Source organism: Macaca nemestrina, chromosome X (genome assembly GCF_043159975.1).
Source record: "Macaca nemestrina isolate mMacNem1 chromosome X, mMacNem.hap1, whole genome shotgun sequence".
Taxonomy (NCBI): Eukaryota; Metazoa; Chordata; class Mammalia; order Primates; family Cercopithecidae; genus Macaca; species Macaca nemestrina.
The window spans coordinates 10649383-10721471 of NC_092145.1; positions in this window are offsets into that span (position 1 = coordinate 10649383).

Below are 72089 nucleotides of genomic sequence, written 5' to 3' on the forward strand. Positions count from 1 at the left end.
CACTGATGGACATTTGGGTTGACTCCAAGTCTTTGCTATTGTGAATAGTGCCGCAATAAACATACGTGTGCATGTGTCTTTATAGCAGCATGATTTATAATCCTTTGGGTATATACCCAGTAATGGGATGGCTGGGTCAAATTGTATTTCTAGTTCTAGATCCTTGAGGAATTGCCACACTGTCTTCCACAATACGTGCAGAAGTTTTTTAGTTTAATTAGATCCCATTTGTCAATTTTGGCTTTTGTTGCTGTTGCTTTTGGTGTTTTAGACATAAAGTCCTTGCCCATGCCTATGTCCTGAATGGCATTACCTAGGTTTTCTTCTAGGGTTTTTATGGTTTTAGGTCTAACATTTAAGTCTCTAATCCATCTTGAATTAATTTTTGTATAAGGAGTAAGGAAAGGATCCAGTTTCAGCTTTCTACTTATGGCTAGCCAATTTTTCCAGCACCATTTATTAAATAGGGAATCCTTTCCCCATTTCTTGTTTTTGTCAGGTTTGTCAAAGATCAGATGGCTGTAGATGTGTGGTATGTTTAGATGTTTAGATTGTTTCTACTTTTGTCTATAATGAATAGTGCTGCCATAACAATTTATGAACAAGTTTTTGTTTGAACATGTTTTCAAGTTATCTTGGATACATACACAGAAGTATAAATTCTTGGTTATACAATAATTAACTTTTAGGTTCGGGGTACATGGAACAGGTTTGTTATATGGCTAAACTGTGTGTCATGGAGATTGGTGTGCAGATAATTTCGTCATCTGGGTAATGTGCATAGTACCCAATAGGTATTTTTTTCTGATCCTCTCCCTCTTTCCACCCTCCACCGTCGAGTAGGAGCACAGTGTCTGTTGTTCCCTTCCTAGCATCCATGATTTTTCATTGTTTACCTTCCCCTTGTAAGTGAGAATATTCAGTATTTGGCTTTCTGTTCCTGTGTTAGTTTGCTTAGGATAATGCCCTCTAGCTCCATCCATATTGCTGCAAAGGACATGATCTCATTTTTTATGGCTGCATAGTATTCCATGGTATATATGTACAACATTTTCTTTATCCGTTCCATGATTGATGGAAATTTAGGTTGACTTCTTATCTTTGCTGTTGTGAATACTGCTACAATGAACATACACAAGCATGTGTCTTTACAGTAAAATGGTTTATATTACTTTGGTTTTATACTCAATAATGAGATTTCTTGGTAGAAAGGTAATTCTGTTTTTTCTTTGAGGAATTGCCACACTGATATCCACATTGGCTGAATTAATTTACACTTCTACCAGCAGTGTGTAAGCATTCTCTTTTCTCTGCAACCTTGCCAGCATCTGTTATTTTTTTATTTTTAAAATAATAGTCATTCTAACTGGCTAACTGGTGTAAGGTGGTATGTCATTGTGGTTTTTATTTATATTATTCTGATAATTAGTGATGTTGAGCATTTTTTAAATACGCTTGTTCACCACATGTATGTCTTCTTTTGAAAAGTATTTGTTCATATCATTTCCCCACTTTTTAATGGGGGTGTTGTTTTTTCTTTTTTTTTTTTTAATAAATTTAAGTTCCTTATAGATGCTGGATGTTAGACTTTTGTTGGATGCGAAGTTTGCAAAAATTTTCTCCCATTCTGTAGTTTGTCTCTTTTCTCTGTTGATAGTTTATTTTACTGTGCAGAAGCTCCTTAGTTTAATTCTAGGTTTAACTTTTTGAGGAAAATCAAACTGGTTTCCACTGAAACGACACCATTTTACCTTCACACCAGCAATGTATGAGAGTGCCAGTTTTTTCAAATCATCACCAACACTTGTGAGTTTTCATTGTCTGATTAGAGCTGGCCTGATGAATGGAAAATGATAACTCATTGTTGCTTCTATTTTTGTTAATCTAATAACTAGTGATGTGGAGCATCTTCAATGTGCTTATTTACCTCTTGTATATCTTCTTTGGATAAATATTTATCCATGGCAATTGCACATTTTTATATTGAGTTTTGTGTTTTTTTGTTGCTAAATTGTAAGACATCTTTATACATTAGGATATTAGACCCTTATTAGATATAAAATTTATAAATATTCCTCCCATTATGTGATTAATCTTTTCACTTTCTTTATAGTGTCTATGGAAGCACAAAACTTTTAATTTTCATGAAGTCCAAATTATCTACTTTCTTTTGTTTCTTGTGCTGTTATACTTTGCAACTCATTGTCAAATCCAAGATCATTAAGATGGATGCCTTTATTTTCCTCTTGATATTTTATAATTTTAGCTCTTACATTTAGGTCTTTTATCCATTTTGAGTTATTTTTTCAGCAAAATGTGAAGTGAGGGCTAAAATTTACTCTTTTGTTCTCAGTACCATTTGCTGAAAAGTTTATTCTTTGCTGAATGGTATTCACATGCTCATCAAAAATCAAGTGTGAAAATCAACCATAGTTAAAATGACCTATTTCGGGATTCTCAATTCTGTTTCATTGATCTATATGCCTATCCTCATTCTAGTAGTGCTGTTTTGATTTTTATAGCTTTGTAGTAAGTTTCAAAATATACAGTGTGAGTACTTCTACATTGTCTTCTTTCGGGATTGTTTTGGCTATTTGGTGTCTCTTGCAATTTAATTTGTATCTAAGGATTGTACTTTTATTCCTACAAAAAATTATTGGTCTTTTTTTATGGACTGCAATGAATCTGTAGATGGTTTTGAGAATGTTTTTCTCTTTCTAAGTCTTTCATTCCATGGGCAAAGGAAGTTTTTCCAATTATTTAGTTCCTTTCAAATTTCAATCAGTAATGTTTTATAGTTTTCAGTATTCAAGTCTAGCATTTTCTCAGTATACTATTGAAGTTAAGTTAGTGTTAATTTGTACTGAATTTTTATATATAAGTGGGAGGGTTTTGCTTGGTGGGCTCTTAAAACATATCCTCAAGTTCTCATTTGGAAAACCTAATAATAATCCTCATTATCAAGGTTAAGATTCCTTGAAAGCATCAACCAATAAACTAGAATTTCCAAAGATATCCTCTGATGAACACTGACCTGGGAGCAGAGTGATGCTGAGTCTGCAGGTGGAAAGGATCAGTAACTCTAGATTGTTCAGCCGACAATGTCAGACTGACAACCTTCCATTTCCAGTTTAAAGTATCAAACCCCTTATAAAAGCAATAAGACAACTGAAGGCATTTCTACATCATGGATAGAGCCAGAACAACTGCATTTAGCCATCTAAGTAACATATGTTGTGGTGAGGTTTATATAGGAAACATAGTAACATATGTTGTGGTGAGGTTTATATAGGAAACAAATAAGCACAAAGGGGTTCTAGTCACTTGGTTGAATTCTAGAGATATTATGATTAATAACACATAAATAATTTTATGGTGCTAAATTGCAGATCTTAAACAAGTTCTGTGAAATTTGGAGCAGATGCCAAACTACAGACTTCACTCTGTGTGTGAAGTGAGTGAAGGTGGGGTCCACGGGATTGTTATTGTAGTGGAAACTGTAAGACTGATGCTTACAGGGGAGGAAACACTGAGAGTTAGCTCTGCCTCATCCGGAAGCAGGCCCTACAGCGCCTTTCATGAGAAGAATCTTATTTCACTCACTAATTTTTATTCATTAAGTACCTACTATGTGCTGCTAAGCACTGTGCTAGGCATATAATAGACAAGAGACGACAACCCCTGCTTCCAGAGAAGTTACAGTACTGTCATTTCAGGTTGTAAATTTTACTTTTAAGAAATGAAAAATTATTGCTTATTTGTCACCCTCTGTAATTTTCCTGCCTAGAACAATAAAATAGTTTCTAACTTCCATTGATGATTTAAATAGAATGTCCAATAACTGTCGCACTCTTCACTTTGCATAAAAATCATCTTAAGTTATTAGTATTTCTGAGACCTAGAAGGTGCATTTTTCCTTATATTTATGATAATGCCCTGTAGTCTCATAATCCAAAGGAAGTATAAGCGATACATTTCTCCTCACTGATCTAATTTCTTCCAAGTGAGCACACAATTTTCACACATTCCTTTTGGCCATGAAATACATGAATATTTGTCTGATATTTTGACGTCTGCTTGAAGAGGTACTTTCAAAAACTCTGGTATGACACAGGGATATTTCAGCCAAGGTTCTAAAGACCCCTGGGTAGAGTATGTAGTAAGGACAATAAATACTCGGTATCCTAATAATTCTGCTTAAATTGATTGCTAAGAATTTCACTCTCCAAATTTTTTGGATAACTTGGGGACTGTTAGAAATGACATGACATGTGCCAGGCACAGTGGCTCACGCCTGTAATCCCAGCACTTTGGGAGGCTGAGGTGGGCAGATCATTTGAGGTCAGGAGTTCGAGACCAGCCTGACCAACATTGAGAAACCTCATCTTTACTAAAAATACACAATTAGCTGGGTGTGGTGGCGCATGCTTGTAATCCCAGCTACTCGGGAGGCTGAGGCAGGAAAATTGCTTGAACCCAGGAGACAGAGGTTGCAGTAGGCCAAGATTGCGCTATTGTACTCCAGCCTGGGCAATAAGAGCAAAATAACTTTGTCTTAAAAAAAAAAAAAAAAAAAGAAAAGAAAAGAAAGAAAAGAAAAAAAACAGAAAGAAAGAAAAAGAAATGACATGACATGTACCAGACTTGCTAGCTCCCAAAACATACCCATTACTTCAGAAAATTATTCATATCAGCTCCTTAAACACACTGAAATAATGATCAATTCCTTACAGTAAGTACAATAGAGTTTTCATTCTTAAAAATAACCTAATCAGATATCAATCTAAAATACATGTCAAATAGACAGAAGGGAAACAGAGTGGTAAATACCGGAAATGAAGGCATGTTAATGTCATTCATTGCACACCTACTATATTTCAGGAAAATGTTTTAGTTATTGCACATCCATTATAATATTTAGCACAAAAAGTTTTACAGATGAAGAAACCAAGTCTAGAAGAAATTGAGAAATTTGCCCATAATCAAAGAGACTTTGAACCTGATCTAACTTCAAGGCAAGTCGTCCTTTCCCATAACTGGTCTAACATAGGTTAGGCACCCTTCTGTTTCACTGAAGAGAGAACGTGAATTTCTTTCACTTTTTTAAAGAGACAAATGTATTTCAGTTCCTCCTTCAGGAACAATTATTGAGAATCCTGTCATTGTAAATTAAAAACCTGGGAAAAGATACATAAAATAAGTATATTCCAACTTTATAAAACAAGAGAACTGTTATAATTTTAAAAAGGAAAATAAATGAAGTCACTTTTGAAAACCATTAGACTTTCACGTGGAGACAAAATGATAACTATGGAGTAGAGAGGAGATCCAAAGCACAGCATAAATAATACTGCTGAACTCAAGAGACAAACATCAGAGTTATGGGAGGGTGACTTGGCAACAATTCATGAAGCAGAAAACAAAGGGGAATTTACATGGTGATTAGAGGTCAATTTGTAAAGAAAACATAATAATAGTGTATATAAACTTCAAGTTTGAAAGTGCATGAAATAAAAACTGATGTAAACACTAATGTAAGCAACCTAGAATAGCCAAAACAATTGTGAGCAATGAGAATAAAATTAGAAAATGTACACTTTCCAATTTCAAAACTTACTGCCAAAATAGAGTAATCAAGACAGAGTGGTACTCAAAGGATAAATGCTTGAGGGAATGGATACCCTATTCTCCATGATGTGATTATTTCACATTGCATGCCTGTATCAAAATGTCTCATGTACCACACAAATATATAGACCTTCTGTGTACCTACAAATTTATAAATAAATAAATAAATAAGACAGGATGGTAGTGAAATAAGAAGAGACATATGTTATCGATGGCAGTAAATTGAAAAATCTAGAAATAAGCACGTGTGTATACGTTCAACTGATTTTCCAGAAACAGACCAAGACTATTCAATGAAAAAAAGAATAAGAATAATCTTTTCAACAAGTAATACTGAAACTCCTACATAGCCGTATACAAAAGAATGAAGTTGGACAAAAGTTAAATCAAAATGGATCAAAGACCTAAATATAAGAGCTAAAACTATAAACCTCTAAGAAGAAAACGTAAGAATAAATCTTCATTGCGCCAGAATTGGCAAATAATTCTTACTTTGGATACCGAAAGTATCAGAAACAAACAAAAAGTCATAGATAAACTGGTCTACATCAAAATTTAAAAGTTTTGTGCTTCAAAGGACACTTATCAAGAAAATGAAAAGATAACCCACAGAATTGGGTAAAATATTTTCAAATTATACATCTGATAAGGGACTCACTTTCAGAGTATATAAAGAACTATGAACAGATACTACGATTTTCCTAGGAGATTCCCTCGGGTGCCTACACCCTTGGGGCCGTGGGTTTCGTGCACTAAACTGGGCGGCCATTTAGGCAGACACTGAGCTAGCTGCATTTTGTTTTTGTTTTTTATTTTGTTTGTTTGTTTGTTTGTTTCATACCCCAGTGGCGCCCGGAACACCAGTGAGCTCCTAAAGACTGCATTAAGAAAGCTAAGAAAGCAAAAGAGCGCCCCGCGAGGTGGCTTATGCCTGTAGTCCAAGGCGGGTGGATCACGAGATCAGGGGATCCAGACCAGCCTGACCAACATAATGAAACCCGGTCTCTACTAAAAATACAAAACTTAGCCGGGCATGGTGGCGCACACCTGTAATCCCAGCTACTCAGGAGGCTGAGGCAGGAGAACTGCTAGAACCCGGCAGGCGAAGGTTGCCTTGAGCCAAGATTGCGACACTCCAGCCTGGGCAACAGAGTGAGACCCCATCAAAAAAAAAAAAAAAATCCACAAAGCAAAAGAGCAATCAACAGAAAGTGAGAAAGTACTTAAAATTCACATATTTTTCAAAGGACTTATCTCCAGAATATTTTTAAAGTAACTTGAAAGCCAGGCATAGTGACTTAATCCTGTAATCCCAACAATTCATGAAGCTAGGGCAAGAGGGTGGCTTTAGCCCAGGAGTTTGAGACCAGCCTGGGCAACACAGAGAAACCTCATCTCTAAAAAATAAAAATAAAAAATAAAAAATTATAACGACAATAAGATAAACAACTCAATTAAAAAACAGAACAAAACCCAATTAAACTGGGCAAATAATTTTAGCAGACGTTCCTCAAAATAAATTATTGAAAAGCCAATAAACATATTAACAGAGGCTCCACATCACTAATCATCAGGTAACTTTAAATTAAAGCTAAAATGAGACACCACGAATCATCCACTGTGATAACTGAGATAAAAATGATTGATGATACCAAGTATCGGTGAGGATGTGAAGCAACTTGAACTCTCATACATTGCTTGCAGGAATTAAAATGATACAAATACTTGGAAAAACATTAGAATGCAGTTTGTCAGGGCTTTGTTTGTTTAAACAAATTACACATATATTTAGTATAAGGTTCAACGATTTCACTCCTAAATATCTCATTATAATGACATTAAAAACATATCCATACCAAGACTTCCATGAACATATCCTTTGCCATTTTCTTTATAATAGTAAGAAACTAAAAAAAAAATCAAAATGTAGATCAATATGTGAATAATCTAATAGTTTTATGTTCAAACATTGGAAAACTGTTCAGTGATATAAATGAGTAAGCTACCTCTATATGCAGTTATATGAATAGATTTCAAAATCATTATCCACAGTTAACACAATCTAGACAGATAAGCTGAATTGGTTATGGTTCCACTTATATAAAAATCTAGAAAAGACAACATAATCTGTGGTGACAGTGACAGAAAGCACATCAGTGTTTGCCTGAGCCCAGAGATTGCAAAGATTAAAGATGCACATAGCATAAGTTTGAATTGATGAAAATGTTACATGCTTTTATAATGATAGTAGTTAACCAGTTATATACATTTTTCATAACTCATCAAAATATACCCTTAAAATGGATGCATTTTATTGTAAGCAAATTATACCTCAACAAATTTTAGTTTTTGAAAAAAAAAAAAAAAGAGCAAAAAATCCAGAAAGAAAAAAAATAGACTGTTGAAGGACCAAGCACATTAACTCCAATTTATTCCCAACACCCTGAGCCCCAAACACTTACAGGATCCCATTTTGATTCTGGACACAGGAATCTAAATATTATTGTATGTTTTCTACAAAGGGAAAAACTGAGGGTGTTGTAGATCAAAAGGGTCTTATTCAGCGATTATGAATAAATTTGAAAGCAATGGCCAAATATAAATGGAGTTATATAATGAAGCAGTTTTCATCACAAAATAAAGTTACTAATCTCAAATGAATTTGTATTTTTGCATATCTATGAAATGGAAAATAAATGGAGGATTATAATACAGTTACTCATGTACTTTACTATCACATCCGCTATTATAAATTCAAATCCAAGCAAGGAAATATTATAAAACGTTGCATTATGTATAAAGACAATGAACTCTATAATTGAATTTTAGCAATCTTATTAATATTCACAAGTTTAAAAATCATTTTAATTTAGTTGCTTGATATTATATATGATTTATGCAGAAACTACAGGTTCTTTTGACCACTCTATAGAGCTCTGCTATTATATGTACTAAATAGGATACACTAAACCCATTGATTACTTGATAGTTGTCTTATGTACACGCATTGCTTTATCTGTAGACATTATGGTTCTAGACCTGCTAAAGTAGGTTCTGAAAAGACATTTATTGTTCTCCTTTGTCAGATAAAGCAAGAGTTAGAAATTTTCTTACCTCAAGGGATGCCACTTAGTGTCTTCTGTATAGGTAATCTAGAGAAGTAGGTGAGAATCAATTGCTTTTTGCCTAAGAATCTCTACATTCAAACAAGTAAGTTTAAAACAACTTAAAGAATAAGATAATTCCTAATAATATTCCAACAATGAATTTCAAATTTATTAGAGTGATTGACATAAAACTTTATTATTAAATTATACTATTTGAGAGATTTCTGTTGAAACATTACCAATGTTGACTTCAAGCATCTTTAGCAATCCCTGCGATAGTAGCACATACTTTTTTGCCAAAAGCATCAACTACATTAAGTGTTTATTGATCCCCTGCGTAGGAACTAGAATACAAAAGACCTAAATATTCCATCTCATAGAAGAATTTACAAGCTCTCTTGGCTAAGGATCTCTATGTCTGGAATCACTTCAGCTGGAGAGCCCAGGTAAACACACTTGGCATCATCATTTTCCCTGGCTAGGAGGAATTTCCATCGTTTCTATTGCTCAAAATATGAAGACCCCAAATTATGAAAAAAATATATTTCCTACCTTTTTAATAAAGTTGAAGTTAACATACACATGTGTAGTTACCCCTTCAAAATTATATCCTAAAATTAGCAAGAGACATGACAGAATAATTTAAGTAATTGAAAATGTTGGCAAAACACAAGATTTTATATAATGTTGATCACAATTATATTACAATAGAAAGTAAAAATAGATATCACATTAATTGGGTTGTCTTGGGGTGTTTGGGGCTATAGATTTGTTTATTTTTCACTTTCTATTTTTCTGTCTTTTAAAATATGAGCTTATACTTTTTAATTGGGACAAATACAATTTGGAAAGAAAAGAATAATCAGTCCAGAGAAAATTTATGTTTAAAAAATTAGCCACATTATTAGATCTATTAGATCACTAATTTTTCTTACATTAAATGCAAATACTATTGTTAAACATTCAGAAACGAAAGCAAAATCCATTTTTGCCCTTGGAGGTAATGTAATAAGAACAAAGTAACTGTTTGTTTGCTATGAACTTTCTCATTGATTTTCATCTGGAGACTTACGGATACATTCTTGCCCACTCTACTAACTTATATGGTAGGACAGAGAGCAAATATTGACATGAAGCATTAAAAATATTCATATGATCCTATATACAGATGTATATGCATGCACATACACAGGCACACACACAAAGAAGCTAAGTGATGTGCTGATTCAAATAACAAAGAGGAGCATTATATCTGAGTTAAGATGGCAATCTGAGCATGAGCATGACAATAAACAAAATTCTTCACTCTTCAGGTATCACTGATCAACTAAATATAGAAATAGGAAAAATAACTTTCATCAGCAATGAAAATTGAAAAGATATTCCACACTAGAAAATTCTATTAGAGAGCCATGGGGCATATTGAAAAAATACAGAAAAGGAACCCCTTTTGAGAGTTTTGTATTAGTTCATTTTCACACTTCTATAAAGAACTACCCGTGACTGGGTAATTTATGAAGAAAAGAGGTTTAATTGACTCAGAGTTCTGCAGGCTTAACAAGAAGCATAGATAGGAGGCCTCACGAAAGTTACAATCATTGTGGAAGGCGAAGGGGGAGCAAGGACCTTCTTCTTATGGTGGCAGGAGAGAGAGAGAGCATGAAGGGGAAAGTGTCACACACTTTTAAACAACCAGATCTCATGAGAACTCTATCATGAGACAGCACTAGGGGAATGGTGCTAAACCTTTAGAAACCACCCTATGATCCAATCACCTCCCACCAGAACCTTCCTTCAACACATGGAAATTAAAATTCGACAGGAAGTTTGGGTGGGGATACAAAGATAATCCATATCATCTCACCTCCGGCCCCTCCCAAATGTCAAATCCTTTTCACATTTCAAAACCAATCATGCCTTCGCAACAGTCCCCCAAAGTCTTAACTCATTCCAGCATTAAGCAAAAAGTCCAAGTCCAAAGTCTCACCTGAGACAAGGCAAGTCCCTTCTACCTATGAGCCTGTAAAATAAAGAAAAACAAGTTAGTTACTTCCAAGACACAATGGGGATACAGGCATTGGGTAAATGCTCCCATTGAAAATGGGAGAAATTGGCCAAAGCAAAGGAGTTAACAGCCCCATGCAAGTCTGAAATCCAGCAGCATAGTCAACTCTTAAAGCTCCAAAATGATATCCTTTGACCCCATACCTCACATTCAGGTCACACTGATGCAAGAGGTGGGCTCCCATGGCCTTGGGTAGCACCACCCCTGTGGCTCTGCAGGGTATAGCCCCACCTCCTGCTTTTGTGGGCTGCTGTTTCCAGGCACATGATGCAAGCTATTGGTGGATCTACCACTCTGGGGTCTGGAGGACAGTGGCCCTCTTCTCACAGCTTCACTAGGAAGTGTCCCAGTAGGGCCTCTGTGTGGGGGCTCCAACCCCACATTTTCTTTTGCACTTCCCCAGCAGAGGTTCTCCATGAGCACTCTGCCCCTGCAGCAGACTTCTGCCTAGGCATCCAGGAGTTTCCATACATCCCCTGAAATCTAAGTGGAGGCTCCCAGACCTCAACTCTTACCTTCTGTGCACCTCTGGGCCCAACACTGCATGCAAGCTACCAAGTCTTAGGGCTTGCACCCTCTGAAGTAATAGCCCAAGCTGTACCTTGGCTCCTTTTAGCTATGGCTGGAGCTGGAGTGGGTGGGACAGATGTCATGTCCCGAGGCTGCACAGAGAAGCAGGGTCCTAGGCCTGGCCCATAAAACCATTTTTCCCTCCTATGCCTCTGGGTCTTTGATGAGAGGGACACAGTGATGGTCTCTGACATGCCCTGGAGACATTATCCCCATTGTCTTGGCTATTAACATTTGGCTCCTCAGTACTTATGCAAGTTTTTGTAGCTGACTGGAATTTCTCCCCAGAAATGAGTTTTTCTTTTCTACCACATAGTCAGGCTGCAAGTTTTCCAAACTGTTTTGGCCTGCTTCCCTTTTAAACATGATTTTTTCAATTTCAGATTATCTCTTTGTGAATGCATATTGGTGTATGCTGTTAGGAGTAGTCAGGTCATATCTTGAATGCTTTGTTGCTTAGAAATTTCTTCTGCCAGATACCCTAAATCATCTCTCTCAAGTTCAAACTTTCACAAATCTCTAGGGCAGGGGCAAAATGCCACCAAGTTGCTTTGCTAAAGCATAGCAAGAGTGACCTTTACTCCAGTTCCTGATAAATTTCCTCATCTCCATCTGAGACCACCTCAGCCTGGAATTCATTGTTTATATCACTATCTGTATTTTGGTCAAAACCACTCAACAAGTCTCTAAAACGTTCCAAACTTCCCCACACCTTCTTGTGTCCTTCTGAGCCCTTCAAATTGTTCCAGCCTCTGACTGTTACGCAGTTCCAAAGTCACTTCCACATTTTCAGGTATCTTTATAGCAGTGCTTCACTCTTCTGGTATTTATTTTCTGTATTAGTTTATTCTCACACTGCTATAAAGAACTACCTGAGACGTGGTGATTTATGAAGAAAAGAGGCTTTTCTCACAGTTCCATAGACTTAACAAGAAGCATGGATGTGAAGCTTCAGGAAACTTACAATCATGGTAGAAGGGAAAGGGGAAGCAAGAACCTTTTTTCATAGTGGCAGGAAAGAGAGAAAGCAAAGGGGAAGGTGTCACACACTTTTAAACAACCAGATACCATGAGAACTCTGTCACAAGACAGCACTAGCGGGGATGGTGCTAAACCATTAGAAACTGGCCCCATGATCCAATCACTTGCTACCAGGCATCTCCTTCAACACGTGGGGATGACAAGTCAACATGTGATTTGGGTGGGGACACGGAGCCAAACCATATCAGTGAGGTTTCCAGGAAGTAACTTGTAAAAGATGCTTACAGAACTGATATTGACACCCTTTAACTTAGAGTTACAGCTAACATTGTAAGTGATTAAATGTAAAGCAAACTGAGGAGCTGTTAGGAGGTTCAACAGCTGGGTTTCTATTTCTAGAGATTGGAGATTTTACACTGATGTAAGAGAGTGTCTGGGTCTTCTAAAGAGAGTACATGAAACAGAAAAAAAAGGCTAGTTGCGGAGGAGTATGGGTAGATTTTGCTCTACATATCATGACCCTTTTTGTGGCTCAGGGCAGAATTTTCTTGGTAACAATGTTTCTCATATTAGTTGCTGACTCTGAACTGGTATCAATTTATTTTGTTTAGTTTTCTTTCATGTACTTTTCTTTTTCCAGTGAGGATGAGGGTCCCCTCACAAACCTTTGGGCAATGTCACCAGTTATATCTTCATAAGACTCCAAGTCAGTATTGGCAAGGCTTAGAGTTAGATCTGCGATTATATTAATACCAGATAACATTTATTGAGCACTTAGAAAATACTGAATAACCACATGGTCATTGAAGATATTTGGCAGTTCAATAGGAAAGAATCACCTTTTCTTAGACAATTCTGAGGCTATGTCCCCTGCTGAAATAGATTAATAGCAAAAAAGAGGAAAATACAACGTGTACGTTTAAGATTCAAGAGGAAACTTGCTTCACTGAAACTATGCAGGATATTATTATAAGAGAATATTTCAAGTTTAGTAAACACAAGAATGGGCACTATATTCAATATCAACATAAGCAGTGAGAAACAGAGTGCACACTTTAGAAAAGAAATCAATAAAATGTAATTTCTATAATCACTCCAGATGCACATAAAATAACCAAAGAGTTCTAAAATGAAATTTCTTAATATGATGCAGAACAGTAATTCAACAGCCAATCTTGTACTACATATTCATTTTTCATTTTAAAAATATTTCAGTTTCTATGCTGAAATTTGTGTTGTGCTAAGCACTAAGAGACAAAATAGCAAAAAGAAAGAAAGGTTCTTGCTTTCTTGGAATTTACAGCTAAGTTATGAAAAAATATTTTAATTCAATTATATGACAAATAAATATAAGACTAAAGTCATGGGAAATGTTACGAAGAAGAAACATATTAGTCAATGATAAACTGGAATAACTGAATTTTACCTAGTAAGAGTGAACTGGAAATTTTCCTTAAAACATTGATGACTGGGCTGAGATCCAAAGGGTAAATAGGAGTTAACAAAGCAAACTGAGGATAGGTTTCCAGGAAAAAGAGCACGTACAAATGTTCAGAGATAACAAAAGCATAGTCAGTAGAAGATACAACACATGAACAGAAAAAAAAGCAAAACCATGATTATCTTAATAGACACAGAAGAAGCTTTCAATAAAATTCAAAGTTCCTTCATGATAAAAATCCTCATCAAACTAGGCACTGAAGAAGCATACCTCAAAATAATAAGAGCCATCACTAAAAAAACTCACAGCCAATATCATACTGAACAGACAAAATCTGGAATCCTGGAATCATCCCCACTTAAAAACTGGAGCAAGACAAGGATACTCACTCTCTCCATTCCTAGTTGACATATTACTGGAAGTCCTAGCCAGAGCAATCAGCCAAGAGAAAGAAATAAAAGGCATCCAAATAGAAAAAAAAGTCAAATTATCACTCTTGGCTGATGATATAATTTTATACCTAGAAAATCTGCAAAAAAGGCTCCTAAAATTGTTAAAAGACTTTAGTAAAGTCTCAGGATACAAAATCAATGTACAAAAATTAGTAGCATTTTTATATACCAATAACGTTCCAGCTCAGACAAATCAATACTGCAATCCCATTTATAAGAGCCACACACACAAAATTAAATACCTAGGAATAGATCTAACCAAGGAGGTAAAGAGAACTACAAAACACTGCTGGAAGAAGTTAGAGATGACAAAAACAAATGGTAAAACATTCCATGCTCATGGATTGGAAGAATCACTTTCATGAAAATGGTTACACTGTGGAAAGCAATCTAAAGATTCAATGCTATTTCTATCAAACTACCAGTGTCATATTTCACAGAACTAGAAAAAAACTATTCTAATGGAATAAAAAAAGAACCTGCCTATGGAACCAAAACAGAATCTGAATAGTCAAAGCAGTCCTAAGCAAAAACAACAAAGCCAGAGTCATTACATAACCTGACTTCAAACTATACTACAAGGCTATAGAAACAAAACAACATGGTATTGATACGAAAACAGACACATAGATCAATGGAGCAGAGTAGAGAACCCAGAAATAAAACTTCACACCTAGAATAATATGATCTTTGACAAAGTTGCCAAAAAGAAGCCATGGCAAAGGGGATCTCTATTCAATAAATGGTGCTGAGATAACTGGCTAGCCATGTGCAGAAGAATAAAACTGGATTCCTAATTTTCACATTGTACAAAAATGAACTCAAGAGGCATTAAAGATTTAAATGTAAGACCAAAAATCTTAGAGGAAAGCCTAGGAAATAATAATATTCTGGACTTTGGCTTTGGCAAAGAATTCATGAATAAACCCTTTAAAGCAATTACAGCAAAAACAAAATCTGACAAGAGGGACCTAGTTAAACTAAAGAGCATCTGAAGAGGAAAAGAGCTTCTGCAGAGCTTTTGCAGAGCAAAAGAAAGTATCAACAGAGTAAACAGGCATCCTACAGAATGGGAGAACATGTTGACAAACTATGTAACCAACAAATCTCTAATATCCAGAGTCTATAAATTTAAACAATTCAACAATCAAAAAACAACCCCATTAAAAGGTGAGCAAAGGACATGAACAGACACTTCTCAAAAAAGGACAAGCCAAAAAATGTATGAAAAAATGCTCCACATCACTAATCATCGAAAAAATGCAAATGAAAACCACAATGACATACCATCATGTACAAGTCAGAATGGCTATTATTAAAACATCAAAAATAACAGATGCTGGCGGGCTGCAGAGAAAAGGGAATGCTTATACATGGTTATTGGGAGTGTAAATTAGTTCAGCCACTGTGTAAAGCAGTTTGGAGATTTCTCAAAGAACTTAAAATAGAGCTACAATTTGACCCAGTAATATTAGTGGGTTGATATGATTTGGCTATGTCCCCACCCAAATCTCATCTTGAATTGTAGCTCCCATAATTCCCACATGTCATGGGAGGGACCGGGTGGGAGGTAACTGAATCATGGAGGCAGTTCTTTCCCGTGCTGTGTTTAGTGAATAAGTGAATAAGTCTCACAAGATCTGATGGTTTTATAAAGGGGAATTTAGTGAATCAGTGAATAAGTCTCATGAGGTCTGATGGTTTTATAAAAGGGAGTTCCCCTGCACACACTCTCTTGCCTGCTGCCATGTAAGACATGTCTTTGCTTCTCCTTTGCCTTCTGTCATAATTGTGAGGCCTCCCCAGCCATGCAGAACTGTGAGTCAATTTAACTTCTTTCCTTTATGAATTACTCAGCCTCATGTATGTCTTTATTAGCAGTGTGAGAACAGACTAGTACATGGGTGTATATCCAGTTCTACCAAAAAGACACATGCACTCACAAATAGCAAATAAATGGAATCAACCTAAGTGCCCATACCAGTGGATTTGATAAAGAACGTGTGGTACAAATACACTATGGAACAATATGGAGCCATAAAAAATTGAAATCATGTTTTTTTGCAGCAACATGGTTAGCTCTGAATATCATTATCCTAAATAAATCAGCACAGAAAACGAAAACGAAATACCATATATTCTGACTTATAAGTGGGAGCTAAACATTAGATATATGTGTACATAAAAGATCAGAACAATAGACACTGGGGACTACTAGACAGGGGAGGGAGAGAGCAGGACAAGGGCTGACAAACTACGTATTGAGTACTATGCTTACTACCTGGGTCATGAGATCAATCCTGCCCTAAACCTCAGTGTCACACAACATACCATATTACAAACCTGCAGTGTACCCTCTGAATCTAAAATAAAAGCTGATTTTTTTTTTTTTAAAAGAAAGCCACTATGGCTGGACCACAGTACACACTGGAGATATGTGTTACACAGGCAATGTTTCAAAAACTTTGAAGGTCCTTGAGATTAGGTAGAGTTTTGTTGTTAATTCTAAAATGTAAGAAGAAACATTTGACGGATTTTAAGCAAATTGGGTAGTGGAATTGTTTTTCTGTTTGAGTAATTTAAATTTACAGAAAATTCCCAAAGAGATGGATGTGGGTAGCCTTGAGAGTCCCTGAATACCCTTCACTGACTTTCTTCTCTTCTTCATATCTTGCACAACAAGGTGCATTCACCAAAACTAAGAAATTAACATTGGTGAATACTATGAACTAAACTAGACTTTAGTTATATTAAATCAGTTCTACTAGTGTATTTTTTTTCTGCTCCAGGATTCATTCTAGCATCCACATTGCATCACATTTAGTTGGTGTGTCTCCTTAATCCCCACTGGCCCATGAGTTTCTCAGTCTTTGCTTTTGAAAAACATTGCTCAAGTATTTTGAAGGATATACCTTAATTTGAGTTTGCATGATGTTTTCTCACGATTATACTATACTTACAGCTTTTTGGAAAGAATACCACAGAAGTGAAGTATTGCTATAATCTCATATGAAGTTATGAAGTATATGAAGTTAACATGTCTTATCACAGGTGAGTTAGTCTTGATCACTTGATTAAGGTGATATATGCTATTGTTTCCCATTTTAAAGTTTCTATTTTTTATTAACAGTATCCTAGCATTTTGAAGCTATTCACTATATCTAGCCTACACAAAGGGGAAAATTGGACCCAACCCTACAGTAATTTATTTATTTGTGTGTGATTGTATGTGTGTGTATGTGTTGTGTGTGTGTTCCTAATATCTATCTACCCTTATATCTATATAGCTATACATTTATGTATAATTAGACTCATGAATAATGGACATTTTATTATATTCTTTGTTATAATTCCATATTATTATTGTATCTTTTGATGTTAAAATCATTCCAGCTCTGTCCATCAGCAAGTCTTTCAGTTTAGACTTTGTGTTCTTTTGACATAATCTACTTTTTGGGGGCATTTCCTTTATTTTTGTAATAAAAAGAATCTTTACACTTTGGGAGGCCGAGGTGGGTGGATCACAAGGTTAGGAGATCAAGACCAGCCTGGCTAACACAGTGAAACCCCATCTCTACTAAAAACACACAAAAAATTAGCCGGGTGTGGTAGCGGGTGCCCGTAGTCTCAGCTACTTGGGAGGCTGAGGCAGGAGACTCGCTTGAACCCGGGAGGCGGAGGTTGCAGTGAGCCAAGATCGCGCCACTGCACTCCAGCCTGGGTGACAAAAAGAGACTCTGTATCAAAAAAAAAAAAAACAAAAAAAAAACAAAAAAAAACAAACAACAACAACAAAAAACAAACCTCCAGTCTAATCCTGTATTTTCCTTGCACCAGAAAAATGCCTGTGAAGAAGCTTAAAAGTGCTAACCTGTACTTTTACAAGAGAATTTACAAACTAGAATACAGTGTACACTTCTTCTTGTCTTTATCCTTATAGTATCCAGTCAAAACACTGTTTTCTACTCACTCAATAATTAGCTACTTCTTCCCCGCATCCCTTTTAGTGAGGTTATGATATGGTTTGGCTCTACGTCTCTACCCAAATCTCATGTTAAATTGTAATCCCCATGTGTCAAGGGAGGAACCTGGTGAGAGGTGACTGGATCATGGGGGCGGTTTCCCCCATGCTGTTCTCCTGATACATAGGGAGTTTTGATGAGAACTTATGGTTGCATGTGTGGCATTTCCTCCCTCTCACTCTCTTGCCACCTTGTGAAGAAGGTATCTGCTTCCCCTTTGCCTTCCACCATGGACTGTAAGTATCCTGAGTCCACCCCAGCCACGAGGAACTGTGAGTCAATTAAACCTCTTTTGTTTGTCAATTATCCAGTCTCAAGTAGTATCTTTATGGCAGTGTGAAAACAAACTAATACATATTAAGATACACATTTTTAATATAGTTGAGTTCATTTGGCACAGTCTGCATTCATCTTTGAAACCTGTTTATCCTGGTTGATATATTTATTTTATTTGCATATAGTAAAGTTCAATCTTTGTGGTACATGGTTGTTAGAGATTTTGACAAATGCATGGTTTTGCCATGTATCATCCTGTATTTGTATGCTATAGAAGAGTTCTACCACCCCTATATTTTTTTCTGCAACCCCTTTGCAGTTACCTTTCTCACAGAAATTGTAAACCATTAATGTTTATTATTTCTGTTTTGCCATTTTCAGAAAATCATATTAAATAGAAATATACAACATATAGCCTTTGGTGTACAGCTTCTTTCACTGAAAAAAATACATTTATGAGAGTTGGCAGAGCAAAATGGTAGATAAAAAGGCTCCATGGATTATCCTCCCACTAGGACACCAATTTAACAACTGTCTACACAAAGAAAGCACGTTCATATAAAGCAAAATTTAGGCGAGCGCTCACAGAAACTGGTTTTAATTTTATATTGCTGAAAGAGGCACTAAAGAGGTAGAAAAAAGGCTTGAATTGCTGACACCACCCCGTCCCCAACCCCCAGCAATGGCTGTGTGGTGCTGAGATTGTTTCTGCGTACTGGGGAAGAGAGAACACAGCAATTGCGGAGCACTGGAAGAAAAAAGGAAAATCAGAAAAATCTCAGCTTACACCCACCCACAGAGGGAACATTCAAACCAGCCCTAGCAAGAGGGGAATCACCAATCCTAGCAGTCTAAACTTGAGTTCCCATAAGCATCACAACCATGGACTAAAGTGCTCTTGAATTCTAACTAAACTTGAAAGGCAGTCTAGGCCACAAGGACTGTGATTCCTTGGCTACTCCTAGTGCTGAACTGGGCCAAGAGACACAAGTCTAGGGAGGCACGTGACCTGCTGAGACATCAGCCAAGGTAGCTAAGAGGGTGCTGGCATCACCCCAATCCCAATCCCAAGCTTCATGTCTCTTGGCTCCAAAAAAGACACATTCCTTCTGCTTGAAGAAAAGAGAGGGAAGAGTGGGGAGGACTTTGTCTTGCATGTTGGATCCCAGCCCAGGTACAGCAAGATAGGGGATGGGTAAGGGTCATGAGGCCCCCCTTTCCATGCCTTAGATCCCAGAAATTTCTGTAAACACCGTGGGACAAAAAGAAACATGCTTCCTGGAATGGAAGAATACAGTCTTGGCAGCATTTATCACCTTCTGACTGAGGGGCCCTTGGGACCTGCATTACCAGTGGTGATAACCAGGTGCTATGTCAAGGGACTTGGGTGGGACCATGACACTTACAGGCTTCAGGTGAAACAGAGCATATTCCCAGTTGTGGTGGCTTTGGGTCATGACCTCTTCTGCTTGAGAAAAACAGAGAAAAGCAAAGGGCACTTTGTTTTGCATCTAAGGTACCAGCTCAGCCACAGTGAGGTAGAGCACCAAGCAAGTTTTTAGGGTCTGTGATTCCAGGACTTGGCTCCTGGGTGGTGTATTAGTCCATTTTCATACTGCTATTAAGAATTGCCTGAGACTGGGTAATTTATAAAGAAAAGAGGTTTAATTGACTCGTAGCTCAGCATGGCTGGGGAGGCCTCAGGAAACTTAAAATCATGGCAGAAGGCAAAGGAGAAGCAAGGCACCTTCTTCACAAGGCGGTAGGAAGGAGAAGCACCAAACAAAGGGGGGAAAGCCCCTTACAAAACCATTAGATTTAGTGAGAACTCACTATGAAAAGAACAACATGGCAAAAACTTCCTCTCACCTCCAGAGAGGTAAAAACCCAAACAGAGATGTAAAAACCCAAACAGCAAGGTGCTGGCATAAAAACAGAATAGAACAGAGAACCCAGAAACAAATTCAGACACCTGTATTAAACTCATTTTCAACAAAGGTAACAAGAACATACACTGAGGAAAAGACAGTCTCTTTAAAAAATGGTGCTGGGAAAACTAGATAGGCATATGCACAAGAATGAATCTAGACCCCTATTTCATGCAATCTACAAAAATCAAATCAAAATCAATTGTATAATTAAATATAAGATCTCAACTTATAAAACTACTTCAATAAACCTATACAGAAAATATCTAGGACATTAGACTGGACCAAAGTGTCTTAAGTAATATGCCACAAGCACAGGCAACCAAAACAAAAATGAACAAAGGGTATCATATAAACTTAATATTAAATTAATTCATACATTTTAAAATAAGTAAAAGTATAATTGGATTGTTTGAAACACAAAGAATAAATGCTTGAAGGGATGGGTATTCCATTGTTCATGATGTAATTATTATACATTGCATGTTATATCAAACAGCTCATGCACCCCAGAAATATATACCGCTACTATGTTCCCACAAAAATTAAAAAGAAAAATTAAAAATATACTTATGACTCATCCATGTTTTGTGAATAAAATAGTTTATCATTTGTTTCTGAAAAGTATTTCATTGTGTAAATGTAACAATTTGTTCATCTATTCATCTGTTAAATTTGTTGGTTGTTTCTATTTTTTGGTTATTATGAAATGCGGCTGCTATAAACATTCTTCTGAATGGTTTTATGTGAACGTAACTGTCTTTGTCATTTCTGGCTCTTATAACAAAACTACCATCGACTGGGTGACTTGAGCATAATACATTTATTGCTCAAACTATTGGTGAAAGGTATTTTTTCTTGACTCAATGTAGCTGAGTAAATCATAAATGGCTAATTTGTTCTAACATTCTAATTTCCCTAATCCTTTGGAGTCTTTCCTCTATATTAAACCAAGACAAGTCTAGCATTTTCACTTTACTCCAAGTGGATCATCTTGGTTCATGTTTCAGTCAACCAACAAACCACTGTACTAGAGCCTTTTCTTACCTCCTGAACTACAACATTCAATGTAGAATATCTGCTTAGTGAGTCTGTATCAATAAATTTGGGCTGATGTTCCTTCCACCATTACCTCACACCCTTAGTAATCATTCCCACACATTTTTTGGCTTCTGCTTCTATAAATTAGAAACTTCAGGTAGCTATTTTGGAGTGTAGTGAACCTCCCTGTAGGTCACATTTTGTACCTATTTTTAGGGGCTTGCTGGAACTTGAGCTTAGTTATAGGTCTAGAAGCAAAGAAGGGTGGGTCTTGAGAAGCATTAGCAGTGTCTTGCATGGTTACTTCCCCAGAGGAGGCCATCAGATGACCTCCTCAGGAAACTCAGAGTTTGCCCTTTCAGAGGGAAGAGAATACCACTTAGGGTGGAGAAGCTGATACCACTGGAAGTGGAGACATTTTTTCTAATGGTAAAGAAGACTCATCAGAATTTAGAGTCTCAATGTCCCCAGCTTCATTAGAGTATTCTGACTTGTCTCTATTACAACTTATAGGAGCCCATTCTTTTCCAATCAATGGCACCAGTTTAATAGAGAAACAATGCAGTGCTGGAAATCTTTTTTGCCTTGTAATTCAGTCAGTTCCAGAATGAAGTTCTGTGTTTGGTTTTCAGTAATTTCAATCCTCTGGCTACAGAAGATAAGGAACTCTTTTAGGGCATACATGTAGCACTCAGATCACTTATGTGGCACTTGAACTAAGATTTGAATCCCTTAACTCACCTCTTTCTTTTATCAGTTTGTCCAGAATCAGTGGAAACAATAAACATTATTATATTCCTTAGTTTTCCAAAAGTAATTGAAAGTCTTATATACAGAGTCAAAAGTAGTTGATTAGGAGTAGTTGATTAGTCAGTGCAGATGTTTTGCAAATCTCTATAAACAGTTCACACCATGGACTATGAATGCTGTCTCTACTACTGGAAATAGTAATTAACATCTTTAAGTCTAATCATGTTAGATAACTAATTCAAAAAAAAAAAAAACAAATTTAGAAAACAAATCCTTAACATTCTGTTCCTCTAGAACTACTGTAGGTCCCAAAATCTGTATTACTCAAGGTTCTTTATAGTAACAGAACTAATAAGAGAGAGAGAGAGAGAGAGAGAGAGAAAGAGAGAGAGAGATTTGTAATAAGGAATTGGTTCATGTGATTACAAATGCTGAGCAGTCTCATGATCTGCCATACGAAAACTGGAGGTCCAGAAAAGCCAGTGATGTAGTTTAATTCAAACCTAAAAGCCTGAGAAGCGGGGGCACCAATGCTGTAAGTTCCAGTCCAAGTTCAAAGGCCTAGGAACAAAGGGGGCTCAAGGTGTAAGTCCTTATCTGAGTCTGAAGATCCAAAAAACCGGAAACACTAATATCTACAGGCAGAAGATAGATATCTTCACTCAATCACAGAGAAAATTCTCCCTTTCCTTACTTTTTGTTCTATTTAGGACCTCAATTTGTTGGATGATACCCACCCATATTAGTGAGCATAATCTTCTTTACTCAGTCTAAAACAATTTAGATGCTAATTTCTTTCAGAAAACACCCTCACAGACACATTCACAAATAATATTTTACCAGCTATCTGAGTATCCCTAAACACAGTCAAGTTGACAGATAAACTGAACTATTACAATAACTATTCAATTCAATTGGATAAAAACATAGATGCAGGGTTGCTACATTGCTTGGTAAACACATGTATAACATTATTTAAAAAAACTGTAAAACTCTTTCAAAGTGTCTGTACCATTTTGCATTCCCACTAGTAATAAATAAGAGTTCCTGTTCATCCATATCCTTGCAAACATTCCATTTTTTTAAATGTTAGTTATTGCGGGATCTGGCCAGCAGCCTGCAATGCAGTGGGGTTCTTTCTTTGTTCCCAGGCAGATTGGCAGGTCGAGAAATAATAGACACACACAAGACAGTGAAATCTGGGTCCAGGGAGAGCACCACCTTCTGGTCCCGTGGTGGCAACAACACACTGGATACGCCAGCATTTATTGTTAAGTTTAGTGAGGGTGGGGGTAGGTTAGTGAGGGATTTAGGGCCATCTGATTATGAGGTGAGATGGCCACATGGGGATGAAGTAGTTCTTTAACATGACATCTGTATGCAGAAATACAGTATACAGAGATAAGAATTTACAACATAGCGTGTGCATCAGGAATTTCTGACAGAGCCTTAAAACAGAAACACAGTCTTTCCATAACCTATGATTAGCACGATATTAATCAGCAGTAACAGTTGCAGCAAAAGCTGGTTACAAACAGTCCATAGAAACAGGACATGAAGCTAGACAACTGGTTAGACCAGAAATTCTCAGAAGGGAGTATGCCTTAACCCTAAAGAGGCCTAGAAGAGCCACGGCAAGATGAGGGCATTTATAGCCCTATCTTATCCATATGGACAGGTGCCCCCCATGCGTCTCTTTATAGGCTCTCCACGAGGGTCATATTCCATTCCCAGAGCTATGAACATCTGCTTTTCTGGGATAGGAATCTTGGTGATGTGAAGCCTCCCTGACTGCACGTCCATTCATAGGCTCTCTGCAGGGGGAAACACATCACGCGCTGTTGGCTCATTCTGGCAGTCCAACCTGGCATTGTCTTTACACAATCCTGCATGCAATTTTATATTTATAATAATCAGGAGCATTTCATCTTTTATTCCATAGCAATAGTTTCAGGGGGTCTCCCTACAGTTAGTGTTCCTAATATATATACAGGGCTATATTATTGTAGCTTTAATTTGTATTTCCCTAATGACTAATGACATTTAGAGTCTTTTAATATGCTTATTTTTGTCAACCTGAAATGACACTAGAAAAAATATCTATTAATATGTTGGTTTACTCGGGAACAGAAATAAGGATTATAAGCCAAAATACATGGAATGACAAGACACCAGTGCATTTGGTGAAAGAATGGTAAGGCGAGCCTTTATTAGTAAAAAATCAACTCATATAAGCTGCTTAGAAATAGTTAATTGTTTCCAGAAATTCAAAGTTATAGTAGTTGTCAGCTCACTGATAGAGATGCCATTGCTGGACAAGTGTTCTTTCAAGAACATCTTATCTAAATTATTGCCTTCCTAAAGAATGTCTACTGATAAACCTTATCAAAGCAGATGTGTGAATGACACAAATGTGTTTCTTGTGGAGTTTTCATAAAGTTCTGAAAAAGAGTTATTATCTCAGACATGTATGAGCCTCCTCTCCTTCGATCCTTCCTAGCTCTATTTCATCTGAGTCTTACAAAAGTAATTTCATCCTAATATCTGCAACATTCACAGTTTTCATCTGTGTATCTTGTTTCATAAAATGCTTTTTCAGATATCTGTCTGCACATTTGTCATTGATTCTTTTCTGTTTTCGTATTGTTCAGTTTTTACGTGTTCATGTATTCTGGCTTCAAGTTTGAATTAGAAATACAATTTGGAAATATTTTCTCCAATTCATGGGTTGCCTTTTCATTTTTTTAACAGATTTTTTCACAGATTTAAAGGTTTATAATTATATAAAGCATGGTTTATCATTTTTCCTTTTATGGATCATGGTTTTGATGTTGTATATAAAAGCTCATTATTAAATCCAAAGTCATGCTAATTTTCTTCTGCAAGTTTTTGGGGATTTTTTTAGGGGGGTGGTGTAGGGGCTCATTCTGTGGCCCAAGCTGGAGTACAGTGGTACCCTCATGGCTCACTGCAGCCTCATCATCTTAGGGTCAAGCAATCCTCTCACCTCAGCCTCCCTTGTAGCTGGGACTACAGGTGTGCACCATCACACTGAGTTAATTTTTTTTTTTTTATTTTGTAGAGATGAGGTTCAGTCTGATCTTGAACTCCTGGGCCCAGGCAATCTGCCTGGCTTGGCCTCCCAGAGTGCAGGGATTACAGGTGTGAGCCATCGCACCTGGCCACTTGTACAGGTTTTATATTTGATGTGAGCTCATTACTTTACATGATATGAGATATGTGTACAGGTTCTTATTTTGTATATGAACATCCATTAGAAGCACAGACTATCCTTCGGGGGAAGAAGGGACTGGAATTCCCAAAAAGCATGATTCTCAGAGAATAGTCATTACTCTGACTGACAGTTCCCTGGAAATGCCTCCTTTGTCTTTACATGGCCTGATTTAGAGCTCCCTCAGTGCAAATAGCCTTTTCCCTCTGAGTATTGTTGAATGTTATAGTTCCCTCATGCTGTAATACGAAATGGGGCAAACAATAAATTTACCAAATACCTTAGAAGGAAAATCTGGGAAAAAAGATACCCTTAAGGTACAGTATAATCTCTGCCCAATCATTAGCTAATCACTAAGCTAAAGAAAGGGAGATATCAGAAGCAAACATGACAAAGAATGAAGGTGTTACAGATTTTGTTAAGAAAAGTTACTAATAAAGAGCAAAAACAAAGAAGAAAAAAAAAAGAGTAACAATAACAAAACCTGGAGAAGAGGGGTTGTATTTCCAGGGCTGTCGTACAATACTGTTTTAAATGTCCAGTTTTCACAGAACATTACGAGACATAAAAAGAAGCAAGAAAGAATGGCTATATCGCAGGGAAAAAAAAAAAAAAAAAAAAAAAAAAAACAACAGTCAATAGAAACTTTCCCTGAGGAAGCCCAGAGATTAAACTTACAGATAGAAAATTTAAATTAGTTAGTTTAAATGTGTTCAAAGTCAACTGTATCTGAATAACCAAAGTAAGGTATTATAACAATGTCTCACTAAAAGGAATATGAAATAAGCAGTAGACTTTATGAAAAATAATATATAGTTACACAACATTGTGAATGTATTTAATGCCAATTTGTACACTTTAAAATGAGCAACTTTATGTTATAAGAATTTTACCAAAGTAAAAAGAATCAAGGAGAAATATGAGGATTGAAAAGTACAGTACCTAAAATTTTAAGAATCACAGCAGATTTGAGCTGGCAGAAGGATCAGTGAACTTAAACATAGGTCAATTGAGAATATACAGTCTGAAGAAGAAAAAAAAAAGGAATGAAGAAATATGAACAGTACAGCAGAAACCTGTGGATGCAATCAGGTGTACTGATATACCTGTAATGGGAATCCTAGAAAGGGGGAGAAAAATAAACAGAAGATGTATTTGAAGAAAACATAGCTAAAAACTTTGCAAATTTAATTTAAAAAATTTGATAAGACATATCTAAGAAGCTCAACAAACATGATCAGCACTATATACCAACTAAAGCTGAAAAATATTCTTCCTGAAACTATCAACAGAGTAAACAGACCATCTGTAAGGAACTTAAACAAATTAACAAGAAAAAAAAAAAACACATCAAAAAGTAGGCAAACGACATGAACAGACACTTTTCAAAAGAAGACATACATGCAGCCAGCAAGCATATTAAAAAAAAAAGCTCAATATCACTGATTATTAGAGAAATGCAAATGAAAACCACAATGAGATACCATCTCATACCAGTCAGAATGGCTATTATTAACAAGTCAAAAGATAACAGACGCTGATGAGGTTGCAGAGAAAAAGTAACACTTATATACTGTTGGTGGGAGTATAAATTAGTTCAACCATTGTGGAAGACAGTGTGGTGACTCCTCAAAGACCTGAAGTCAGAAATAGTATTCAACCCAGCAATCCCATTACTGGCTATATACCCAAAGGAATACAGATCGTTCTGTTGTAGATACATATTCACATGTATGTTCATTGCAGCATTATTCACAATAGCAAAGACATGGAATCAACCCAAATGCCCATCAATAATAGACTAGAAAAAGAAAGTGTGGTACATATATATCATGGAATACTATGCAGCTACTAAAAAATGAGATTGTATCCTTTGCAGGGACATTGTTGGAGCTAGAGGCCATTATCCTTCTTAGCAAGTTAACACAGGAACAGAAAACCAAATACCATATGTTCTCACTTATAAGTGGGAGGTAAATGATGACAACACATGGACAAATAGAGGAGAACAACACACACTACTGCTTGTCGGAGGGTGGTGGGTGAAAGGAGGGAGAGAATCAGGAAAAACAACTAATGGATACTAGGCTTAAGACCCAGATGATGAAATAATCTATACAATAAACCCCCATGACACATGTTTATCTATGTAACAAACATGCCTAACCTGCGCTTGTACCCCTGAACTTAAAAGTTAAAAAAAAGAGAACTGTCTATTTGATCTTTATCTCATCTTTCTGTAACACAAGCTCCTAAAATCCTTGAGATCTCCGAAGTGGTGAGTCTTTTTGTAAGACAATAAGATGACTGGTGATGGAGGTTCTTGGATAGCCTCTGGATGGGGTCTGGTGGCCAGGGCACCAAACCGGGTGATTTGAGAGTAGGAATTTTCATCAGTCCCACCAATCCTGAGGGAGAGAAGAGAGACCGAAGAGTGAGTTGATCACCAATGCTAACGATTTAATCAGTCAGGCCTATGTAATGAAGCCTTCACACAAAAAACAAAAGGACAGGGTTCAGGGAGCCTCTGTGTTGCTGAAAACATGAAGGTAATAAGAGTGGGGTGCCCTGACCACCACAAGAGTGCCTGGAAGCTCTGCACCCCTCCTCCATACCTTGCCTAAGCATCTCTTCCATCTGGCTGTTCATTCTTATCTTTTTATAATAAATGAATAAACATAAAAAATATTCTTCCAAAATAAACATGAAATATCCTTTAGGAGAGACCATCTGTTATGCTTTAAATCAAGCCTCAATAAATTTGAATGGACTGAAATTATACAAACTATGTTCTGTGACTACTATGCAATAAAATTAGAAATCAATAGAGGAAGAAAATCTGGGAAATTCACAGATATGTATAAATTGAGCAACAGACCCTTAAATACTTATAGATCAAAAATACATAAATTAGAAAATATTTTGAAATCAGGAATTTTTATATTTTCCATGACACCCGTGCACCCATGGGCATGTAATAAATTTGCTGTGTTTTTCTCTCATCAAACTGTCTTTTGTTATAGGGATGTCAGCCATGACCTTTTATGATACGGAAAAAAAGGAGTCACCTTCTTTCCTCTCCTACAGTTCTGCCAAAAAAAAAAAAAGTGGTTTCACTGAGATACCCGACTTGCTCCAGAGCCTACAGATGAGTTCCTGGGACAAGTGACAAAAAGCTAGCAGAAAAATGGAGAATTTTTACCAGGGTCAGTTCACCCAGACCTCGGCCTGTAATGTTTGATTGAGAATGAAAGAGGAAAAAACTTATCTTTATCTTTTCCTTTCCAAATTCAGGTTGACAAGAGAAATCATTTGTTTTGATTGTGACTCCTGTAAATTTGTTTTAGATGCCTGTTGGCTATTGATCTTTAGATTCCCAGAGATGGCTTCATCTTTCTCATTTCTGACTTTTGTGTGGTTTGTCATAAGGAGGAAAATTGTGATAAGATTCTCCTTTTGTCTCCCTTTATATCTTGTAGCTTGGCTTTGTAACCAGCAAACGTATTAGCTGGTTTCTGCCACCCCAGGGGACATAAGGTGTTAGATTTATGTCAGCTGGCCAGCTGTTGATTGGGAGCTTAAAATGTCTGTCTGAATATGTCAGCTCTCAAGGAAATTTGTCTTTTTAAAGAAAAACTTTAGGCAAATTAAATTTAACAGAGTTTAATTGAGCAAGAAATAAAATGATTCACACACCAGGCAGCTTCCAGAATCACAGCAGATTCAGAGAGACTCCAGGTATGTCATGTGGTTGGAAAAAATTTATGAACAGAAAAAAGGAAAGTCACATAAAGAAAATGAAACAGATGTACAGAAACAACCAGATTGGTTACAGCTGGCCTGTAACTAATAGAAACAGAAGAAGAAATAGAAAGATTTAAAACCTTGAAAAATCCAAGGTTGTCATTCACCATTTATAATGTCGGCAAACCAACTGTTAGTTGCTCCTGTGAACACATCGTGTGTTCCTTTCTCTTGAGAAATGTCTTTTATGCATTTAGTGACAGTGCCTAAGAAAATAGCACTATCGGTCATCTTTTTAAATTAATCTTTCCGTAGTAACAAAATCAGGAGAGAAATAAGTACAACATTTGCCTTATTTGAACAACATTTGAGCAGTTGCCTGCCTGTGAGTGGTTGAAATATGACTGCTGGGATTAGCTGAGATGCAGCTCTTGTTACAGAAGCATACTCTTAAGTTAGGTTTTCAGTTTGCCTACCAACTAAGTTAGGTCATGGTTCACCCATAAGGCTCAAGTATGGGAGTATGGAGGCTTTCTCCATCATGCCACAGGAAAGAAAAACTGATGTTTTGTTTGCATTCTTAAAATACTGATTAGTCCCTCATAGGGAACATTGACTAAGATTCTGTAAGAGACAGGGAAAACCAATAGTGTTTTCTTTTTCTCTTCTACAGCCACTGAAAACCTCTGACACCAGATTTATGGGATTTCCTTCCCCACACAGCAAGAAATTCTCTAGCGAACACCAATTGGGTGTCTTCCAATCCAATTTTGACCCTATCTACCTGGGGATAACATCAAGTCCCATAAGACTTCCCCTCAATTTCAGATGCCAATTGCCAAGTCCCAGGTTGTGACCTGCACTTCTGACCTGTATTCCATAAACCGGAGTTTCCATGACCCCTTTCTTGGGTTTGATTAATTTGCTAGAGTGACTCACAGGATTCAGGGAAACACTTTACTTATATTTATACATTTATTATTAAGGTAAAAGATATTATGCAGAATACAGATGAACAGTAAGATGAAAGCAATACATAGGGCAAGGTTGGGGAGAAGGGGCATGAAGCTTCCATGCCTTGCCTGGGCATGCTTCCATGTGTTCAGGTATCTGGAAGTTTTTCAAATCCAGCCCTTTTAAGCTTTATGGAAGCTTCATTATGTTAAATCATTGGCCACTGATGATCAGGTCAACCTTTAGCCCCTTTCCCCTCCCCAGAAGTTTGAAGGTGAGGCAAAAAGTCCCAATCTTTTAATCACGCCTTTGCCTTTCTGTTGACCAGCCCCATCCTTTAACTGTCTAAGAGCCCCTAGCCACCAGTTATCTTATTAGCTTAGAAAAGACACTCTTACAGCTCTAGAGATTCCAAGGGTTTTAGGAGCTGCATGCCTGGAGCTGTATGTACAGGGACTAAAAACAAATATATTTCACACTATCACAAATTCCTATACATAATTTTATATTTTATTTTAACAAATACTTTTGGGTTTCTTAAATAATTGTAGATTTTGTTTTTATTATCTTTCAAACAAAACTGGAAGCCAAACAGCTTTGTGCAGTTTGTATTCATTTATGATGAAGCTCATAGATTTCAGAATATGTTCCAAACATTTGAAATACACACACACACGCGCGCGCACACATACACACACACACACACATTTAAAGAACTCTAATCTCTGTAATGAACATACGATCATAATGACTAGTTTTAAAAGACACTTTTTGATTTTTGAGTAAAGATATTAGTCTTACCAAACAAGTATATCTTTTCTGCCACCAGAAACCTCCATTAAGTGGCAGAAAAGAGAAAAAGAAGAAGAAATGTTATAGTAACTAAGAATACAAGAAAAGGGGCTTCAGTGGACAACAGATTTTTAACATTTTAACATTTTAAAGGTGAAAAGCAGTTTCAGTTCAGGATGGAGAAAGCTGGAGAGGGTATCACTCCCACACTGTTGTACCTGAGCGAGTTAGAGAGAAATGCCACACTTTGAGACAAATTCAGCAGTCCTTTATTAGCCGGCGACCAGGAGACGGCTAATGCACAAAATTCTCTGGGCTGGAAGAAGGGGCTTGTTTTTCTTTTATACTTTGGTTTAGAGAGGGGAGGGGGGATTCTAGCTGTAACAGTCTTTTAGAAGTAAAACAGATTTAAAAAATTTAAAAGACAAATGGTTACAGGGAAACAAACAATTTCAGGTGCAGGGGCTTTAAATTCATCACAAGGTGATAGGTGTGAGGGCTCTGCAGGACACAAATCCGGGGGCTTTATGATGTTATCTCCTGGACGAATTCCTGGGAACTACCGACAGTGCTTGCCACAGTTAATTGGACTTTTGATACGCTGAGAGTCAGCTTACACAAGTTAACTCCTTGAGGAAGGAGGTGGGTAAGGAGTCCTTGATGGCTTGCAAAGGAAGAAGCCAGATGGAGTCCCTCGGGTTTTCGCAGCTAAGGGAGAGTCTATTCATGTTAAAACAAGGTTAGGTAGCTAAGGGAGAGTCTATTCATGTTAAAAACAAGGTTAGGTATTACAACACCACCAACAGCAAAAACAACATTGTATAACCTGCAAATTCATAATTTTTCTTGAGCCCATCAGAGAACTGAGATCTCAGGGCAACTGTCTCATCCAAAATATATCTAAAATGTCATGCACATCTAAGGAAAGATGAAATGCAAGCACTTGTTTGCCTGGAGCAGATACCATCAAACACCACATAAGCCTATAAGAAAAATTCAGCTAAAATTTTTAATGAATTATTAAAAGCCAAATGTGGGCCAGCATAAAAAATGTAGAACCACTATAAGTCTCAGACAAAGGAACTTTTACCACTCATAGTCTTCACCAGATGCTCAAGAGAAAGATATGGTACAGGGAGAGAGTACTGAGAAACTACTTGCTATGGCGCTGGCTTGAGGAAAGAGAACTGTAGCCACTGATGGAAATAAGTGAGGACCTTCTACATTTTTCTCCTCTCACTCCCCTATAAAACAAAAAGCTTAACCTGCTGGGGAAATAGCAATTAACACTGCTGCCCATAGGAAACTACCGAAGACCAAACATGGCTTAGAGAACTAAAAACAAAAATAATTTTCTTGCTGTAGGAGAGAGACAGGATTGTGTCCCGGGCCCAGATCATTTGAGACTGTCCATAATAGACAGCAGGAAAGTCTTTGAGATGGTCTCACTTGAAGACTCAGAAACACATAAGGTACATTAAGGCCTAAAACTGAGGCTAGATGAAAACAAGAGAATGCCTTATGACATCCCCACCATTATCCTAGTGTAACAGGTTTACAATACCATATGACAGCAATATACTTGCCCAGTATAAACTGGGAAAAGGACAAGAACGCAGAGACAAACCCTCTCTGAAGTGCATGCAACAGTTCAGGCCTAAAGCTAAAGGTGGAAAGGGCATTGTGAAAAATCCCTTTGACAAACCAGTCCTCATCCTAAATACAAAGCAAAATAAGCGGATTTTTGAATCCTGTGGTGCGCTGAGAGTAACCATAGCAGGAACAGAACTCAAACAGCTCAACTCCAGACTATATTGACTTAATACCCCACACTAAGCGCCTAGCAAAAGAAAAAATACGCTTATTTACAGCCATAAAATGTATTTACCCTAGTCCCTATTTTCTGCAAAAAAAAAAAGTCCAGCTTCCGACAAAAAAATTATGAGGGAGAAGAAGCAAGAAAAAGAAAAACAGTGTCAAGACACTAAGAAATCAACAGAGCTAGATTTAGATATGACAGAGCTGTTGGAACTATGTCAGACAGGAAATGAAAATAGCTATGACTAAAATGATAAAAGGCTCTAATGGAAAAGAAAAACGTCCATGGTTAAATGGATAATTTCAGCAAAGAGATTCAAATTATAAGAAAGCATTAAATGGAAATGGTAAAAAGGAAAAACAGAGATAAATAATGCCTTCTATCAATTAATTAGTAGAGTGGAACACACTGAGAAAAGTATCCCTGAACTTGAAGAAGATAAATCAATAGAAATTATCCAAAGTGAAGCAGAAAAAGAAGAGTGGGGGGAAAAAAAGCAAAGAGAACATCCAGTATTTGTGAGACTATAAAAACAGCCTAGTGTGACCAGTAGAAGAGATTTGAGTTACCTCGAGTTAGGAGTGGTATACCCGTAAGGGTCTGCAGCCACTTCAGTTCTTGCCTTCTCAGAAAAAAGAATTCAACTGAGGGGCATAAAGCAGAAAAAGAGACCAAGGCAAGTTTCAGAGCAGGCGTGGAAGTTTATTTACAAAAGGTTTAGAACAGGAAAGAAAGAAAAGTTCACTTGGAAGAGATCCAGTGAGGGCGCCTGAAGGTCAAAGAGGGTCAAAAGGGGCATCTAACCTTGGTCCTAGGAATTTATGGGCTTACCTCTTTTCCACGGTTCTTCCCTTAGGGTGGGTTTCCCATATGCATGGTGCCCTTCTCACCCTTGGGAAGTGAGCGCACAGTGTGTTTCGTAAGTTGTATCCATGCCCGTCTGTCTGAGGCTTTCTTCCCTTTCTCTGGTGGAGTGTCCCCAGAAGGTCATATTTCCCAGTTTTGTCTCTTAGTGCCCAAGCCCAGGAAGTTTCTTCTCCCTGGCATCTGTATACAATTAACACTTTAATGGCAATAGCTGTGGGTCACCAGGAAATGGCTTCTCCCTGGTACCCTGAGGGACTGCCCAATTATCATTTTTAGAGAGACAGTGTGATAATTGTCAAACCATCCCCTGACATTCCTAGTGGGTGGGAGAGAAGAGCCTTCTAGTGTCCCACTCAAGCCGGCCTAACTATCTGTAACACTAGCATATGTGTAACTGGAATTGTAGAAGAAGAAATAGTGGAAGACAATTTACCCTGTTTAATGGTGGAGATTAAATGGAATATTAAAAAAAAATGATTTCAAAAGAAGGTACAGAGGAAGAAAAAGGACACAAAGATGTAACAGTAGCAAACCACTAGCAAGATGGTAGATTTTAATCTAACCATAATTGTCATTTAACTATAAAGTAGCTAAGACACAGAATAAAATACAAGTTGGATTTCAATAGAAAGACACATATATATGCTACATACTAGAAATCATTTAAAATTAAAAGACATAGATACATTAAAAGCAAAAGGAGAAAAATATATAGCATGAAAACAAAAATCTAAAGAAGGATAGAGTAGCTACATTAATATTACACAATATACACTTCAAAACAAGGACTATTACCAGAGATAAAGGGGGACATTGCATAATTATAAAAGGATCAGACAACATAACAATCCTAAGTATATATGCACCTAACAATAGAGCTTCAAATAATAGACCTGAAAGAAGAAATAAACGAATCCACAATTACATTCGGAGACTGCAACACTCTTTTCCTAGTAATAAATGCAGTCGTCAGAAAGAAAATCAGTAAGGATATTGAAGAACTGAACAATACTTTCAACCACTTTTATCTAACTGACATTTATCAAATACCCCATCCAACAACATGAGTATAAACATTAATTCAGTTCATATAGAATATATACTGATATAAACCATATCCTGGGCCATAAGGAAAGCTCATTGAATTTCAAAAAAAAAATCAAATCATACAAAATATTATTTCTGACCACAAAGAAATGAAATTAGAATTCCAAAATGGACATATATCAGGAAAATACCCAAATACTTGGACACTAAATAACACAACTCAAAATAAACCATGGGTCAAAGAAAAAAATAAAAAAAATTAGGTAGCATTTTAAAATGAATGAAAATAAAAACACAATTTATCAACATTTGTGAGATGCAGTCAAAGTAGTGACTCCAAATGAAAATTTGGAGGATTAAAGTCCTAAATAAGAAATGTCACAAAACTTAGGCCAAGTGCGGTGGCTCACTCCTGTAATCCCAGCACTTTGGGAGGTCGAGGCAGGTGGATCACTTGAGATCAGGAGTTCGAGACCAGACTGGCCAACATGGCAAAACCCCATCTTTACTAACAATGCAAAACTTAGCCCGGTGTGGTGACATATGCCTATAGTCCCAGCTACTCTGGAGGCTGAGGCAGGAGAATCGCTTGAGCCTGGGAGGTAGAGGTTGCAGTGAACCGAGTTGCCACCACTACACTCCAGCCTGGGTGACAAAGTAAGACTCCATCTCAAAAAAAAAAAAAAGTCACAAAATTTAATCCAAGTTTCCACTTTAATAGGCTGAAAAAAAACAAAGAACACATTAAATCCAAATAAGCAGAAAGAGGTAAGTAACATATATGGGAGCTGAAATCAACAACTCCATAGACCAAAAATATTTGTATGACACATACTGTACTTATTGTTGCAGGTGGCTGCAATGATTTAAATTAGACTACTACTTCTCCAAAACCATGCCCTGTCATCTGAGAGGAAACCCCACTTATCTAAATGGTGCTCATAAAAGTATGCAAATTACTTTAAATTTAATTTAAATTTAATTAAACCAAATCCAAATATTATGAGAATCATCAAACTTTCTAAAGTATCTAATTATGTAAAGGCAACCATAAAATCAGAACAAATTGTGCTGGAATTTTAGGTGTATGTTTGATTCTCAGGGAGACAACCAGTGCCCTTAAAACTCCAAAAAAAACCTCAAAAATGCTCTTACTTCACTTTTTTTTTTTTTTTTTTTTTTGAGACAGAGGCTTGCGCTGTGGCCTGGGCTAGAGTACAATGGTGCAATCTCAGCTCATTGCAACCTCCACCTCTCAGGTTCAAGCAATTTTTGTGCCTCTGCCTCCCAAGTAGCTGGGATTACAGCAGTGTGACACCACTCTCGGCTAATTTTTGTATTTTTAGTAAAGACAGGGTTTTGCCATGTTGGCCAGGCTGGTCTCGAACTCCTAACCTCAAATGATCTGCCTGCCTTGGCCTCCCAAAGTGCTGGGATGACAGATTTGAGCCACTGCACACAGCCTGTTTCTTCTTTTTTAATTAATGTTTTAATTTGCGCATCTGTCAGTGAAGGAGAAAATAGAAATCATGCTAATGAAAGCAAATCAATATATTTCAGTAATAGAAAACATTAATATTTGTGACTTTAATCCATTGCTAACTGTAATTAGTTGATTCTCCCCTAAACTATGCTGAATATTGCACACAAACTAAATCATGTATAGATTATGACTACAGCAACAATCCATGCTTCCATCAACATAATGGTGTGTAATAAATTATCTAGAATATATTAGTTTTCAGGATTGTTTCATATAACTTCTAAAAGGGCTTGCATCCCATAATACATAATGTTTTCTAGCATAGTTTTTATTAATTGCCAATAATAGAGAAAACATATTTAATAGGCTAAAGCAAATTTGCAAAGCTTCGTCTTGAAAATGCCAAGGAAAGATAATCCAACAAAGCTACTATGGAAACTTCCACTTGGCCTAGGCTGTCCTGGCAACGGACTAATTTATTAAAATCAGCCAAAGTAAAATGAGTAAGGATAGGGTTGTGCCTTTTATGAGGATTTAAAGTATTCCCCTAAAGACTAAACTAGAAAAATGTATGTTATTCGTTCATCTTGATCTGTCCGTTGTTTCAAACAATTTATCACGAGGTCCTCTGGACTAATCAGAACAGATGGCAGGAGTTCCAGGCATTTCTTTGATTCTATACACATCATGTTTTTATAAGGGTGTACCCAATAAATTTTGACATTTCCCTTATATCATTACTTGTGATATTTGTAACTTTAGGCAAGTTACTTAATATCTCTTTTCCTCAATTTACTATCTGTATACCTTGTAGTTAAAAGCATAGATTATAAAACCAGATTGCTTGGATTAGTATCCCAAATCTTCACTAAACACAGGCAGGTTTTTCATTTATCCAGAGGCAGGTTTTTCATTTATCCTGTTTTATTTTATTTATTATTATTATACTTTAAGTTCTAGGGTACATGTGCACAAAGTGCAGGTTTGTTACATATGTATACTTGTGCCATGTTGGTGTGCTGCACCCATCAACTCGTCAGCACCCATCAACTCGTCATTTACATCAGGTATAACTCCTAATGCAATCACTCCCCCCTCCCCTCTCCCCATAATAGGCCCCGGTGTGTGATGTTCCCCTTCCCGAGTCCAAGTGATCTCATTGTTCAGTTCCCACCTATGAGTGAGAACATGCAGTGTTTGGTTTACTGTTCTTGCGATAGTTTGCTAAGAATGATGGTTTCCAGCTGCATCCATGTCCCTACAAAGGACACGAACTCATCCTTTTTTATGGCTGCATAGTATTCCATGGTGTATATGTGTCACATTTTCTTGATCCAGTCTGTCACTGATGGACATTTGGGTTGATTCCAAGTCTTTGCTATTGTGAATAGTGCCGCAATGAGCATACGTGTGCATGTGTCTTTATAGCAGCATGATTTATAATCCCAGTAATGGGATGGCTGGGTCATATGGTACTTCTAGTTCTAGATCCTTGAGGAATCGCCATACTGTTTTCCATAAGGGTTGACATTGTTGGTGGGATTGTAAACTAGACCAGCTCTGAATTTTAACCCTGGCTTGGTAAGTAGGTGGACCTGTGACCTTCAGCAAATTACTTTACCTCTAAGAACCTCAATTCTCTTATAAAAATAAATGGATTGGTCTGCATTAGTAGATTTCAACGTGTGTTCTGAGGGTTACTAGTTTTCTCAAGATTTGTTTCATGGGCATCCATGAGATGTGGTATGAATGTGTGGTAGTTCTGGGTTCATAATCCCAGGTCAATCAGAGCCATTGTACTTTAATCTAGTTTGTGTATTAGGGTCCTATTTAAGATTTTGTTTAAAGAATGCTGTTCCTAAAACAAGATGATGTAATATTCTATAATCCCTCATGATGCTTAGAAACATGATTGATTTTTGTGTATTGATTTTATATTCTGCAACATTGCTGAATTTACATGTTTTGGAAATTCCTCAGGATATTTGATAATAGAAAATCTGCAAATAGTGAGAGTTATGTGCCATCCTTTCCAATCTGTAAATATTATTTCCTTTTTTTTTTTTTTTTTTTTTGTCTTATTGGGATTGGTAGGACATTGGGAATTCTGTTGAATAAGAGTGGTGATGGTGGACAAGCCGGTTATTTCCTTTTGCTTGGAAATTTTCCTTTAACTATTTTTTGAAGGTAGATCTGCTGGCAAGAATTCCTTAGTGGTTGTTGTTTTTTTTTTTGAGAATGTGTTATTTCACCCCCATTTTCATTTTTTTTTCTTTCAGTACTTGAAAAATATAACTCTTGCTTCTGGCCTCCATCATTTCTGATGAGAAATACTCATTTGAGCTGTGTTTTTCCCCATAGGTACGGTGTCATTTCTTTTCTGCTACTCTCAAGATTTTTCTTCTGTAGTTTTCATAAGATTTACTATAATGTGTTCTGATGTGAAATTTGGGGGTTTACCTTTTTGGGAGTGGGTGCTCAGCTTCTTGGTTCTATACATTCATGTTATTGCCAAATTTTGGGAGTTTTCAGTCATTATTTGTTTGGATAAGTATTTCAACCCCCTTCTTTTTCTCCCCTTCTTCTAGTACGAATTATGCAGATGTTAAATCTTTTGTTATTGGCCCACAGGTCCCTGAAGGTCTATTTTTTTTTTTTTACATCCGTTTATTCTCTGTTGTTCACTTTTGATAAATTCAGCTGATCTGTGGTCAATTTTACTGTTTATATTCTCTATCATTTCCACCCTAATATTGAGTCTATCCATAAAGTTTATTTCAGTTCTTGCACTATTCAGTCCTATGATTTTTACTTGATCCTATTTATAGGAAACTTCATGAAATTTTGTATTTTTTTTTTTGTTTAAGAATGTTTATAATTTCTCATTGAGCATTTTTATTATGGTTGTTTTAAAATCTTCATTAGATTATTCTAATATCTGATTCATCTCAATGTTACCATCTGCTAGACCGCTTTTCTAATTCATGTTGAGATTTTCCCAGATTGCAGTATGAGGAGTGATTTTTATTGTATCTTGGTATTCTTGGATATCATGTTAGGAGACTCTTGATCCTAATTAAATCCCTTAGCAGATATTCACCCTGCTTAGGTTTAATGTGCAATTCTGGATTATTTTTCTGGTCCCTAGTTCCAATCACAATTTAGATTTTAGAACCATTGCAGTATTATTCTAGTCAACTTCGTTTATGTGAGGACTACTTAGGGGCCACTCTATAAACCTAGGAGGTAGTCCACACTGTTGTTCAGTTCTTGAAACTTCTGAAGACTTTACTTTGGTCAGTTTTGTTTTTGGATCAGTTGTCGCATCATATTTAAGTACTGATGTGAATACACACACACACACACACACACACATATATATGTTTATATATATGCATACATATACACCTATGCATATATATGTCTGTATCTTGGAGGACCTGGAAGAAGTCCAAGCAGGCAACTTGAGAAATCAAGTGCTCTGCTCAGTCTTTGACTCGGGATTTTATACATTGGCTTGGTTCTGTTTTTTTTTTTTTTTTCCTTCTCTTCCACTAATATTAGCAACAAAAAGATAACACGTAATTATATTATTGTTATTTTGAGAAATGCTCCATTTGTTTTACATTAAATTTTTAACTTGTATATCACATTACCATATTAAAAGAGAAAAATCATATCATCTTCAAAATAAGTGAAAAAAATTTGATACAATTAATAACACATTCATAATAAAAACAGCTTAACTAAATTCCTATAAGAGGACATCTTTTACCTGAAAACTGACAACTACAAAACACACTTAATGGTAACCCACTGAACAATTTTTATTTGACATCTAGAACAACATAAGGATGCTCACTACCATCACTTTAACATTTGTACTAAGGTCCTAGCCAGCATGGTAAAGTTATATTCGGTCAAAAAGGGAAAATGATGACTATATCTCTATGTAATATAATTATGCATGTAGAAAATGGCAAATAATCTATACGTAAATTATTATAAATAATAGATAAGTTTAGTAAGTTGTCTGAAAAAGATCATTAAAAGAATGGCATTTTTATTTTTATTTTATTTTTATTGATTATTATTATTATACTTTAAGTTCTAGGGTACATGTGCATAACGTGCAGGTTTGTTACATATGTATACTTGTGCCATGTTGCTGTGCTGCACCCATCAACTCGTCATTTACATCAGGTATAACTCCCAATGCAATCCCTCCCCCCTCCCCCCTCCCCGTGATAGGCCCCGGTGTGTGATGTTCCCCTTCCTGGGTCTAAGTGATCTCATTGTTCAGTTCCCACCTATGAGTGAGAACATGCGGTGTTTGGTTTTCTGTTCTTGTGATAGTTTGCTGAGAATGATGGTTTCCAGCTGCATCCATGACCCTACAAAGGACACGAACTCATCCTTTTTTATGGCTGCATAGTATTCCATGGTGTATATGTGCCACATTTTCTTAATCCAGTCTGTCACTGATGGACCTTTGGGTTGATTCCAAGTCTTTGCTATTGTGAATAGTGCCACAATAAACATACGTGTGCATGTGTCTTTATAGCAGCATGATTTATAATCCTTTGGGTTATACCCAGTAATGGGATGGCTGGGTCATATGGTACATCTAGTTCTAGATCCTTGAGGAATCGCCATACTGTTTTCCATAATGGTTGAACTAGTTTACAATCCCACCAACAGTGTAAAAGTGTTCCTATTTCTCCACATCCTCTCCAGCACCTGTTGTTTCCTGACTTTTTAATGATTGCCATTCTAACTGGTGTGACATGGTATCTCATTGTGGTTTTGATTTGCGTTTCTCTGATGACCAGTGATGATGAGCATTTTTTCATGTGTCTGTTGGCTGTATGAATGTCTTCTTTTGAGAAATGTCTGTTCATATCCTTTGCCCACTTTTTGATGGGGTTGTTTGTTTTTTTCTTGTCAATTTGTTTGAGTACTTTGTAGGTTCTGGATATTAGCCCTTTGTCAGATGAGTAGATTGCAAAAGTTTTCTCCCATTCTGTAGGTTGCCTGTTCACTCTGATGGTAGTTTCTTTTGCTGTGCAGAAGCTCTTTAGTTTAATTAGATCCCATTTGTCAATTTTGGCTTTTGTTGCTGTTGCTTTTGGTGTTTTAGACATGAAGTCCTTGCCCATGCCTATGTTCTGAATGGCATTGCCTAGGTTTTCTTCTAGGGTTTTTATGGTATTAGGTCTAACATTTAAGTCTCTGATCCATCTTGAATTGATTTTCGTATAAGGACTAAGGAAAGGATCCAGTTTCAGCTTTCTACTTATGGCTAGCCAATTTTCCCAGCACCATTTATTAAATAGGGAATCCTTTCCCCATTTCTTGTTTCTCTCAGGTTTGTCAAAGACCAGATGGCTGTAGATGTGTGGTATTATTTCTGAGGACTCTGTTCTGTTCAAGAATGGCATTTTTATATACCATGAACATAGAAAGTGACATTTAAAAAGGTAACCTTTACAGGGCCATAAAATATCAATTATCAAGTATTACACCTAAACAATTTTTTAATTACATTTTACGTTCTAGGGTACATGTGCACAACGTGCAGGTTTGTTACATATGTATACATGTGCCATGTTGGTGTGCTGCACCCATTAACTCGTCATTTACATTAGGTATATCTCCTAATGCTATTCCTCCCCCCTCCCCCCTCCCCACAATAGGCTCCGGTGTGTGATGTTCCCCTTCCTGTGTCCAAGTGATCTCATTATTCAATTCCCACCTATGAGTGAGAACATGCGCACCTAAGCAATTTGTGAAGATACCTGTACAGAATTCTGTAACCATTATTGAGAGTAAGTAAAGACCTAAACAAAAATTAGATATACTCTGTTTAGATTTGGAAGACTTAGTATTGCTAAGATGTCAATCATTCTTAAGTTGACCTATGAATTCAACAATCAGTATATTTATAAGTAGTTTTGTGGAAATTGACAAAATGATTCTAAAGTGTATATAGAAATGCCAAGTAGCAAAACTAATTAATAACTTTTGCAAAAGATGGCCAGTGTGTGAGAACTTGGGCTGCCAGATTTCAACATTTATTACTATGTAAAATTTTAGTGATTAAGGTAGTATGATATTGGTCTAGGGATATAAATAAATGGACAGAAGAGGGAAGGCAGAAGTAGAGCCATGCATAGATGGATACATGATTTATGACAAAAAGAACCCTGCAAAAGTGTGGAGGAAAGGTTAGTTTTTTCTATAAATGGTGTGAGATAATTGGGTACACACAGGAAAAAAAAAATGAAATTGAACAGACTTCACCACATACACACAAATCTTTGTTTTATTGATTATAGAACTACATGTGAGAAATTCTTAAGCTTTTAGGAGATAATGTATTAATATAGAAATATTATCATGGTATCTTATAGGAGAAAAAGCTCCTAAAGATGCCAGAAAGCATTAACTACAAAAGAATCAATGAATTTGGTTCCATTAAATACAAAGACTTTGATTCTTCAAAAGAAATCATAGAGTGAAAGAGCATGCAGTCAGTTCTCATTATTCAAGTATTGTGTATTTGCAAATTCATCCTCTCACTACAATTTATTTGTAATCTCAAAATGAATACCTGTGGCACTGTTTTGGTCATTCTTGATTATTTGCAAAGTGGTTAATTTGAGATTCACCCGATTTACAAGTTTCTGTCTGAGGTAGAATAAAGCAACTTTTTGCCTTCTGCTTCAGCTCTTATATTGCAAACAAGTGTACGTTTGTGGTCTATTTAGCACGATGTGGTTTTTAAAATTTATTTTGGCTTATTTTGCTGTTCAAAATGGCCCTCAATTATAATACTTAAGTATTAGCTGGTGTTAGTAAGTGAAATAAGACTGTGATGTACCTTACAGAGAAAAAAAATGTATGTTAGATAAGCTTTGTTGAAGCACGGATTATAGTGCTGTTGGCCATGAGTTTGATGCTAATGAATCAACAATATGGTGTATACAGGAAAAGGAATAGGGAATCTGTCAATCTTTAGGTTAGACTGTACCAGAGAGTACTGAGGTAACAGTTATTATGTGTGATAAAGCTATGGAAAAGTGATTACATTTGTGGATTGATGTGATGATGAGCAATTAATAAAAGCATAGTGGACAGCACTGTTATGAGGCTGAAAGCCAAAGAATTTACAATCATGATACTCAGGGTAAGGAAAATGTTAATCCCCTCTTGATAAGTGCTAAACACTAAACTTTTGGGTAAGTCCTGTAAATCAGAAGGTAGCAGAATTTTAAATGTACCCGCTGCAGGTTATACAGGAAAAGGATAATGGGCAGAGCAGCTTTCCAATGCTAAAGAGACTGGCTTGTTTTACAAAGATATTGGTGAATGGACCTATATAACACAAATGACATTTCAATTGATGAAAATGTGACAGAGGCACAGAGGAACCAAACCCTATATTTTTATAAGAGCAATATTTCAGTATTTGTTAAATCAGTGTTAGTGATGACTCCATAGACACAACTACTGAGAATAATGAAAACCATATATATATATATATATATATATATATATGTGTGTGTGTGTGTGTGGGGGGTATATATACATATACATATACTTATACATATATATCCTACAAATCAATATGAAAAAGACAACTCTATAGAAAAATACACAAAAGATTTAAATGGTTCCTTAAAAACAGGAATTTAAATGCATCATCAATGTTTGAAATGGTGTTCAACCTTATTAGTAATCACAACAGTATACATTAAAACCACAGTATGAGACCATTACTCACATTCCAGATTGGCAAAATTTTAGAAATCTGATAGTATTCAGGGATGAAGAGGATATTAAGGAAGAGAAATTTGAATAATCTTCTGTTGGAAGTGTACAATTAATACAACCACTTTGAAAAACATTTGGGAATTATCTAGTAAATTTGAAGACACATACACTCTGTAGCCCACCAATTACACTCTTGAGTAAATATATCATAGAAAGGTGCATGCATACATTTACCAGGAGACTGAAACAAATCCTCATAGAAGTACTCTTCCTTCCAGACAAAACTGGAAACAATTCATAGAAACAGTATTGGTGAAGCTGGAAAAAAATATCTGGCATTTTTTCCCATTATCAGCATAGAAATTCTAAATATGGAATGTATCCATATTTTCTGAAATGACTATTTTCCTCAAGTTTTTTTTTTATAACTATGGCAACTGTCAAAGCTCAGGCCAGGCTCCATACAATGGTATTGTGCTCTACTCTAGGAGTAACTGAGACCTTTACCAAGGTTTGCTCTATTTTTAAAAGTATCATAATTTTCATCATCTTACTTAAAATTTCGCTTAACATATATTAGCATATTGAAACCTACACAATGTTAAAGAAGCATCACCCTAATGTTATTATATTAATAGGTATGTTTAATTCACTTAGGTTTCATTTTCCTCATCTATTAAATGATGATGAATCCCAACTCCATTAGCTAAGATGTATAATGAAATAACAAAATACCTGATAAGGGTGGTGATATGGTTTGCCTGTGTCCTCACCAAAATCTCATCTTGAGTTGTAGCTCTCATAATCCTCGGGTGTTATAGGAGGTAACCAGTGGGAGGCAATTGAATCATGGGGGCAGGTTTTCTCATGCTGTTTTCATCATAGTGAATAAGTCTCACAATATCTGATGGTTGTATAAAGGGAAGTTTCCTGCACACACTTTCTTGCCTGCAGCCATGTAAGACATGCCTTTGCTCCTCCTTCACCTTCCACCATGATTGTGAGGCCTCCCCAGCCATGTGGAAATGTGGATCCATTAAACCTCTTTTTCTTTGTAAATTACCCAGTCTTCAGGTGGCCTGATCAAGTAAAGGTTATCTTCTCTCACAACAGCAACAACAACAACAACAAATCCAAAAATAATCCTTTGCAGCCATTGTTTTAATTACTCAACAATGAATTAAGGGACCCAAGCTCTTTCTAACTTTATGTTTCACCATCATTACCATGTGGCTATAAGATGGCTCCTGTACTTCTAGGCATCATATTATATGCCATTTTCAGAAAATGATGGTAAGGGAAAGGGGCTACACCAACTACATCTGTCACTCCTTTTATCAGTAATCACAGATATTTCTCAGAACACTGCTTAGCTCTTTCCTTTTTTAAACTTTTTGGCTAGAACTATGTTCCAGGGGACTGGAAAACCAAGAATTCATTTTTCTAGCATCTAGGGTAGAAGAATGCAAAGAGAAGTTGAGAAGTGAACATCATAGGTGCCAATAGAACCTGGGGTACTCTCACCTTACCTCATTGGATTATTATGAGGATCAATTGTACTATCATATTTGAAAATCTTTGAAATGTGCAAAGTGCTAAAGAAGTGTAAGGAATTATTGTGTTCATCTTTTGAAACTAATGATCTTTAAGGTATTTTACTAAACTCAAATTATGATTCAATGATTAAGTACTAAAAAAGGTCTTATGTGCACACATCATACTAGATGATAAAAATCTATCTATCTTTACCTGTGTTAAACATCAGCTAGTATCTGCTTTCAGTACAGTTTGGGGCTTTGCTCAGGATAGAATACTTCAACTTAATGAATCAATGTGGAAAATCCCTTTCTTTTCTGGGAGATGAATCTGGAAAGGTTGCCATATTATTTGTCTCTGACTAAAGTTTCTACTGTGGACAGGTGGAAAGCAAAGAGAAAATAATCCCTACAGAAATATGGAAGGGAAACTGATATTGATTTTTGCAAAATAAATTCAGAGTAACTCTCAGAGGCTTTGGGTATATCTAGGTCACTGGGAAAAAGATACGCATTTTTCTGACAGATAGGAGAAATATGGTTATTTCTTACACATGGCTATTAAATGGATTCAGAACCTTTTTATTATTATACCAAGATTATTCCAACCAAGTAGAAATTGCATATATATATGAGCAGAATGTAGGAAAAAAAACTTTGACAACATTATGAATTTAGATCAGTTTTCTATAAGGAATTCATGGTTAAATTAACCTCAAAATCTCAAATAAGATTATGCTAATGGATTCTGGGCTTAATACCTAGGTGATGGGTTGATCTGTGCAGCAAATCACCATGGCACACGTTTACTTTTGTAACAAACCTACACATCCTGCACCTGTACCCTGGAAGTTAAACCTTGAAGGAAAAAACATGTCAGCTACTTTGCATATGATTATGTGGCCCAACACAGAGTGAGTAAGTCACTGGCTATGTCTCTCTCTTTGAACTCCAAAAACATGCAGGGTACAACATGGGCACTCTAGGAGCTATCAAAATATTTTCAATATTTTCCATAGTAATAATTTAGCAATCTAAACACACGAATCCTATGGACTAGAAATAAAAGTGCCTTCCTTAGCCAGGAGTAAACAGTAAAGGTTGAAATAACATATTTGTCTCCTTAATCAGTCAACAAAGAAATATTAAGCACCTAATATGTGCCAGGCTTTCTGTCAGGCATTGATGATTCAATGGAGAACAAAAAGACATGATATCTGCTGTTATGTTGCATACAGTGTAGTACAATCACACATTTTAATTATACTTACATGAGATCATTTTTTTTGAAGCTTGTTTTAACTTTTCAGGTCTAGATAGCTCTTTTTTCACTTTAATTTTAGGTTTAGGGGTACATGTACATGTTTGTCTTATAGATAAATTGTGTGTCACTGGAGTTGGTTTACAGATTATTTCATCCCCCAGGTAATAGGCATAGTACGCGATAGGTAGTTTTTCAATCCTCATGCTCCTCCCACCCTACACCTTCAAGTAGGCCCTGGTGTCTATTGTTCCTTTCTTTGTGTCCATGCATACGCAGTGTTTAGCTCCAACTTATAAATGAGAACATGCAGTATTTGGTTTGCTGTTTCTGCATTATTTTGCTTAGGATAATGCCCTCCAGCTCCATCCATGTTGCTGGAAAGGCCATAATCTCATTCTTTTTTATGGCTGCTTTGTATTTCATAGGGTATATGTACCACATTTTCTTTATCAAGTCTACCATTGATGGGCATTTAGGTTGACTCCATGTCTTTGCTACTGTGAATAGTGCTGCAATGAACATGCATGTGAATGTGTCTTTATGGTAGAACAATTTATATTCCTTTGGGTAGGTACCCAATAATGGGATTGCTGAGTTGAATGCATATTTGACTTTAAGTTCTTCGAGAAATCACTGAACTGCTTTTCACAATGGCTAATCTAATTTACATCTCCACCAGCAGTGTACAAGTGTTCCCTTTTCTCCACAACCTTGACAGCATCTGCTATTTTTTGACTTTTAATAATAGCCCTTCTGACTGGTGTGACTTGGTATCTCATTGTGCTTTTGATTTGCATTTCTCTAATGATAGTAATATTAAGCATTTTTGTATGCTTGTCGGACACATTTGTCTTTTTTTGAAAAGCATCTATTCATGTACTTTGCCCATCTTATAATTGGGTTGTTTTTTCCTTGTAAATTTGTTTAAGTGCCTTATAGATACTGAATATTAGACCTATGTCAGATGTATAGTTTGCAAATATTTTCTCCCATTCTGTAGGTTTTCTGTGTACTCTGTTGATACTTTTTTGTTGCCGTATAGAGGCCCTTTAGTTTAATTAGGTCCAATTTGTCAATTTTTGTTGTTGTTGCAATTGCTTTTGGAGTCTTCATCATGAATATTTTTCCAGATCCCATGCCAAAAACTCCCTAGGTAACCTTCTAGGGTTTTTATAATCCTCAATTTTATATTTAAATCTTTCATCCATCTTGAGTTGATTTTCATATATGGTGCAAGGAAAAAAGTATAGTTTCAATCTTCTGCATGTGGCTAGCCAATTATTGCAACACCATTGATTGAATAGGGAATCCTTTCCTCATTGCTTGTTTTTGTCAGTTTTGTTGAAGATCAGATGCTTGTAGGTATGTGACCTTATTTCTGGGCTCTTTATTATGTTCCAGTGGTCTATGTGTCTAGTTTTGTACCAGTACCAAGCTTTTTTGGTTACTGTAGCCTTGTACTATAGTTTGAAACCAGGTAATGTGTTGCCTCCAGCTTTTATCTTTTTGCTTGGAATTGCCTTGGTGATTTGGGCCTTCAGTTCCATACTAATTTTAAAACAGTTTTTTAATAATTTCATAAGAATGTAGTTGGTAGTTTGATAAGAATAACCTTGAGTCTGTAAGTTGATTTGGGCAGTATGGCCATTTTAACAATATTGATTCTTCCTATCCATGATCACAGAATATTTTTTATTTGTTTGTGTCATCTCTGATTTCTTTGAGCAGTATTTTGTAATTCTCACTGTAGAGATCTTTCTCCTCCCTGGTTAGCTGTATTCCTAGGTATTTTATTCTTTTATTGTGGCTCTTGTGAATGGGATTGTATTCTTGACTTGGCTCTCAACTTGAATGTTGTAAGTGTATAGGAATGCTACCAATTTTTGAATATGTATTTTGTATCCTGAAACTTTGCTGATGTGTTTTATCAGATCAAGGAGCTTTTTGGCAGTGACTAAGAGGTTTCCTAGGTATGGAATCATATTGTGTGCAAACAGGGATATTTTGACTTATTCTCTTCCATTTTGGATGCCTTTTCTTTCTTTTTCTTGCCTGATTGCTTTGGCTACAACTTCCAGTACTATGTTGAATAGGAGTGGTGAGAGAACGCATCCTTGTATTGTTCCAGTTTTCAAGGGGAATGCTTCCAGCTTTTGCTCATTCACTATGATGTTGGATGTAGGTTTTTCATACAAGGCTCTTGTTACTTTAAAGTATGTTCCATCAATGCCTAGTTTATTGAGGGTTTTCAACATGAAAGGATGTTGAATATTATTGCAAGCCTTTTCTGCATCTATTGAGATTATTATGTGGGTTTTGTGTTTAGTTCTGTTTATGTGGTAGGTCACATATATTGATATGTTGAACAAACCTTGTGTCTCAGGGATAAAGCCTACTTTGTAGTAGAGGATGAGCTTTTTGATGTGCTACTAGATTCTGTTTGTTAGTATTTTGTTGAGGACTTTTGCATCTATATTCATCAAAGATATTGGCCTGAAGTTTTCTTTTTTAATTGTGTCTCTGCCAGGTTTTGGTATCAGTATAATACTGCCCTCATATTATGAGTTAGGGAGGAGTTCTTCTTCCTCAATTTTTTGCAATAGTTTCCTTAGGAATGGTACAAGCTCTTCTTTATACATCTGGTAGATTTGGCCATTATTCTATCTGGTCCTGGACTTTTTCTGGTTGGTAAACTTTTTATTACTATTCAACTTCAGAACTTGTTATTGGTCTGTTCAGGGATTCAATTTCTTCCTGCTTCAATCCTGGGAGGTTGTATGCTTCCAGGAATTCATCCATCTCTTCTAGGATTTCTAGTTTGTCTGCACTGTGTTTATACTTGTGTCTGTGGGTTTTCTGTATTTCTATGCAATCAGTTGTAATGTCTCCTTTCTCATTTCTTATGGTGTTTATCTGGATCTTCTCTCATTTTCTTAATTAATCTAGCTAAGCGTCCCCTTTCTCATTTCTGATGGTGTTTATCTGGATCTCCTCTCATTTTTTTTATTAATCTAGCTAGCAGTCTATATTTTTAATTCTTTCAAATAATAAACTTCTTGACTTGTTGATCTTTTGTAATCTTTTTATGTCTCAATCTCCATTTGTTCAGGTCTGATTTTGGTTATTTCTTTTCTTCTACTAGCTTTGGGGTTGGATTGCTCTTGGTTCTCTAGTTCTTTTTGTTGTGATGTTAGGCTGTTACCTTGAGATATTTCTAAACTTTTCATGTGGATGTTTAGCATATAAACTTTCCTCTTAACACTGCTTTAGCTGTGTCCCAGAGATTATGATATGTTGTATCTGTGTTCTCATTAGTTTCAAAGAAATTCTTGGTTTCTGCTTTAATTTCATTATTTACCCAGAAGTCATTAAGGAACAGATTATTCAATTTTCATGTAATTGTGTGATTTGGGGTGATTTCTATTTAATTTTATTTCTATTTTTATTGCCTGTAATCTGAGAGTGTGGTTGGTATGATTTTTTTTTTTTTTGAAATCGCTAAGGATTATTTTATGCCTAATTAGGTGGTTGATTTCAGATTGTGTGCCACGTGCAGATGAGAAGAATGTATATTCTGTTGTTTTTAGGTGGAGAGTTCTGTAGATGTCTATTAGGTTCATTTGATAAAGTGTTGAGTTCAGGTCACAAATATGTTTGTTAGTTTTCTGCCTTGATGATCTGTCTAATGCTGTCAGTGCAATGTTGAAGTATCCCTCTGTTATTGTGTGTATATCTAAGTCTCTTCATAGGTCTCTAAGAACTCACTTTATGAATCTGGGTGCTCCTGTGTTGAGTACACATATATTTAGGATAGTTAAGTATTTTTAAATTGAGCTCTTAACCGTTATGCAATGCCCCTCTTTGTCTTTTTTTTTTTTTTTTTTTTTTTTTTTTTTTTTTATTTGTTGGTTTAAAGTTTGTTTTGTTTGAAATGCGAATAACAACCCCTGCCTTTTTTCTGTTTTCAATTTGCTTGGTAGATTTTTCTCCATCCTTTTACATTGAACGTATGGGTGTCACTGTATGTGACACTGTATGTGAAGATATCATACTATTGTGTTTTGGTTCTTCATCCAACTTGCCACTCTGTGCCTTTTAATTGGAGCATTTAGCCAATTTACAGTCAAGGTTAGTATTGCTATCTGTGGATTTGATTCTGTTATCATGTTGTTAGCTGGTTATTGTGCAGACTTGTTTGTGTGGTTGTTTTATGGTCACTAGTCTGTGTACTTAAGTGTGTTTTTGTAGAGGCTGGTAACAGTCTTTCCTTTTCATGTTTAGCACTCTTTTCAGGACCTCTTGTAAGTCAGATCTAGTGGTAACAAATTCCCTTCGCATTTGCTTGTCTGAAAAGGATCTAAATTCTCTTTTGCTTATGAAGCATAGTTTGGCTAGATATGAAATTCTTGGTTGAAATTTTTTTCATAAAGAATGTTGAATATAGGCCCCCAATATGTTCTTGCTTATAGGGTTTCTGCGAACAAGTCTGTTGTTAGCCTGATGGGGTTCCCTTTGTAGGTGACCTGCTCCTACTCTTTTGCTACATTTAACTTTTTTGTTTGTTTGTTTTTTTCATTTTAACTTTTAAGAGTCTGATGACTGTTTGTCTTTGGGATGGTCTTCTTTTGTAGTATTTTGCAGAGGTTCTCTGCATTTCTTGAATTTGAATGTTGTCCTCTCTAGCAAGTTTGGGGAAATTTTCATGGATGATATGTTAACATATGTTTTCCAAGTTCCTTGCTTTTTCTCCCTCTGTTTCAGAGATGCCAATGAGGTGTGGAATTTGCCTCTTTACATAATCCTGTATTTCTTAGAAGTTTTATTCATTCTTCTTTATTTTGTTTCCTTTTGTGTGTGTGTGACTGAGTTTTCTAGCTCGGAGATTCTTTCATAAGCTTATGCAATTCTGCTGTTAATACTTGCAATTGTATTATGAAATTGTTTAAGTCAGTTTTTCAGCTCTATCAGATCAGTTTGTTTCTTTCTTAATATGGCCATTTTGTCTTTTATCTCCTGTATCATTTTATTGCATTCCTTGGAACCCTTGGATTGGGCTGTGACTGTCTCCTGAATCTTGATGGTCTTTGCTCCTATTCATATTCTGAATACTATTTCTGCCATTTCCATCATTTCCACCTCTTTAAGAACCATTGCTGGGGAATTAGTGCAGTTGTTTGGAGGTAAGAAGACACGCTGGCTTTTTGACTTGCCAGAGTTCTTGCATTGGGTCTTTGTCATCTTTGTGGTTTATGCTCCTTTAATCTTTGAAGTTGCTGTACATTGGAGTTTTTTTCTTTTATCCTCTTTGATGTCTTTGGGGGTTTGATTATGTTATAAGGTGGGCTTAACTGACTGGCTTCATTTTTGTAAGACTTAAGGGGTACAAGGCTCAGTGCAGTATCCTGGGCTTCATGCTATAACTCTAGGGGGCTGCTATCAGGTCCCCAGCTTTGTTCTCTAACTCCTCAATGTTAGGAACCTGCTGTGCTGGAGGGGCCAACGTGTTCCCTGACCACTGGTCATAATACTCCAATGGGTGGTTCCAGTCAAAACACTCCATCAGGCAGTGACAGCAGGATCAGTGCTCGTTAACATGTGCCAGCAGTAGTGTCAGTGCAGTAGGGTGTACACTCATCAACTGGAGTGGGGCACTGTTGGGTGCATGGGTGCTGGCCTTCATACAGGTATTCACAGAGGCAGCATTGCTGACCTGGCATAGTGGGGATAGGACTGCTGCTGTTTATGCATGTGTTCATGCTGATGGAAGTATTGGCGTGGGGGCAGGGCACTGGCAGATGTGTGGGTGGTGCCCTCCATGTGCACATTCACGCTGATGACAGTGGCAGCATAGGGTGAGGGGGGCGAAGATCATTTTTAAGTGCTTAACACAGTATGTGACATACAGTAATCATTCAATAAGTGCCAGCTACTATTACTATTGATAATACTAATATAAGCATAAATAAATAAATGTAAAAGCCTATAAAAGTATAAAGCAGGAGGACTAAACCTATTTTGAGGCAATCATAATATGCTTCCCAAGCCAGGCACAGTGACTCACATCTGTAATCTTAGTACCTTGAAAGGTCAAGGTGGGAGGATCTCATGAGGCCAGGGGTTTGAAACCAGTCTGGGCAACTTAGTAAGACTCCATCTCTACAAAAGGAAAATTAAAAAAAAAAAATAGTTGGACATGGCAGTGCATGCCTGTAGTCCCAGCTACTTGAGAGGCTGAGGCAGGATGATTACTTGAGTCTAGGAGTCTGAAACTGCAGTGAACTATGATGATCATGTCATTGCACTCCAGATTGGGCAACAGAGTGAGGCCCTGTCTCAAAAAAGTAAAAGAAAGAAAGAAAGAAAATGCTTTCTGAAGATAAGCTATTTAAGCTGAGTTCTGAAGGGTGAATACCTATTAACTCAGCAAAGAGAAGACGTGACATCAATTTGTACAATGAATACATGTAGATTGCTCTATTTATTAATGTCTACAAATACCTTACAATTATGTGTTGTTAAATTTGCTCAAATCAATAACCCCTATTAAAGAGTTGCTCTCTTTTCAGATTTCCACCAATTCCATTTGCAGAGACTACCTTTTAGAATAACTGTGGAGATAAATTGCTAAATCTGTTTAATTATTCCTCTAAATTTTGCCTTCTCCCCCAAAAAACTGACATTTGGTCTTAGTCATTAATTATCTAGGAGCTGAGAGATCTGAAAACATCTAGTACAGCGGTTAAGAACACAGCCTGGAACCAAACTATTTGTGTTAGTTGGCATCTTCACTGTATCACGTACTCGCCTTGTAATTGCAGGAAATTGAACTAATCTCTGTGCGTCAGGTTGTTCATCTCTCAAATGGGGTTAATAATAGCAATCTATCTCATATGGTCTTTATTAAGATGAAACCAGTTAAAACATATATAGCACAGTAAGTGCTCAATAGGTATGCTATTAAGTATTAAACATGAGAATCTAAGAATATGAATGAGTCTGTTACATATATATACACATATATATACATACATACATACACACACACACACACATATATATTTTTTTGAGACAAAGTCTCGCCCTGTCCAGGCTGGAGTGCAATGAGTGGCACGATCTCGGCTCACTGTAACCTCTGCTTCCCAGGTTCAAGTGATTCTCCTGCCTCAGCTTCCTGAGTAGCTGGGATTACAGGCACATGCCACCACGCCTGGCTAATTTTTTATATCTTTAGTAGAGGTGGGATTTCATCATGTTGGCCAGGATGGTCTCGAGCTCCTGACCTTATGATCTGCCTGCCTCGGCCTCCCAATGTGCTGTGATTACAGGCATGAGCCACCATGCCTGGCCCCATACTTCCATTCAATGTTTCAGAATCTTCCTTTGGGAAAAGTCATCAAATTTAGTTCATGAACTATAAATGGTAGCCAATCACACCACATTAGAGTCTACCTTTCGTTTGTTTGTTTGTTTCTGGGAAAAGACAAAAAAACAAAAACTCTGTGCCTCACTCACCATATTCACTTAAGTAGTCTCTAGATTACGTTTGCTGTGTATAAAGCTGAAATCCTCCTCAAGACAAAACTTTACCACTAATGAGGGGATTGAGTGTAATGCATCAGAGTAGGTGACTAAAATGTTTTAACCACTGGTAGCAACTTGTAGTAAACCTAGGGCTCACATAGGGGCTTAACTTGAATGAGATAGTATGCATTTATATTCAAAAATAACATATTTTTAAATTCATTTGAGTTACTAAACATGTAGCAGTGACATCAACAATCATATACTGAGAACATACAACTTATCAGACACTTTAATGAGAACATATCTCATCTAATCATCACCACAACCTTATAAGAGGGGTGTTAATATTTTCTTTCCATTTTATAGACATAGAGGCTGAGACTTAGAGAGGTAGAGTGACATAACCATGGTCACATGGTCAATAGCAGGCAGACCCAGAAAAAATCAAATAGCTTTTGACACCAAGCTGCATAGTCAAGATACAAAGCACTGCACGAGGTACTGTGGACACAATGTTCAACAAGGTAGTCAGTATACTCAAAAAGCTTAGAATTTAGTGAAGGACATCACCTCAAATACTATTCTGAACTTCCTGTTCTTACCATCTAGTCTTAGGTTCATTTTTATCTATAATCATACCAGTTATATTCATCATCACCTAAGTATGATTCTTACTTTTATTCTGTATTCACGTAAAAATGCACAGCCATTGATGTTCCTGTTAAACCTAATTTTTTTCCTACAAAGAAATGACTTATTTAGGGAGAAAGGAGGGCAGGTTAGAATAAAACGTAAGCGATCGGGATGATATTTTCTGCAAAAAGGAAAAAGATGACTGCAGTCAAGAGAAAAAATGAAATGGAAAGTAAAAGGTCTATATTCTTGGGGAAGAAATAGGCCAAAAGAGCAACAAAAGAGCAAAATATTACACTGAAACTAAATCATTTAAAAAATAGTTGTTGGATACTTATTATCTTTCTGGCACCATTAAAATTTCTTGGAATATAGCAGAGAATGAAACATTCTGACATTTCTGCACCCATAGACTTTACATGATAGTGAATAAGAGATAAATAATAAGAAAAATTTATAAAATGTTAGGAGTTGGTTACTTCGGTGGAAAATAAAATTACTGAGGAAAGCAAAAGTATAGGGACATGGTTACAGGCCGTGATGCTACATGGGGTGGTTTTATTGTAAAGGTGAGATTTGAGTGAAAAATAAAAGGGAGTATTGAGGGGTAAAGTAATACAGATATCAGGAAGATCATTCCTGGCAGAGGAATAGGGTACAGGCCCTATAATGAGAGCTTTCTAGGAAAATCAAGAAGGTCAATATGGCTAAAGTAGAGTGAGAGAAATAAGAACTGAAGTATGTAACATGGGAACAGATCAAATTGGTCTTTTAGGATTTTGTGGGATTTTGAATTCACTTTGAGTGAAAAGAAACTCAACTGAAAAGTATTCGGAAAGAAAATTAGTAAACTATTGTTTTAAAGGGATTATCCTGGCTACTGTATTGATGAGAAACTATACAGAGGCAAGAGTATATGTAGGGCTATTTCTGAGATTTTGGCCCGAGCAACTAGAAGAATGGAGCTACTAACCATTGAGATAAAGTAGGCTTTGGGTAGAGCAAACTCAAAGGGAAAATATCGGAAGTCCAACTGTCAACATGCTGAATTTAAGAAGCCTATTAGAAAAAATTGCAAAAAAAGAAAAAAATTTTTCTGTTTTCTGTCTTGAAACTGTAAATAAGTAGCAAAAATGTTGCCTTAAGAAAAAAATGCTTATTTGACTTCCAAGTGGAGATGTAGAATAGGTAGATGGATATATTCATTAGTTCAGAATTGGAGAAAGTGATCTGAGCAAGATATATACATTTGAAAGTTGTCAACTTACAGATAGTATTTTAAAGTCATGCATTTGGATGAAGTAATCAAGAAAGAGAGAATAAAGAAGAGACCATAGCCTTAGGATATTCATAACTTAGAAGTTAGAAAGAAGATGACCTAGCTAAAGAAACTTAGAAGAAATGTCCAGTGAGGTAGGAAAAAAAAAACAAGAGTATAGAATGAAATGCACAATAACTGAATCCGTGAATACTTGTATATTCAACTCTATGAGGAGCCCTAGTACTGCAAAAAATTCATTGTTTTCCCCAAATGTGTTACATTTTTAAGGCAAGAAAATTGGGAGACTAAAAATCCTATTGGTGCGTATTCCCTAACTTTTTAGTTTGAAAAATTCCAAAATATTCCAATGCATACCTGACTTCACCTAGACCTACCACAAATTGTTTACATTTTGCCACATTTTGCTTTTCTTTTTTCTGAACCACTTGAAAGTAAATTACAGACACCTTAACACCTCACCCCTAAGTACTTTAGTCTGAATTTCATAACAATAAGAATAGTTAAGTTATCATTAATTTACCATCATCTAATATATATTTTATATTCAAATTTTCTTGATTACTGCTCCAATCATTTTTATAGCTGTTTAAATTTTTAGTCCAGTGTCCAACCAAGGTTCATATTTTGCATTTAGTTATGATGACTCTTATTCTTTCAATCTGAAAATAATGCCAAGGACTTGTATGCCTGACATTATTTTTTCTATGTTTGTGATAATTTTTTAAAACTCAGGTCAGTTGTCCCTTAGAATGTTCTATATCTTGAATTTGTTTGTTTCCACATTATTAGCTTTAGGTTAAATATGTTAACAAGAACTTTACATCACTTAAAAGGCTCAGGTACTGTTTTATGAAGTTATGTAGATTGTCTAATTTGTATGTTCCCCCCAATATGTAATAGAAACTACTGTTATTATACTATAGAATTGTCACAAAGGTAAATGCACATATATATATATATATATACACACATAATCTTGCAATATGTGTAGTATATGAAAATATTGAATCTATATTTATATTAGTGTAAACTGGTAATCAGAATATAAATTAAGGGCACGCAGTATCACAAAAATGGTTTATAGCAGAACATTACAATATTTCCTCATTTCCTGCTTCAGAGATTGTGGCTCCAAAAGAGACCCCTTCCTTCCACATGAGGAGAGAAGATAAAAGAGTGCAGAGGAGTTTGTTTTCATTTTGGATACCAGCTCAGCCATAGCAGGATAGGGTACTGGTCAGAGTTGTAAGGCCCCCATTCCAGGCTCTAGCTCCCAGACGATATGTCTAGGTACACACTGGGCCAGAAGGGAACCCACTGCCTGGAAGGGAAGGTCTGAGGCCCGATAGCATTTAGTTCTTGGGCCCTGAATAGTCATCAGTGATACCCAGGTACTATTTTGAGGGCCTTGGGTGAGACCATGAGACTTACTGCATCCAGTTGTGACTCAGCACATTCCCAGATGTCTTGGCTTTAGGGTAAGACCACTTCTGCTTGAGAAAAGCAGAGGAAAACATAAAGGGGACTTTGTCATGCACTTTAGGTACCAGCACAATTACAGGGGGTAGAGTACCAAGCGGGCTCTTGGGATACCTGATTCTAGGATGTGACTTGTGGGCAGCATTTCTGGACCTACCCTGGCCAGAGGGGAGCCCACTGTCCTGGTGGGCGAGTTCCAGGTCAGGTCGCATTCAACATAAGCTGATTTAATAGACCTTGGCCTTAAGGGAAGATCGGTGGTAGTGTGCCAGTACTTCTCCTGGCCTGGGTTGGCACTGGCTTCTCAGTGGAGGTCCTCTGCCTTAGGAAAGGGGAAGGAAGAGTGAAAGGACTGTGTCTTGTGCTTTGAGTGCCAGCTCAGCTGCAATACGATAGAATACAACGTACACTTCTAGGGTTTTTGGCTCTAGTCTCTGACTCCCAGGTGGCACTTCTAGACACACCTGGGGCCTTAGGGAACTTGCCATAATGAAGCGAAGTACGTAAGCATGGCTAGTATTGCCACCTGATGAAAGTAGAGTCCCAAAGCCTTGAGCAAACATTTTAAGATCTAGAAAAATGTCTCAGAGACTACGTTGAGATAGAAGGACAAGTAAGAGACCCACTAGTGAGCAAACAGAGAGAATAGTCTTGCATACAGACATATGTGAAGAAAAACAATTTGTCTTAGAGAATTAGAGAAGAAATAGGCAATCCTTATTTTCCCCTCTTGCCTTGCTCAGAGTTAAGAAGATTATAAATTTGCTTTCATCACTTTGAGACTTGAAATGAAATATCATAATAGAGGATTACTGGTATGAGTGCATTAGCTTAAGGTCATTTATCTTCCTTCTCCTCTTGGAGTACACAAGGAGCACATGGCAACAGAAATGCACACATCTTTTTTTATTATTATTATACTTTAAGCTCTGGGATACACAGGCAGAACGTGCAGGTTTGTTAAATAGGTATACACATGCCATGGTGGTTTGCTGCACCCGTCAACCCGTCATCTTCATTAGGTATTTCTCCTAATGCTATCCCACCCCTAGCCCCCCACCCCGCAACAGGCCCTGGTGTGTGATGTTCCCCTCCCCTTGTCCATGTGTTCTCATTGTTCAAGTCACACTTATGAGTGAGAACATGCGGTGTTTGGTTTTCTGTTCTTGGGTTAGTTTGCTGAGAATGATGGTTTCCAGCTTCGTCCATGTCCCTGCAAAAGACATGAACTCAGCCTTTTTTATGGCTGCATAGCAGAAATGCACACTTCTTATAGGAAACTAGGAGCCGCTGACACCTCCAATAATGAAAAGGGGTAAAGGTTGCCAAATGCAAGAGACATTGGACAGTAGTATGATCTGGAGTAAGTGAAGAGGTTATGTAACATATTCCAGAGGCAGCTAACAACATACAATCCTAAGTTGAAATGAGCAAATTCCTATGTGTAGTATTCGGAATAGTGTACAAAGGCTGGAGATGTGAGTCTAAGAAGCATAGAACAATCACACGAATAAGAAATATTTCACTATGTATATCAAAACGTCATGCTGTAAACTTAAATGTACACAATTTTATTTAAAGAAAAACAACACATTTAAAATGAAATACCAGTTTATTAGTTTGGGGAAATGTTTCTTCTTTCAAGAAGAAATGAAAAAACAGAAAAACAGCTAAGCTATATGAATCAATGTATTACTATCTGGACAACAAGAGCCCCAGAAAGAGAAGTGAAAATGAAGAGAATAAAGTATTTCAAAACCTGACGGAGATAAATTTCTCAGACTAAATGAAACATAAAGGTAACAAAATAAAAGAGATTCGAAGCATACTGGAAAAGGAGAACCAAATTGCCAAAGATATACACGCACACCAAGACACATCAGAGTGAATTTTTGTAGTATTAAAGTAAAGAAGCAAATTCTGGAAGCTTATAGAGAGACAGAGCAAACACAGGAGTCATCCTGATAACCAGACTTTTCGATAGCAAAATATGATTCAAGAAAATAAAGGATAAATTTTTCATATATATTTATCTAATCTGTCATTCCAAAAAAAAAAAAAAAAAAAAGAACCCGGCAAGATGAAATTATTCTTGGGCATACATACCCTAGAAGTTTTGTTCCACAGATATTTACAGTCAAAACAGTTATAAATGAAGTGCTTGAATAAGAGAATATGTATTCCAGAAGTTGCTTAGAGCATGGAGTAGAAAAGGTAATAAATTACCATGATAAAGTTTGTTGTGGTGAAATGAAATGTGTGTGTGTGTATGAGAGAGAGAGAGAGAGTGAGCGAGAGAGAGAGAGATGAGAGAGAGTAGCTGTAATTACATTAAAATAAAAGTCTATCAACTATCAACATGAAGGAAATTGAAGAAAGGATTTCGACTGAGTGATTTGAAGTTGTGACATTGAAGTAATAAAATAAATCCCAGAATTGGGATTCATGTTATTTACAAGAAACATATATTAAATATAAGAACACATGGCAGTTGAAAGTAAAAGCATGAAAAAAGACATATGAAGCAAAAAGCAGCCAAAAGAAAGCTGGTGTAACCAAGTTAACAGGAGATGAAATAGTGTTTAGTTCACAAGGATAGGGATAGAAAGGGTCATTGTGTAACATTAACAAATACAATTCACCAAAAGAAAAATAGCAATTTTAAATATGCATGCAAAAAATAGTATGTCATCAAAATATTTGATCACACAGTGAAAGAACTGAAAGAAGGAATGGAAAATCCCCTAATGATATATAGCTATATATCTATCTTGAATATTAAGTGTCACTACATGTTAAAAATCAGCACAGGTAAAGGAAATCTGAATAATAAATACTATTAATTTATTGTTTGACTTCTGGGCCATATATAGATTTCTGCACTCAATAATTAGAAAGCATGCAGTTTTAAAACTAAATAGTAAACAAAATGCTGATTATGGCCTAGGCTATAAAGAAGATCAATAAATTTTAAAGGTAAGCATCATGTTGAGCCTCATATCTAATGAAAATACAATGAGTTGTATAAATATCTTAGGAGTTAAACAGTGAATCATAATGGAAATTTTAAAAATAATTAGACATGAAATATAATGAAAATACTAAATACCAATACTTCCCATGGTGCTTTCAGAAAACTCTATAGTGTTTCATATTTATATTGGAAGAAAAATAGGCCAATAATTTTTATATGTATTCATTTTGAAGGAATAAACAAAAAGCCCCAAAAGTTGAAGACATAAAATAGTAGCATACATTTATATAATGCAAAATAAAAATAGAAACAGAGAATATAAAAACTTAAACTGTTGAATATTTCAAAAAACTAACAATACAGGCAAATGGCAAGATTTATTGAGATAAGTAGAAGCCACAAAAAAACAATGTTATGACTATTAAGGAGACATAAATACAATTAAGGTAGAAATTAGAAATACAGTACTAGTGAAAATGACATGCTAACGACTTTGAAAACATAACTTGCTGACCGGGTGCTGTGGCTCACGCCTGTAATCCCAGCACTTTGGGGGATCACGAGGTCAGGAGTTCAAGACCAGCCCAGCCAAGATAGTGAAACCCCATCTCTACTAAAAATACAAAAATTAGTCAGGCGTGGTGGTGCATGCCTGTAATCCCAGCTACCAGGGAGGCTGAGGCAGGAGAATCACTTGAACCCCGAGGGCAGAGGTTGCAGTGAGCTAGCGTCGCACCACTACACTCCAACTGGGCAACAGAGTGAGACTCTGTCTCAAGTCTCAAAAAAAAAGATAACAGAACTTACTGAAGAAGAATTTAGAAGTTTCGATTCTTATATACTTGTTAAAGAAAACAACATATTTTTAAAGATATTTTCCAAAGAAAATATCAGGCCTGATAGTTTTATAAGGAGGTTTAGGTTACCCAAATTTTGTAGAAATCCTTGTAGAATGCAAATTTTTCCCATATGCTTTCACATGTAAGATTACTAAAACAAGACAAAGGCATGAAAGGAAAGGAAAATCACATGGTTAAATCATCTGTGAATACAAATTCAAACTACAACCAAAATAATAGCAAAGTACATCTGATAGTATTCAAAGTGTTACTAGTGAAAACATTTTGTTTATCCAAGTTATGTAAATATGGAATAATATTAGAAAATAAATGACTTACAAATAAATATTATGAATCATAATTATCTCAACTGGTACAGACAATGCATTTCATAGAACTTATTTTATATTTATGGTAAAAACTGTCACAAAATACAAAGTTGTATCCTGGACTGGGCCCTGGGGGGAAAACAAAGCACTAATAAAAAGCTGGTCTCAGTGGGGTGGCTCACACCTGTAATTCCAGCACTTTGTGAGGACAAGGCAGGCAGATCCCCTGAGGTCAGAAGTTCAAGACCAGCCTGGCCAACAAGGTGAAACCCTGTCTTTACTAAAAATACAAAAATTCTCTGGGCATGGTGGCATGTGCCTGTAGTCCCAGCTACATGGGAGGCTGAGGAACGAGAATTGCTTGAGCCCCAGAGGCAGATGTTGCAGTGAGCCAAGATCCTGCCACTGCACTCCAGCATGAACGATGGAGTGAGACTCTGTCAAAAAAAAAAAAAAAAAAAAAAAAATGCTGGTGATATACAAATAAAATTGGAGTTTAGTCGTTTAGTTAATAGTCATTCATAAGTGAGTACCAATGTTAATTTCTCAGTACTGACAAATGTACTGTGGCACTGAAAACTGTTCACATTAATAGAAACTAGGCAAAACTGAACTATATTTGCAACTTTTCTGTAAATATCAAATTATTCCAAAATAAAAAGTGTATTAAGACCTCAAAAATGACTCGAAATGGATCATAGATTTAAATGCAAAACATAAAACTATAAAACTTTTTAAAAAATAAAATAGGAGAAAAACATCAGGACCTGGAGTTGGTCAAAGTAAAATATGATCCATAGTAGAAAAAAAATGACAAATTTGACTTGGTCAAAATTTAAAACTGTCATTGTGTGAAAAACCTTGTTAAGAGGATAAAATGACAAAGTTCAGACTTAGAGGAGATATTTGACAACCACACAGGTGAAAAAGGACACATTCTATAATACATAAAGAACTCTTAAAAGTCAACAGTAAAGAGAATAACAGTCCAGCTAGAAAATAGGAAAAGACATGAGACATTTCACTGAAGAGGGCATATTGGTGGCATAAAAGCTCATGAAAAGATGTTCTACATAACTAGCCATTAGGGAAATGTACATTAAGGCCACACTTAGATACATTACTACACATCTATTAGAAGAACTAAATTTAATTTTATATATATACACACACACACACACACACACACACACACACACATACACACACACACACATATATAGTGACAACACTAAATGCTGGCAAGCATACAGATAAATTAGATCTCTTATGTATTGCTGGTGGGAATATAAAATGGTCCAGCCACCCTAGACAGTAGTTTGGTAATTTCTTAAATATTAAATATATACTTACCACACCTAGTAATTGCACTCCTGGGTGCATATCAAGGCGGAATGGAAATATACATTTACACAAAATCCTGCACATGTTTGTTCATAGCAGTTCCAATTGTAACAACCAAACCTGGGCACATCCAAAATTTTCCTCAATAGTTAAAAAGCTAAATAGACTATGGTGCATCCAAACTATGGAATTCAATTACACAACTTAGACCACTCCTAAGCGCATTATACTAAGAGAAAAAAAGCCAGTCTCCAAGGTCACATACTGAATGATTCCATTTATATACTATTCTCCAAAAGATAAAACCATAATGCTGGTTAAAACAGGATAAAACAGATTAGGGGTTTCCAGGGGTTAGATATGGTATGGGAGATGGGATGATTGCGACTAAAAAGCATGAGGGAGATATTTTTGGTTATGGGTTAATTCTCTGTCTTGATCGTAGTGGTGAGTGCATAAATCAACACATTGGATAAAATAACATAGAGGGATACACACACATCATGCCAGTATCAAATCCTGATTTCGATGTTTTACTATAACTGTATAAGATGTAACCATTGAAGGAAACTGAGTGGGTCTACATGCTACCTTTCTGTGATATCGTTGCTAACTCCTGTGAATCTATAACAATTTCAAAGTGAAAAGCAAAATTGTTAGAGGAAAATTATGATACACGTGGACACACAAAATTATTGAACTTCTTTTATGGGTCATGATATAGATTTGTTTGTCCAATAAAATAATTTGTATTTTATTGTAAGGGACTAAAGGGTTGAAAATGGCTAAGAAAGAAGTATGGAGCAAATAACTTTTTCATATACTTGTACAGTTTCCTAATTGTGGCAACGTCATAGTATATCATTTAAAACGAAGACAGTTCGTAAATCTTTCCACTGTCACCAATGTTCTTTGTAAATGGGTAATAGAATTGTTCAATTTTATTAATGAAGACAATGAGAATATTTATCATCATTAATATTTACTCAGTGTTTATTCAGCATCACTTGCTATGCTTAGTATACATTTAGAAATCATTGTATTTAATCTCGACATTGCCAACAATATAAAATTCTGATTTCATATCAGAAGATCGCAGTGAGGTTTTAATGGAACAGCTTGTATAAAATATTTTTGTAACCTAAAATATACAATAGGCACATCACAGAATAATGTATCACAATGTTCATTTCTACAGTTATCAAGTTAAATAAATTAATGCCGCAGTGATGTGCAATTTAGATCTGCTCTTAAACACAGAAGTGTGTTTCTCTCTTAAAAGTAATGTTTGTCCATCATGATTAGATTGCCCATGTTTGTGTTCTCTCATGTTTATGTCTCCTAGTTATCGGGGTCCAAGGGGCTGCCACCGCCTAACTATATCAATGATGCAACACTGCTATTCCAGCCAATGCAAATACATTTTATGCTGACAATTTTGGATTAGGCCTCTCACTGCAGGGCTAACCCAGTCAGTATCTAGAAGAAGCACAAAGTAGGGAATTCATAAAGAGCAATGGTGATGGCACTCAACAAAATATATGCTCAGTCAGCGATACCATCACTTAGTGTGGTGTTTTAAACAGTGTGGTTTTGGTTAAAATTGTGGTAAATATTGGAATGCAACAGAATAACAACATAAGTATCTAAAGTTTAAAATCAAAACTTAGATGGAAAAATCAAGAAAGCCTATAAGTCACAATCAATGACACTCACCCCAGCACATTCTCTCTGATTTTAAGGTTAAATTGAATATAAATAAATACCTATTTTTTTTTGCATGGATATCCAGTGTATATTCTAAAACATACATAAATGTGCAGTAATAAGTAGCATATGTTCCACATTTTATATGAAAAACCAAATAAGTCCTACACAATGGGCACTTCAACTTAGCGTGGATGTGTGTGTGTATGTTTTACATGATTAATATTGTTGAAAGATGCTGATTAGTTATATAGCACTGTTTAAAAACTGGAGAATCTATATAGTGAGAAAATTATTAAATTTGTCTTTATGAATAATTTCCCCATTTCCGTAGTTATATAAAAACTGAAAATTGTATTTAGCAATAAATACATCCTGTATCTATGGATTTACTATGAATATTTAATGTCAATGGAATCATACAGTATACATCCTATTTGTGATTGGCTTTTTTCATTTCAAATAAAAAGGCTAAATTAGTTGTCAAAAACTTCCCAGAAAATATAAGGCAGGCTTCACTGATAAATCCAACCAAACATTTGAAAAATTAACACCAATCTTTCTCAAAATCTTCCAAAAAGTAAAAGAGAAAGAAACTGATACTCGTTCTAAGAGTCCAGCATTACCCTGATACCAGAACCAGCCAAAGTGCTTAGAGGAATGTAGCGAGCAATATCCCTTATAAATATAGATGTAAAAATATTTTTAAAATGCTAGGAAATGATATCCAAGAAAACATTAAAAGGACAATACAGCATGGCAAAGTGGGATTTATTCCTGGAATGCATAAATGGTCCAACATACAAACTTTGATCAAGAAGGAGATAATCCACATGATCATTTCAATTGATGCAGAAAAGGCTTCTGACAAAATCTAACATCTTTTCATTGTAAAACACTCAGCAAACTAAAAATAGAAGAAAATGTCCTCCACACAATAAAGGGCATTTCTGAAAAACAGACAGCTAACATCACATTTTACTTTTTATGACCAAAGCCTCCACCAGCCTGATTGCTGGTAATTAGGCCCCATGAGACTTTCAGTTGCAGCCGTTATGCAAGGTCCACTATATTCTTCTCTGTTTGATCTTCCTCGGGTTTCTGCCCTCCAAGCCAGTGGGTCATCATCAATGGCCCATCTTACAAGTATCAAAGTCCAAAGCAAGATCCAAGGATCAAAGGCACTATGTCTAGGTGTTTCCCTGTCTTCAGAGTGCTAGGGCATTGCTGGTAGAAGGACGCCAGTTGCTGGGCCTCAACTTGGCCGTGAAGCAACTCAACTCAAAGACAGAGTCTCAATGCACTTGAGGAGATTTGAAGACTTTGGGCTAAAATCTCAGTCCCAGCTCACAATCTCGCTGATTATCTCGTAAACAAACCGTTCTGGAGATTTCTGATGCCCAGACCTCCAAGCAGAGAAGCTCAAACCCAGTCCATGCAACCAGATGGCAGAGAGTCTTAGAGTGGGTTCCCTGGAACCAGACTCTGGGATGGAGAGTTGCTTGTAGGAAGTTGACTGGAAAAAGCTCTTGAGATTAACAGTGTGGAACTGTACCTGAATCATGAGTTCCAGAGAGCAGTGGCAGATAGGAACTATTAACACTGTGGCTGTAACAATAAAGAGCTGCTAACACTACAGAGCTGTAACACTAACCAAAGTCACTTTTAAGAGCCATCGTCGTTCCCTGGCAAGCATTGGAGCTGAACAGATGGGCAAGTGGCCGTTGTGTTGCTGCCTTGTGTAGGACCGACTGCTCCAACTGGCGGGCTAGTGGGTTACTGGTCCCTTTGTTGACATCCTCCTGCCCCACATGGCATCTGAGCCCATCCAAGATGAGGGAACCTATAGAAATCTACACCCAGGTCCCATGTGGAGGATGGGTTGGCACCATTTTGACACCAGTAGGTGGGGTGAGTGTCCACTCTGTCCCCCCCAGTAGTATGAGGTAATCTAGGAATGGTGTCCTGAATCATGTCCTTGCCACCTCTTCCCTTTGTCCTTTCTCCTCTAACTCCAATTTATTGCTCCATCAATCTTTTTTTTATATTTTTCCAGTACTAGTATCTGTGTTTTGTTTGCAGTCTTTTGTTTGCTTTCAAATTTCTGTTAACTGTGTTTGGGCAATTATTTGTGGCAGGACACTTGGCTGTGATAGGTAGCCCATTGTCAGAGTCATGTTGTTCTGTGACCTGAACTTGGTATTGGGTTCGCTGTTGGCCACTTCCTAGGTTTTCCAGGATTTTCAGCATTTGGTGAGGCAATGTTTATTGGCTGGAACTTGGGTACTCTGGGTTTTAAGCATTGATATTATAAGCTGCTCCCCCAGATGCTCTGGGTTTTTGGCGTTGACATTCTCTCTATGATTGAGGGTTATATAGACCCTCCCCATAGGGGAATATTGGTCTTGAATTTTTCTGCCCTAAAATTAGAAGTATTATTTTCCTAATAGCCAGTTTCAAGCGTCTTTCTGTGCGCTGTCTTGTCACAGCCTCGCTCAAGACCCTCCTGGTCGAAGGAATTGCGAGTTCCCTGGCTCCTGGACTAATGGACAGCCACCAACAGCAGTAGACAAGTGGCCACCTGAATATTTTTTTTGGTGTCTCTGCTACTGGGTAGGGTCTCCAGAAATTCAGAACAAGTCTCCCCTTGGGTAATGTTTACCCCTTTCTCTTCCTTCATTTGTTTAGTGCTTCGTTGCACCCAACTCTCACACTTTGTGGAATTTAGGCTTAACATCTAACTGCCCATTTGTAGCTCATAATCCACTTTTATAACACCTTGCTATCTATATTTACACCCTTATAGAAGGAGGGAATTTAAAAGGGAAAAGTAAGTAGGCTTTTGCTAAACTTACGTTAACTAAAACCCCCTGTGAAGATCCCTGCTAGACATGGAGACAACTGTGAGCATCCCAGAGGACTCACCACTAGAGGGCATCTTTTAGGCCATTGGAGCAAATTCAAATTTGGCATAAAGAAAAATAAACATTTTCTATTGCAACACAATTTGGATTCAATACAAATTATGAAAGCCAAGAGATTTGACCTAAACGTGGTTCTGTACGTTATAATGGTATTTTATAATTAGGCTTACTTTGTAATAAAGAAGAAAAATGGGAAGAGGTCCCTTATGTACAGGATGTATGGCCTTTTACAAGCTCGCATTACTTCTAGGCACCAGAAAGCCATGCCTAAGGGATCACCTCCTAGCTGTTCCCCCTTGAAGGCTTATGCCCTCCCCAGAGCGCCCTTCATCCCTCAGTTATGAGGGGATTGCCACCAGCCCTCTCATGAAGGATTCCGCTCCGAGGTCATCAGGAACCTCTTCCCCTTATCCAACCAGCCCCAGCCTATACACCCTGCTGCCCAAGAAAGTAAACCCAACCACTACCACCAGGAGTGGGGTCCCATATCAGCCTCTAAAGTCACACCTGTGCTCACTGCAAGAGTTAGTAAATGGAAATGAGGGAATACTTAGGGAGTATAGGTGCCATTTTCTATGTCTAATTTGGTTTTTTAAAAGAAAAATTATGGCCAGTTTTCAGAGAATCCAGAAAAGTTTATAGAGGAGCTTAAGTTGACCAGGCTATTTGATTTAACAAATATTTGTCATAACTTTCAAATATTGTCCTCCGCTTGCTGTGCCGTGGGAAAAATATGGAAGAAAAAGTGTGTGATTAAGCCAGTACATTATGACAGGGTTAGAAAAGTATCTCAGGGAAACAATCAAATCCTCGCTCTGTCTCTGGGACATTGAGTTGAGGCACTCAGGAAATATACTAATGTAGACGCAGACCCCCAGAAGCGCAAGCTTTCCTTGGTATACATTTTATTACTCAATTGCCCTGATATTAGGAGGAAGCAACAAAAAGCAGTAATGGGACCTCATACCCCTATATGCCAACCCTTAAACCTACCCTTTAAAGTTTACAACAATAAGAAGAGGGCAAAAGAGGGAAAAATAAAGTCAAAAAGCCAAAAAGTACAATTACCAACATTTACTTTAATCCCCATACCCCTGCAGGGTAGTCATCCTGAGAAAATGTTGCCAAATAAGCATCTGGGATGCCTAGACAAGAACCCTCAACTCGCCAGCACCTAGGGCAGAATCAGTGTGCCTACTATAAGCAAAAGGGCCACTAGCAATGAGAATGTCCTAACTGTCCCTGGTGAGAGGAAAACAAAAGCTCCCTATCAATATTAGAGCTAACCTTATTCCACCAGCCTCAATAAGCTGCCTTGCTGAAGTAAGTTTGCTGGGAGTCTTGGACCCTGGACCCATCAGAAAGCTTCCTGCAGTGGCAGACAAGCAGCTGCCCAAACATTTTTCTTCAGTGTCTCCACTATTGTGTGAGTTCTCTGGCGGCTCAGGGACTCCAGGTTTTCCCCTGAGCAATGCAGTTTGCACCCTCCCTTCCGTATTTGATGCTATAGGATTCACTTTCCCGCATCTTCCTGTTTTCCACACCTATTGTGGCAAACAAAATTTGGCCAGGTAGATTGGTCACAGTTTTGTAAATGACTTGAATCCAGCTATCTTGTATAGGTTCTTTTCTTTACTGTGCTTGTTTAGGTATATATACAGGTATTGTGATGTGTGTTGTGTCTAGCATGTTATCAAATTGGTTTATAAATAAAAGAGCACTCATAAGTAAGACTAGTCAAAGCTTATTAGTTTCAAGAGAATGTTCTCTCTTCTAAAATTTAACTTGAAGATATTTGCATAGGTAAATTACTGATGTTTACAGGCTTTGAAATGATTAAGATGCTTCAAGTGATGACTAACTTTTTGTAGTATCTTGGATCTTGGAGGAAGTCTAGATAAAACTGTTAAAAGTGAAAGAGCTAAATCCATGTGAATTAAATAGGTGATTAAATTGTGAGCTTATTGTGTGGTTAAAATCTTAAAATGGTAGAATGGTTCTCATCTATAGAATACCAATGTAAAATGAGTAGTTCAGGACTTCTTCCTTCCTAGGCTTACATAAAATGTGCCAAAAAAGTATATTCCTTTTTTTTTTTTTAACATGGTGTCTTGCTTTGTCGCGCAGGCTGGTGTATAATGGCGCTATCTCGGCTCACTGCAACCTCTGCCTCCTGGGTTCAAGGGATTCTCCTGCCTCAGCCTTCTGAGTAGCTGGGATTACAGGAGCATGCCACCACACCTGGCTAATTTTTGTATTTTTAGTAGAGATGGGGTTTTACCATGTTGGTCAGGCGGATCTCAAACTCCTGAGCTCATGATCCACCCACCTCGGCCTTCCAAAGTGCTGGGATTACATGTGTGAGCCACCGCAACCGGCCAGGAAAAAGAAAAAAAAGGTGTATTATTTATTGAGAAAAAAATAAAAATATTTTTTGTTTAACTTTGAAGTTATCAAAAGGGATAACTTTTGATGACTTCAAAAGTTCAAAATACAAGAGGTTCAAAATACAAGGGAATCTGGATAGAAAAGAGAGATACAAAGAAAGTTATGGATAGAAAATGTGTTTGTTTTTTTGCAAAGAAGGATATAAAAAAAGAGTAATTTTGTATGAGGAGAGATCTTTTATAGTACATTCTTGCCCTAGAGTACAATGACTGGTTTTATTTAGCAAAGAGGTAGTATAGGACAACTCAGAAATTTCAAGCACATTATAGATCGTCTTTGTTAGTTGTTCAGAAAGGGGAATTTATAAAAGAAAATTTGTGGATGATTAAACTTGCTTTGATTAAAGAAAATTGTTTGTGATAGACTTTCTAGAAAATGGTCTATACAGCAGAGCCAAATCTAGTTTTGATATTAATTCACAAAATTACCAGAAATTTTGCTTTTCGACTTTGTAATCTATTTATTTGGAAATCTTCTGAGATTCTTGTAACTCTTTCCTTTGGCTTTTATGCCCGCTCCTGTGAGCTTTCTCCTTTGCTTGTGACTACTATTGTGGCCCGATGCTAAAATGTTTTGTCTTAAAGGTTCTTGGCAGCAGCGTTTTCTCCCATTATAGCTTAATTCTATTCTCTTGTTTTTCTCAATGTGTAATCTTATTTTGACTTTTGCTTTTGATTAATATTGCTTAGGAGGGTTTTGGGGTCTGGTGGGTGCCTACCAAACTTCATTCCCTTTGGCCAGGAAGTGGGCATTGCTTCATTGTGTTGGGGGCTATGGATTTTAATTTTAAATTTCATTTTATTCCTTTGTGTCAGTGTGTGCTGGAGGCAGTATCAGTGGCCACGCTTTTATTTTGTCCTGTGCCAAGGCTGGGGTGGCGTGCTGCCTGCCCTGGGTCTATCATATCCCTTAGTGGAACCCCTATGACTGGGGGACTTGGAGTCAGAGGACTTACAGACAATTATATGTTGTGGGCTGGATGAGGGTGGATTTGGGCGGGAACCCATTGGTCCCTGAAACCCTTTTGAGCAGTATGGGAGCCAGGAACTGGGAGTCAGGGACTAGAAGCAGGAAAATATGGTTGTAAAATGGACTTGTCTATTGATTCTGTGTGTTCACCTGCTGCGGTCTTGGCTTGTAGTAATTATCTATACAAACCTTCCCCTCCCCATTAGAATTTAGGCTGAGTTCAAAAGGCACTCCGATATGAAAATATCACCCTTCCCCACAAAGGAAGAAAATAGCTTCCCTATTCAACCAGCCGATTTCATCTCACTAAAAAACTTTAAAAGAAGGATCCCCCAAGAATCAATTACAACCAAAATGAAAGGGCCCTTATCAGATATTAAGCACCCCAACTGCTGTTAAATTTCAAGAAATAACTACTTCTGTACACCTACACAGGAGTCACTGTGAGTCATAAACACAAAGAAAGGACACTGCAACAGACTTCTGTAAACCTTTGGAAGACCTCCTTTACCTAGGAAGTGGTAATATGATGGTGTAGATGGAAACAGGAATAATCTTCCTCTTCTTCCTGTCTGTAATACTTCTTTTCTATTACTTTAACCAGCTGCGTCCTCTTTTATGCTTGTTGGGGAAACAGCTCTTTTATGCTTGTTGGGTGTACAGACCACTCTAAGGCCCACCTGGACACCATGCTGCCACTGTTAATCCTATTTGCTCTCCCAGTTAACATAATCCAGTGTGTGTGGGGGCGGGGAACAAAGTTCTATAGTACATATTTCAAATATTATAGCATCGAGAAATCATCTTTATGGTTGCTACATTTGTCATCAACATCCCCAGGAGAGAGTTCTATCTTCTGGCCT